Source organism: Oryza sativa, chromosome 5, assembly GCF_034140825.1.
Source record: "Oryza sativa Japonica Group chromosome 5, ASM3414082v1".
In the NCBI taxonomy this organism is placed as follows: Eukaryota; Viridiplantae; Streptophyta; class Magnoliopsida; order Poales; family Poaceae; genus Oryza; species Oryza sativa.
Genome location: NC_089039.1, coordinates 18,543,586 through 18,612,581, shown reverse-complemented (window position 1 = coordinate 18,612,581; position 68,996 = coordinate 18,543,586). Strand labels below are relative to the sequence as shown.

At 42.7% G+C, this 68,996-nt stretch overlaps 9 protein-coding genes and 1 non-coding gene across 13 annotated transcripts in view; 4 read left to right on the top strand and 6 right to left on the bottom strand.

Annotated features, from left to right (window-relative positions):
• The window catches only part of LOC4338648 (AP-3 complex subunit mu), a 4,253-nt gene extending 1,521 nt beyond the window's left edge, over positions 1–2,732 (top strand). For all 3 annotated transcript variants that reach the window (XM_015782127.3, XM_015782128.3, XM_015782126.2), the window contains 4 exons: positions 604–851; positions 1,223–1,432; positions 1,539–1,746; positions 1,981–2,732. In XM_015782127.3, the coding sequence (XP_015637613.1) occupies positions 604–851; positions 1,223–1,432; positions 1,539–1,746; positions 1,981–2,226 (912 nt within the window). In that variant the 3' untranslated portion in view covers positions 2,227–2,732. The remainder of the gene's footprint in view (positions 1–603; positions 852–1,222; positions 1,433–1,538; positions 1,747–1,980) is intronic.
• Positions 2,733–5,365: 2,633 nt separating this feature from the next.
• Positions 5,366–8,099, top strand: LOC4338647 (mitochondrial fission 1 protein A). The gene is made up of 5 exons (XM_015785118.3): positions 5,366–5,601; positions 6,172–6,301; positions 6,388–6,509; positions 7,611–7,674; positions 7,847–8,099. Exons 1-5 carry the CDS (start codon positions 5,509–5,511, stop codon positions 7,930–7,932), a joined length of 495 nt encoding a protein of 164 aa, XP_015640604.1. The 5' UTR covers positions 5,366–5,508; the 3' UTR covers positions 7,933–8,099.
• LOC4338646 (annexin D3) lies at positions 8,067–10,513 on the bottom strand. Its single transcript, XM_015785117.2, has 4 exons — positions 10,151–10,513; positions 9,666–9,811; positions 9,019–9,564; positions 8,067–8,532 (listed from the first exon to the last, which is right to left on the bottom strand). Exons 1-4 carry the CDS (start codon positions 10,371–10,373, stop codon positions 8,329–8,331), a joined length of 1,119 nt encoding a protein of 372 aa, XP_015640603.1. The 5' UTR covers positions 10,374–10,513; the 3' UTR covers positions 8,067–8,328.
• Positions 10,514–12,650: 2,137 nt separating this feature from the next.
• TRNAR-CCU (transfer RNA arginine (anticodon CCU)) lies at positions 12,651–12,721 on the bottom strand. Its single transcript has one exon. It is a non-coding gene; the product is annotated as a tRNA-Arg (tRNA).
• Positions 12,722–14,889: 2,168 nt separating this feature from the next.
• Positions 14,890–16,851, top strand: LOC4338644 (annexin D4). Its single transcript, XM_015782141.3, has 5 exons — positions 14,890–15,317; positions 15,442–15,629; positions 15,734–15,952; positions 16,051–16,281; positions 16,350–16,851. Exons 1-5 carry the CDS (start codon positions 15,278–15,280, stop codon positions 16,629–16,631), a joined length of 960 nt encoding a protein of 319 aa, XP_015637627.1. The 5' UTR covers positions 14,890–15,277; the 3' UTR covers positions 16,632–16,851.
• A 3,658-nt stretch (positions 16,852–20,509) lies between these two features.
• On the bottom strand, positions 20,510–24,070 carry LOC9272160 (cytochrome P450 CYP94D108). The gene is made up of 2 exons (XM_015782035.3): positions 22,236–24,070; positions 20,510–21,845 (listed from the first exon to the last, which is right to left on the bottom strand). The coding sequence occupies exon 1, from the start codon at positions 23,819–23,821 to the stop codon at positions 22,241–22,243; it is 1,581 nt and encodes a 526-aa protein (XP_015637521.1). The 5' UTR covers positions 23,822–24,070; the 3' UTR covers positions 20,510–21,845; positions 22,236–22,240.
• Positions 24,071–31,518: 7,448 nt separating this feature from the next.
• LOC4338641 (cation/H(+) antiporter 20) lies at positions 31,519–35,979 on the top strand. The gene is made up of 3 exons (XM_015783541.3): positions 31,519–31,879; positions 34,380–35,399; positions 35,496–35,979. Exons 1-3 carry the CDS (start codon positions 31,700–31,702, stop codon positions 35,655–35,657), a joined length of 1,362 nt encoding a protein of 453 aa, XP_015639027.1. The 5' UTR covers positions 31,519–31,699; the 3' UTR covers positions 35,658–35,979.
• A 4,550-nt stretch (positions 35,980–40,529) lies between these two features.
• LOC4338640 (probable ADP-ribosylation factor GTPase-activating protein AGD11) lies at positions 40,530–44,367 on the bottom strand. Of its 2 annotated transcripts, none has more exons than XM_015783399.3 (9): positions 43,865–44,367; positions 43,690–43,745; positions 43,042–43,141; positions 42,857–42,932; positions 42,389–42,552; positions 42,062–42,248; positions 41,847–41,969; positions 41,665–41,760; positions 40,530–41,099 (listed from the first exon to the last, which is right to left on the bottom strand). In XM_015783399.3, the coding sequence occupies exons 1-9, from the start codon at positions 43,963–43,965 to the stop codon at positions 40,815–40,817; spliced, it is 1,188 nt and encodes a 395-aa protein (XP_015638885.1). In that variant the 5' UTR covers positions 43,966–44,367; the 3' UTR covers positions 40,530–40,814. The 2 variants fall into 2 exon arrangements, with proteins under 2 accessions (XP_015638885.1, XP_066166819.1); XM_066310722.1 differs by having other exon boundaries at positions 40,530–41,073; positions 43,865–44,361.
• A 2,092-nt stretch (positions 44,368–46,459) lies between these two features.
• LOC4338639 (uncharacterized) lies at positions 46,460–47,793 on the bottom strand. The gene has a single exon (XM_015783635.3). It carries the CDS (start codon positions 47,239–47,241, stop codon positions 46,711–46,713), a length of 531 nt encoding a protein of 176 aa, XP_015639121.1. The 5' UTR covers positions 47,242–47,793; the 3' UTR covers positions 46,460–46,710.
• An 11,363-nt stretch (positions 47,794–59,156) lies between these two features.
• On the bottom strand, positions 59,157–63,217 carry LOC4338638 (calmodulin binding protein PICBP). Its single transcript, XM_015784320.3, has 2 exons — positions 59,754–63,217; positions 59,157–59,665 (listed from the first exon to the last, which is right to left on the bottom strand). Exon 1 carries the CDS (start codon positions 63,002–63,004, stop codon positions 59,765–59,767), a length of 3,240 nt encoding a protein of 1,079 aa, XP_015639806.1. The 5' UTR covers positions 63,005–63,217; the 3' UTR covers positions 59,157–59,665; positions 59,754–59,764.
• Positions 63,218–68,996: the final 5,779 nt, after the last annotated feature.

The window sequence follows — 68,996 nt, the reverse complement described above, 5'->3', positions numbered from 1 at the left end:
TGCCACTTTACTTTATTGCTGGAAGATTTCTTGTCAAACTATGTCAGACAGGTTTTAAATCTCTCTATATACAGATTTTGGACACAGTTGTGTACCATGGTACAAGTTCAAAACTAGGATATCATTCTTAGTCTCAGTTTGTGGTGTTTGTGCTGCGCTGTGTTTTTTTTATGTTGCTATGTAAATAAAAAAGTATAATTGTTATAGTAAATTTACATATCAAATTAAGGTTAGACAAAATATATTATTCAGCTACTATGCCATCCCACTTGTTCCATAACAATGATATTATTGTTTGCAACACAGATAAAAAGAAATACTTGCTCTGTATTACAACTTATCTAATTGATACTTCAACTGCCAGTGCGACGAACTTTACAAGTACTTATCTATACTTGTTAGCAATAATTTCTACTGTAATGTACGTGGATTGATCAAGACACTTTGTTGTTTTCATTCTATTGATATGTGAAACATCGATCTAGACTGCATGCTGCAGTCTAAATATCAGCATATTTAGTTGCTTGTGAAGACCATGATAGGCAAATTTTATAATATTCATGTTTGTGTATTCTCTAAAATATAATACTTGTATGAGTGCAGATTTTAGATGAGATGATGGACAACGGTTTTCCACTCACTACTGAGCCAAACATCTTGAAAGAGATGATTGCCCCACCAAATATTGTCAGCAAAATGTTGAATGTTGTGACTGGTAAGAGTTCTAATCTTGGTAACAAACTTCCAGATGCAGCTGCTTCTTTTGTACCATGGAGAACAACTGTTGTCAAGGATGCAAGTAATGAAGTCTATGTTAACATAGTTGAAGAACTAGATGCATGTGTAAACAGGTACTTTCACCTTGGCCTTTTCGATATTCCAAATATATTTCACTAAATCTGTAAATTTGAGTTTTAGACCCTAGATTCATGCCTGAACAGTTTTTTCATCTATTAATATCTGCAGGAAGCTATTACTGAAATCTATATAGCATATTCAAACTTTTCACTACTGTGATCTAGTTCATGCCCATTAATTGTCATAGCAGTAAGGATCCCAACGAAACCATGTCTGTGAATAAACACAATGTAGCTCGTTTCTGGAGAGATCCAACCATCTGTCATGTGCGCACATGACACCATCTGATCTTGTTACCTTAGGACATGCACCATAGTGAAAGAATGTTTTTGATGTCTGACATCCCAGTAAATTTTATTTACAGAGAAGGAGCTCTAGTGAAATGTGAAGCATATGGTAAAATTCAAGTAAATTCTAGCCTTCCAGGTGTACCAGAACTGACCTTGTCATTCTCTAATCCTACAATTATCAACGATGTGAGGTTTCACCCTTGTGTCCGATTCAGACCTTGGGAGTCCAATCAGATCCTTTCGTTTGTTCCCCCTGACGGGCAGTTCGAGCTCATGAGTTACAGGTGCATAAATATTTGCTCTCTTATTTTTCCTTCTGTTTCTCTCTCTGTTGGCTATGTTTGGCTTGTCTGTTTTATTTTTACTCATTATTTAATCATGAATGACCAGAGTTAAGAAATTGAAGACCACACCAATTTATGTGAAACCTCAGTTAACATCAGATTCGGGGAATTGCCGTGTCAATGTGATGGTGGGGATTAAAAATGATCCTGGGAAAACTATTGATTCTATAACAGTGCAGTTTCGATTGCCCCCACTTATTGCTTCTGCTGATTTGACTGCAAACTATGGCACAGTTGATATTCTTGCTGACCAGGTCAATACCTTCTTTCCCCATCAGTACTGTAACTTTGATTCATGCCTCCTATTCTATCAGTAGTCATGCATGTAGCTAGGATCTGCGTTCTCAGTAAACGCAAGATTGGGGCTTGAATGCTTTTTCTTTTTTGGCAAATGTCAGTTATTTATACTATACTTTGTATCACCACACATAGGTTTTTTATGCTCTACATATATTGCTTGCATAATACATGTTTCTTTCTTTATGCAGACCTGCTTTTGGACAATAGGGCAGATTCCAAAAGACAAAGCCCCGTCTCTCTCTGGGAATTTACGCCTTGAAGAAGGGCTTACTCATTTGCATACATTCCCAACGTTTGAGGTGAAATTCAAGATTATGGGGGTTGCACTATCTGGGCTTCAAATTGATAAGCTGGAAGTCAAAAACACTCCCAATGCTCCTTACAAAGGTTTTCGAGCCCAGACTCAAGCCGGAAGGTATGAGGTCAGATCTTAAGTTTCTGTGTAATTCACAGCTGTTGTCTGCACGTCGAAACCAACATGATACCATAACCCCGGGGGGTGGGCTGGCAAGGCATCACGATCAGTCAGTTCGTCCATGGGCAGTCTGCTCCCTAGATCAATCTTTCTTCTCCTCGTCGGCAAAGCCACAGAATCTTCGCTGTGTTTATGAAGGCGAAGATTTCTTCGTATAGATGTTCAGTGCCTGAGATCAAGATTTTGAGTTCTGCCATATCCCTTCTGTTCACCATCCATTTCACTGAGTAAATCTGTTAATGTTGAGTATTTCCTTTGAACTACACATTGAAAAGCGGTGGGTGTTTTTGAAGTGAATAGGTTTTGAACCCCCAACTCCTCAACAACCAGGGCTATTATTTCCATGGGCGTCATAGCTGTTGTGTTTGCATTTGTAATTTGTAAACAGCTGTACAAAAATTAGCAGGTGCCTGTAACTCTTATTTAAAGGAAAAATACTACAACTAGTTTAGATGTGATCTGCAAGCGAAATTGTCTGTGCAAAGGGTGCTCCAACTTACAGTCATATGCATAGTCAATCACCTTGACTTAGTATCAGTTCTACTGGAGCATTCTCGAAAGAAAGAACAAGTACTGAACGCGTGGAAACTTCTTTAATAACCCTAAAACTTCTCAGGTGAGTGGTTTCAGAAAATCCAAATGGTGATGATGGTAAATCACACGAGAGATTCAGGTATCAGTCGTACCGTATGGCCTACAACATATCAGCCCTTGCTAAAATTTAAAACTTAATTTTAGAGTTGACTTGCTTCATTTTTATCAATAGTTTTTGTCGCTAAGAACATGTATAAGAGTTTTATCTATAAATTATTTTTTTCGCTAATAAGCTATGCAACATGTAATCAACTTTCGCCAATCGATAGTGTTGCATGTCTTAACTAGAGATACTCCTATCTATACTCTCACTGTTCCACACTACAAGAGGTTCAATAGCAAGTTATAAACCAGCTATAATCACATATCGAGAAGAAAAGAGAAGAGAGAAGAAAGTGGACTATAGATTTGTAGCCGACTGCAACACGGATTCCAAGACATTATGTGTGCATAAGAGGTGGGACCAAGGTATTAATGGTGTAGTATATTTTTATAGTTAACTATTGTATGAATAGGCTATTAGATTAGCTATAGATGATTTGGAGCCAACAGTTGGCTATACTATTAAACTTGCTCTAAGTTTTGGCCTATCTAGATTCACTAACATCCATATAAATTTAGATTCATATATAAAGAAAATACATTAATTCATACACGAATGTATTCAAAACCTAAAACGTCTCTATTCAAAACACAAAATGTCCGCAATTTGAAACAGAAGGAGTAACAAATACTACCACTCTGTTTTCTACCTAATTATACATCATAACACTTATTAGTGATATAACATAATTTATGATAAAACTTATATATACGTGTATTCTCAACAACTTCGGGCCCATTTGAATTGTAGGATTGGAAGAACAGAGGAATATAAAAAACACATGATTTTTACAGGAATACAAGTTTAAAATAGAGGAATGCAAAACATAGAAAAAGCATAAGAATTGCCGTTTGATTGGACCGCAGGAAAAATATAGGAATCGAATAGGAGAGATAGAATCAGAGGAAATTTTCCAAGATGTTGAAGCTCTTGCTAAGTTTTCTTCAAAATCTACCTTCAATGAGGGCTCATTCAGTTTAGAGGAATTTCATAGGATTATTGTAGGAATTAAAACCTTAGGATTTTTTTTCCTATATGCATCATTCGTTTCATAGGAATGGACTACCAAATTCCTAAGGATTGTGCTCTTGCAAGTTTATTCCATAGGATTCTTAGCATGAAGTGAGACATCTTCGAAAAATCCCTAAGAAATGAAGTGCATGTGACATCCCAATCTTTTTAGGGCTTATTCGTCCTTTGGAATGGGTACTATACTGTCATTCGTTTCAAAGGAATGCACCAAATGAAAAATTCCTATCCCTCTACTTTTTTAAGGGAAAACAAAGGAAAAAAAACAATCCACTCCAACCCAATGTTTTCAATCCTTTGGATTGTTTGCTACACAACCATAGGAAAATTTCCTATGTTTTTCAATCCTTAGGTTTGCACATGCATTACTATACTATTCCTACGTTTTGAAAATCCTACAAACCGAATCAGCCCTACTTTTTTATTCTTTTAATTTGGAAATCTAATGAACCGAATAAGCCCTAAGTTATTCTATAGGAATTTCATAGGATTTAGAAAACTACAATCATTTGAATCATATGGCCGCGTACGAAAAATTAAAATTCTTGAGAGGATTTGAATCCTATAAAATTCCTACATAAATCTTAAAAGCTAATGCTAAAAAGTAAAGTACACTTATTTTCCTAAGAAAAATTAAAATCAACTTAGACCATGTTTGTTTCAACTTAAGATTACTGTGCCAGGCTACTATAAGTTATATTATAATAAACTGATATAAAATAAGCTGATAGTTCTTTGTTACTCTGAATTATTAGTTGTTTGTTACTAAATGTTAGCCACCCAATAATATTCGGAGTTGCTAGAAATATGGCGCCATATGTTACAGTCGATTTTTTTTCAGCCACTTACACAGTAGTTACACCTCATTTACACACACTTACATATGTAATTGGTATGTAATTTTCGAATTTACATATGTAATTTTAGTACTTACATATGTAATTTTGAGACTTACATTGTAAATACACTAAAATTACATATGTAATTTAAGGACTTACAATGTAAATACATGCCGACTATTTTTTGATGAAAAATATGGCGCTATAAATATAGCTACACCCATAATATTTAAAAAACACCTTTATAGTGGTAATGGATTACCAGATTATAGTAATATAGCTTATAGATTGTAATAATCCATCATAATAAACTATCTATTTGTTTCAACTTAGTTCTAATAATTCAGATTATAATATGACTATGTTGAATTAAACAGTGGCTTAAACGCGGGACCCACGTGCGACGGCGAGAAGTCAGAACTCAGAAGTCGCCGGAAGTTCTCCTCCCCTTCTTTCTTAGCGCCGAAGAAGAAGAAGCAGCAGCAGCGAATCGAACAAACAATACAAAACCCACGCGACGCGACTCAAGACTTGCACCCAAATCCATTCCCACCCACCGGATTCGCATCCGCCGCTGCTGGCCCCGTCGCCTCGCCCTCCGCCACCGCCGCCGTGCTTGCTCTCCTCTCCCTCCTCCTCCAGATCGGCCCGATCCCCTGCCCACCCCCCCTCCCCGATGGAGGCCAAGATCGGGAAGCTCGTCGAGTCGGTGGGGAGCTTCTTCTCCGGCGGCGACACCATCCCCTGGTGCACCCGCGACATCATCGCCGTGAGAATCCATTCTCTCCGCTCCTATTCGAATCCCCTGCTGTGGGGAGCTTTTTTCTAGTACTCTAATTTCTAATTTAATTTATTCAATGGGGGGAGGTTTTAGTTCTAGCGGGAGATCCCGCGCGGTGCTTGAGGATTAGCAACTCCGAGGATTGGAGGGTTGTACTGGGGAGCGAATGGTCGAGTGTGGAGTGGTTTTCATGCTTAGTTTAGGCGGCATGGCAGCCTGCCCCCATTTACAGTGGCTTGTTTGTTCCATCATGGTGGTGCTGCCGTCGGCTGCCCGTGATTAGCTCGCGTGATTGTTTGTTGCAACGCGGATGAGTCAAGGCGGCTTCTCTTTATTGAGCTGTGTGATTTTGATTCCTTTTTAGCGGTTCACAATCTGAAGAGTAACACTGGAACTATCTCTGATTCAATCATCACTGCAACTATTGGCTAAGAAAATGCACATATCAGTCTCACTTTACAAAAAAATCATTACCCTGTTTGTTACTAGATACATTCCAAATAATGTTTAGGCTTACACGTTCGCGCTCAGAGTTTCTATGGTTGTATGCTTTATTAGGGCTGTGAAAGGGAGGTAGCTGAGGCTGCAAATGAAGAGCAGAAGAGTGATAGCATTATGAGGCTGTCTTGGGCCCTCGTGCATTCCAAGAACCAGGAGGATGTAAATCGTGGAATAGGCATGCTTGAAGGTCTCATATCTTGTTTTGTTTTCGATAATCTAAACATAATTTTTGCAGCCTAATCTGTTTTGATCAATTTCGTTTTGTTTTCACAGCATCATTAGGTCAATCCAACAGCCCACTGCAGACTAGGGAGAAGCTATATCTGCTGGCGGTTGGACACTACAGAAATGGTGACTACCCAAGAAGTCGGCAGCTTGTGGACCGTTGTTTGGAGGTATGTGTGCAAATTTTTAGCTTGTAGATTCATTGGTATAATTCATATTCCTTAATGTTGTTGTTTTTTTCCTGGAAGCAACTTTCATGTCATTTAGTTTTTGTGCTATCAAAACAGGATAGAGTGTTGCATTGAATTATTCGGTCTTAGGTGACTGCAAAACAAACTTTGAAATTGTTTGTGCAAGTCTGTTCGATTGCTAGCGTAATAGTGCTGTTTTTGTGCCATATGATGCAATGGAAGTCAGGTTGACTTTAAGCTTGTCATCCTTTTTCACTGAATTTTCACAGCCAAAGTTGACACATGTTGGCTACACTATGTATGGTTTCTGGTTTTTCCAATTGAGTAGGCATCGGAAATTATCTTCGTTGATCTGGATTGTTATTTAAAATATTTGCCTCACCAGACTAGTCGACACAAAGTTTTAATGCTGTTATGCAAATCAATAAGCTCTCCGATATGATGTGTTAATTTCACCCTTTTACTTGTAACCCAATTCCAGCTAAGCAAGGTTAATGAGTTTAAGCTCATTGCTTTTCAGCTCATGCTTGGTGGGGATGCCTTAGCTGCTAATGCATCGAGCCCCTTTCAGAATTTACTATTCTTTGCATCTTTTGAGAGATTTAGGGGCATTGGCTGAAACTGAAATTATAAAATTGCTTGTCTCCAATATGCTATTGCTCATCTTTATCATAATTGCAACTTCATAACTCCGCTGAAGATGTTTTTCGGGATTTTGGTTTTCTTGCTGTGCTGTGCTTTGCTATATGTTGACAGATCGTGGTGATTTGCTCAGCATTGTTTTCTTGAGTTTGCTTGGTTTGATGATTATGTAGTCATGGGAATGTTTACTTGGTCTTCCTAGTGCTTGTATTGTTTTCTTGCCTGACCTATGTTCACAATGCAAATGGGATTGAAAGTTTTAATCTTAGTAGGCAAGAACATTTTCATGTGAGCATCCTTGTAAAACCATTGTGCTTGTTCTGTATACCAACTGAAACGTGAGTTTTATATGTAACTTGCTTTCCTTGTGCTTCAACATGTTTTGGTTTGTGGCTTGGTATCTCCTGAATTAATCTATATAACTTACTTTCCTTGCAGATTCAACCTGATTGGAGGCAGGCTTTGTCTCTCAGGAAGGCTATAGAAGATAAAATTGCCAAAGGTGAGACATTGAGAAATTTGTTCCAGTTATATCCTATATTATTGGTTTTGTATTGAGCTACGTGATGGATTGTCTCACAAATCGAACATTTATTTATTTTTCCTCATTTTCACTGGGACAACAACTTATTTTATGATAATTCTGTCTAAACATCTGCATGCGTTATCTGCAGATGGTCTGATCGGAATAGGCATCGCCACAACTGCTGTTGGACTTCTGGTTGGTGGGATTGCAGCTATTGCTGCAAGGAAGAAGTGAGATGATATCTGCTTGCTGATGTAGTAACCAAGTAGATGTTTGGCTTGTTTGTTCTTTTTTCAATTCGTGGTATTCCAGTCGAGAATCGCCACAGTAATGTGCATAAAACAAATTGATGACCATGGTACTCCGGATGCAACATGTACCTTTCCTTTTCTTTGGTTTTATTGTCACTAGTTTCAAGCACCTCTGGCTTGATTCTGATCAAACATCGATAGTATCGTCTGAAAACAAGTGTTGGATACACCACGGTGCGATAAAACATGCTCCATTATTAATCCACCCAACGAAAACAACATCGATCCTACTCGCATTTTACTAATAACTGCAACATCACACGGTGTATTTTGTTCAAATCAAATGAGCAAGCAATAAAATGTCCAAGCTGCTACATGGCTACTTCTCAGGGCCGACGAGGGTGAGAAGCGTGTTCATGTAGTACCCCGACGTGTCGCCGCGGACGTCGGCGGTGACCGTGGTGTTGTACCTGACCTTGTACTCCTCCTTCACCTTCTCCATGTCCACCTCCGCCCGCGACACGATCCCTCTCGTCAGCATCTCCTCGTCGGTGCCAAGCCCTAGAATCGATGTCCGGATCACCTGAAGAAGAAGACGAGAAAAAAAAAATATTGAGTGAAACTTTACTCCAATGTTCGCCTAAAGAAGACGCGAAAAGACAATTGAGTCAAAGGGTGTTTTTAGTTTACGCTAAAATTAGAAGTTTGATTGAAATTGTAACGATGTGACAGAAAAGTTGAAAATTTGTGTGTGTAGAAAAGTTTTGATGTGACGGAAAAGTTGAAAGTTTGAAGAAAAAGTTTGGAACTAAACTCGGCTAAACTTTGCTCCAATATGTTCTGTAGTATTAAGGCGCGTTTTGAATTACGGGACATTTAACAATTTGTCACTTTTAAAATATGATTAATATTTATCACTTATAGTCTGTTCTCATGATATGTGAATTCAGTGATAAATTATTAAACGTTCAGTGCCAATTGGAAAAACGGATTTGCTAGAAAGTATTTTTTAAGATGGTTATGAAGAAGCAAGTTTTTAAGTTATCGAGGACGTTCGATTTTAATTTACCTCAGCGAAATGCTTCTCCGGCGAGGTGAGGCACCAGAGCGCGGCCTTGAGCACCGCCGCGAGCTGGTCGCCGCGGCGGCCGTCGAGGACCTCGTCGATGCCCTTGCCGTGCTCCTGCCTGTACCGCTCCAGCGTCACCGCGAGCTGCGCCTTGCTCCTCGTGCCGACGATGCGGACGACGTCGTCGCCGTGCAGCGCCTGCCCCCTGCCCACCACCGCGTCGTGCAGCTCCGCCGCCTCGGCGATCGCCAGCTCGCCGTCGACGCCACCGCCGCCGTACCGGTAGGAGCTCACGAGGCGCACCAGGAACCGCCTGAGCGGGTCCCCGAACAGCGAGCACGACGCCACGTCCTCCTCCAGCGACGAGGCGTAGGCGGCGCGGTAGGCCTTCCTGACGGCGACGAGGTGGTCCGGCGACGACGCGCAGGCGACCTCGACGAGCACCCAGATGTGGCGGAGCTCGCCCTTCTTCTTCTTCTTCAGGGCCTCGTTGGCCAGCTTGGCGTCCCGCGCCGCCGGGTCCATCGTCCACAGCATCAACGCGCTCTGCACGGCAAGAGAGAGAGAGAGGGAGATCAATCAAGAACTCGAGTCCATCAATGGCGCCGCCGCCCGCCGGCGAGGTCGCCAGGGTGAGGGCTAATTACACGGAAGTCGCCGGAGAGCTCGGAGTGGAGCCTGTCGAGGAGGGTCTCGTCGTAGAGGCCCTCGTAGGCGACGGCGATCTCCGCCCGCTGCGCCGCCGTCCGGTGGCCGAGGATCTCGATCAGCGCATTCTCGTCCGTTCCCCATCCTTTGATTCAGTTCAACCAAAAAAAAGAAAAGAAAATTCAAATATTTGATTTCGAAATCATCAGTTGTTTCAGTCTTTCAGAGCTATGTAGAACATGTTTAGCTAATCCATGACCAACTTGAACAAACAAAATTTCTCGTCTCTTCCACATGAACTGGAGTAGTAGCAACTAATTACTCGCAAACACTTCAGATGAAAACAATAACAATGACATGAAAAGCAACAGGGTTTGGCAAAGAACAGTGTTCAGAATTCAGTGCTCTTTAAGTTTACATTGTGAAACAAATTCAAATCCTAAATGTTCATGATGTACAAAGAGATTGAAGAGTCCATTTGTACCTTGCACTGCCTTTCTTATGCTCTCTGCATCCTCTGTAGGGGAAGGAGCTGGGTTTGGGACAGAGATGGAAGCCATGGGAGCAACAGCTGCTGCTGCTGCTGCTTCTCCTCCACCTGCAGAAGCAGCTGAGGAGGAGAGAGAATGGGGGGAGAAATGGAGGAAGAGGAGATTGAGTGGAGGTATGTTATGGATGCAGTCCAGGCAGCAGCACCAGCAACACATGGCACACACACGCCTCCTACGCAGCAGAGTTGAAAAAAACTTGAATGCTAGTAGTATAGCTTTAATCTGCACATCCAATGCTCTGGGCTCTACCCTATTTTTTCCATTTGTATTTCATGGTATTTTTCCATGATGTTTTTTTTCCTTACTCATTTTTATGATCTTGGTGAAGTGTTTGATTGTGTATGTAAGTGATAGTGATTGATTGAATACCGTTTGCAATCATGGACAGCTCAGACAAGCTGGGACATTTTTTTGTTTTTGTGTAATGGTTGCCCGGTTGGTTCCTTGGTCAGTTTGGTTTTATTGTCATGTCTCTTCTAAAAATGCAAATAATTATTGTGTTAAGTGCTTCCTAAACATATCTTTGAAGGCTTTTGTTCCTAAACTGTAATATATAACTCGGCTCGACGCCCGGTCGCTCCGCCTCAGGGGTGACGCGGGCGGCGAAACCCCATCGTCACCCCCTCCCTCTCCCTCCTCTCCCCCACCTCGCCACCGCCTGAGCAGCCGCCGGCAAAGCCGGGCGGCTGCAAAGACGGCGGCGGCGGGTCTCTCCCTTTCCCCTCACTCCTGGTCAAGCGGTTGGGGCGCCGATGAGACCGGAGCACGAGAGGCGCAGCTTGGCGAGGACGGCCAGATCCGGAGCCGTCGAGTTCGGATCCGGCCCTCCCTTGGCTAGATCTGGGCTGGACGCGCAGGTCGGCGGCGGAGGCGGCGGCCGCGGCGCGAGGGCCGCGCGGAGGAGGCGGCAGCGGCTCACGGACATGCATCAACTGCTGCTTCTCTGGCCTATGTGCACGGGGAAGCAGTTGGCGGCGGCGACGTCTCTTCTTCCCGGGCGGCTTAAAAAACCCACCTCGTGGAGCTCCTCCCCTCCTATGGCTAGATCCTGTCCTGGCCGTGGGGAGCTTCGGGAGAGGGGACGTGGCGGTTTGTGCAGAGGACGACGGTGCCATGGCGATGTGCGGGAGCAGGCCGTGAGCCTACCTGAGCCGTGGGGTGGTGAACTGGGCTAACTGGTGGCTGATGAGATGATGTGGTGGTTCAGCAACGGTTGTTGTGTGGGTAGGTGGCGCTGGACGAAATCGTTGGCGAAAGCCTTGCTTAGCCTTTGGCTGGCACGACGACGGTGGCGCCTTTGGCGTCATTCCCTTCTTGGAGGCGTCGTTATAGCGTTTTCTCCACCGCTACCAGTCTCCAGGTAAAAACTGTGATCCGGTTTCCGGACGGGCGATGGCGGCGTTTCACGTTGTATCCTCCTTGGGGGCATCATCTTGGAGAACCTTACCCATGCACCATTTGCCGCTGCTGGACTCCTGTGTCAGCTCGATGCGCTAGATGCCTAGGTGCTTGGCGAGGCCTTCTCCTTCTTGGTTCCTTTCTTGTATTGGTAGCATCCAGCTTCTTCGTTTGTCTCTGTCGGGTGGAGTCGGAGCTGCTACGTCGTTGGGGTGCGACGAAGCTTGGCAACGATAACATTTGCAGTTTCTCTCTAGGGATGTGGGTGTTGCTAGTACAGGCTTTGGCGCTTCAGGGGCTTGGCTGATGTCCAAAGTATGAGCTTGGTGTTGCTTTGCTCGGTTTGGCGATGCCTACAATGATGCCATGATTGCCATGGAGTCGGAGCTACTGGGTCGCTGGGCGGCTAGCTCGGCAACGATGACACGTGCCTTGTGATGTCAACGCTGTGTGCCGCCTCTTCAGCATCTCGACATCGATGTTCATCGTTGGATTCCGCCATCATTTCGTTGATAGTTTGGCTAGAGTGATGTGGAGCTCCGTGTGCTGTGTGGTTGTACTGGCCACGGTGGAAAGGCTTGGCGAGTCTCTACTCGCCGAGAGGTTGTTTTTTCTTTTTCTGTAGCCCATCTGAGTTTTTACTCCTATTTAATGAAATATAATTGGCAGTTCTCCTGCCGGTTTAGTTTTAAAAAACTACTAGTAAGTAGTAACCAATATGCATTTGTTACCTTTTTATATATTCACGTGGTTTACTTAATTAGGAGGAGGATTCATCATCAACTTGTTCATATCATCTGCATACATTGTAGACCAACCACTTAGTTGCAAAATATGAAAAAGAAATAATTATCTATAACTGACACATTGTAGTCGAATCACATAGTTGCATAACTTCATAGAAAAAAATATATATGGCTAACCACTTAGTTGCAATATATAATTTTTATATCATCCGCGACACGTTGTAAACCAACCATTTTAGTTGCAAAACTTTGTTGAAAAAAATATGAAAAAGAAATAATTTGAAAACAACGCGCCAGGTAGGGGTCGAACCTACGACCTTGCTTAGGAAACAGACGCTCTATCCACTGAGCTACAGGCGCTGTCATTGGATTGATTTATATTTTCTTTATTAAACTCTTACATGTACAAGTGAATTGATTTGTTTGCTCATATTATGGACATAGCTAACTGAAATTGTTATTTAGTGATCACAAGGGACCAAAACATGTATTATTTCTAATTTTTTGAAATATATTATTATCCATAATTCAATGCTTTTCAAATATGATTCAATGCTTAGCTCTTAAGGTTATCTTTTGCATATCGATTATACTATCCAAAAGTAGAGGGGGGCAGTACTCAGGAAACTTACGTTGTATCCACAACATATAAGAATTTGCACATGTTAAGCCCATCATACAAAAGAAGAAGCATTATGGTCTCTAAGATTAAAATTCAAAGGGCCTGACTCGTTTAAAACCACGTTTCTGTATTTCTCTCTTTTTTTTTAGCTTTCCATGCATGTGAAACGCACAGAGCTGATTTTATCATTTTTTCTTACCTTTTAAAATTCCTTCCAATTGGAACTGAAACATTGTGAAATATTTATTTTATTAAAAGAATGTCTTTTCTCCCATTACTTTCATACAACTGTGCAAAAATAAAGTGTGAAAGGTACAGTTGGCAATGTTGGAGCTGATAGTAGACTTCATGCTCAGGAAACTAAAAAAACAAGTCTCCTTGCGGATCACGCTGATCTGATTAAAGGTTTTATACTGAATCGAATATAATTTGGTTGCCAACGCATAACAAAACATTTAAGAAAAGATGAACGGCCAAATACTGCAGTTCATATGTGAAACTCATGGGATTTCTATGTGGCAGATGCCCTTTTTTTCTGGTGCAAACATGCCAAGTTGCCAAATGCCAACAACTCGATCAGATTTCAACTGCAATATTAAAGGTGATCCGCTTGTGCAGTTCTCAGTAATCAGCTTGTCTTTTTCCTACCATGTGCCAATTTTTCATCCTTCCCTGCATGATTGCAGAGGGTGACCCAACATCAAAGGACAATTAATTAGCTTGGTCCACATTTTTGAAGGTGACAATTGCCCCAGTAGGTTTCAAATGATAGGATATTTATATCCCTGGCACATCATGATTTTCATGTTTCAAAATTGCCAGCATGTTCTTATCCATTTCTTGCCAGAACATTGTGGTAAATCTAGGAACCTTCTTGTTTCACATGTTTCTTAAAGACGATGGTGATATGGCCACTTATGCGTTCTGTCTTAGAGAATACAGATTTTTGTCAAGTATATATACGTTCCAGTGAGCATGTTACTCATGCCAAGACACCATTGCTTAACTAAAACTGATCATCTCTGAAAGTTCCAAAATATTATGTTAAAAGAAAATTATGTCAAAAAGTCCCAAAATACCCGTTGGATTCTTTTTTCTTCTGTGCCTCTCCCCAATTGACAATGGCAATATATTGGACCCAATTATGAAACTACTATTTATTTTATACCAACAAGCCAAATACATCAAGCTACAATGTATTGATGTAGTGGATGTCTGGTAGCTGGTTATTGACCTTACAATAAACACTTCAAGTAGAAGTTGCGCTTCCTGCTGTCAGCTTATTTTTCAGAAAACAGTCCCTCTGTCATCGTAGCAATTGCAAGACATTGACAAACTTAAATTGAGCAAAGACTATCGAAAAACAATCGAATGGGACATAAACCAACCATGATTTGATCAAAGGTATGGGCAATTCTGATGCCGTTGATAAGGATGACAGCGTGTCTTGTGGATCTTGCTACTAATTAGCAATTAGTACACAGAAGCTGAATGATTTCCATTATAAAAAAATAGTTAGTACTCACATTGCTGCAAATGTTAGATAATTCAATTTCGGTATAACACTTCATTGCATGCTGCCCTACAGTTATTCAATTGCATTATATTTTCCCTTGAATAAGAATTGCAGTGCTGAGAGTAGGTTTACTATGATTTTGCCTGACAGATAACAAAATTCAAGAAAGAACAGCAAACATTTTACTATCTCTGATTGAATCATGTCCATCACAACTACCTTACAGTCCAGACCTGAAAATGCAGGTGTATATGCAACAAGTTTTCTCATCTTCTCTCTAGGAATTCAGCATGATGGGACTGCATCCAGGTAAGGAGGCCATCAGACCTGCCCCTATTCAAATTATTGCAGACATAATCTTAATTCTCAGATTACCCCGTGTTCCACGACTCCAATTCACCAATCAACCAATCACTTCAATTGAACACACCCCACCCCAACCCCCGGGGCTAACTCAGCATCATGTGCTGGCAACTCGTTTATTTTCTTTTATCCTCCTTTCCATTTCAACAGGGAACTAAATTAGATTGATCCATACGTACATGTCTGCACATGTGTAGACTACTGATGAACATTTCCTGGTTATTGAAATACCACCATTGCCCATAATTGGCTTCCCAGACACAAACTTCTTTGGTATAAAGATCGATCATCCACAGGAAGGAGAGAGCAAGCTTACAGCTCACAGCAATCAGCTAAGCCAGTAGCCAATCCTCACTCACTACTCATCTTCTCTTCCCATCTTTGTTGCTTGCATTCAGAGATCATCCAATCGGCCATGGCTGATGAAATCCAGCATCTGACCAGGGCCTTCTCAGGTTAGTAAACTTACAACCATTCAATTCTTGGACACATTCGTGTGTGCATTTATGCTGCTGTTTCATATTGTTTTGTCTTGCAAATGCTTATGGATTTTGTGGATCGATCGATTGATCAATGAAGGGCTCGGTGGCCTCGGCGTGGACGAGCCGGCGATGGTGTCGGCGCTGGCCAAGTGGCGCAGGCAGCCGGAGAAGCTGTCCGGGTTCAGGAAGAGCTTCAATGGCTTCTTCAAGGATCATGGCGGCGTCATCGAGAAGTGCGAGGAGGAGTACATGCTCCACCTCGCCGCCGAGTTCTCGCGGTTCAAGGCAAGCGATTTAGCTCTTCTCTTTGAATCTTGAATTCTTGACGAAGCTTGTCAATGGAGATGGAGCTGATTGGGTTATTGTGGTTGTGTTTGTTCACTGTTCAGAACCTGATGGTGATGTGGGCGATGCACCCGTGGGAGCGCGACGCGCGGCTGGCGCACCACGTGCTCCACCAGGCGCACCCGGCGGCCATCGTCGTGGAGATCGCTTGCACCCGGACGGCGGAGGAGCTCCTCGGCGCTCGCAAGGCGTACCAGGCGCTGTTCCACCACTCCCTCGAGGAGGACGTCGCCTACCGCGCCAGGGACAAGCCCTACTGCGGCGTAAGCAATTCAACAAACACCTTGAGTGCACGTCGTCGTCGTCGCGTCGACCTCTCCCGTTGATCTTTCTCTGTGTCCCGTGTCGCGCGTGGATGCAGCTGCTGGTCGGGCTGGTGAGCGCGTACCGGTACGAGGGCCCGAGGGTGAGCGAGGAGACGGCGCGCGCGGAGGCGAAGGCGCTCGTCGCCGCGGTGAAGAGCGCCGGCCACGCGGCGGCGAAGCTGGTGGAGAACGACGACGTCGTCAGGATCCTCACCACCCGGAGCAAGCCGCACCTCGTCGAGACCTTCAAGCACTACAAGGAAATCCATGGCCGCCACATCGAAGAGGTAACCAATCAATCAAACCACGACGAACTAATCGATCGATCTATCGATCTTATTGGATTTTTTGTTAGGATCTTGGGCACGAGGAGACACTGAGGGAGGCGGCGCTGTGCCTGGCGACGCCGGCGAGGTACTTCAGCGAGGTGGTGGCGGCGGCGGTGAGCGACGGCGCCGACCACCACGCGAAGGAGGCGCTGACGCGGGTGGCGGTGACGCGGGCGGACGTGGACATGGACGCCATCCGCGCGGCCTACCACGAGCAGTTCGGCGGGAGGCTGGAGGACGCCGTCGCCGGGAAGGCGCACGGCTACTACAGAGACGCGCTCCTCTCGCTCGTCGCCGGCGGCAAGTGACCCGGCCGATCAGCCATTGCTCCTCCGATCTGTCGCCTCGCCTTGTCAGTGCGTCGCCATCGTGTACGTTGTTGCTGCTGCTGTTGTTGTTGTTGTGTTTTTGTTGCATGCGTGGATCGAGACTTGTAAACTTAGCATTTCGCAGCAGAGCTGTTGGTATGGAATAAGGTCGATTTAATTTTTCTTGAAAAAAAAAAGAGGATCGATTTCATTTGGGACACTTTGATTTCATCATCTGGGATTTGGCTGGGGAGAAAACGATACGGAAATTTTCGAGATTTCCGAGCGCCGTTTTCAGTTTCCACCAACCGTTTCAGTCGTATCGGTAACCGACGATGGTGGAAATGGAAACGGTAATGTCTTTCGGAAATGGTAGCAGAAATAGGATGGATGTTTTTCCAACCGTTTTGTCAGTAACCGTATTTGTATGATAATTTCCATTAAAATTCTAAAAAAATTCCGAAAGTTCCTAGCGGCTCAGCCTACCCAACCCACCAGAAGCTCATGAATAAAGGAAGCCTGGTAGGCTTTTAGCCCATAAAAAAAAGAAGTGATTAGAGAAAATATTGTTAACCCTATGACGTGACAAGTGAATTTTGCTAAACTTTGGTCTCCTCAACTTATCAATGTTAAATTATTGTTGAACTTTGTTTATATTATATGTCAAACTTATTATTATATAATGGTATTATGTGGAGTGTGATGATGCAAGAATAAACTTAAAAGTCATCTTTGTGCATAGTTAAATGTGTGCTATGCCACACTCCGCTAATTCCGACATGAATTTTTGACTTCCAACCAATATCGATATATTCCGTTCCGATGATCCCGTTTCTAATATACCGATATTGTTATCGTTTTCGGTTTTATCGTTCCGATTTCGTTTTCAAGAAAAAAAATATAAAAATGGAAATGGTACAAGGTTTTTTCGACCGTTTCGTCCTTAGATTTGGCGATCTAAATGGTGTGGCTACCGAATTTGATTTTGGAGATGGTGATCTATTGATCGGTACATGGTGTCATGGTCCTTGACCACGCTGTTGCTCTGATAGGTGGATTGCAACATATGGGACCAAACCATACAGACACGCACCACTACACACGAATCTGGATCAGGTGTAGTCACTTTTGTCACTGCAATTTAGGCAGCACCGGTTCTCATTCACAGATACAGATGGAACGGTCCAGACTAGTGAGTCGCACTGTTCATTATACGGTAGCAAAAGCACTTTAGAGTAGAGTACTGTTTATACGGCTATTGTTTATACGGTTATTGTAGTGTTGCGAAATGGACGAATCAAATTGCATGTAATTCTTAAGTTTTAGTAACAGCTATAACGACACCTGATCTAAATCCAACACACACACCATGACCACGTGATCATGATGATCCGACCCAGCACGGCCACGCGTTGGGGCACACTGGACGGGACCGTACTGCGGTTGCCTTCAACGCTCGCTGTCTCCCGCGCGTTAGGCTGGAGGGGAAGGCGGGTGGCCGAACGGCTGGGCCGCTTAGAGGCCTTGTACTTCCCTCGAGTGGGCCGTAACCCGTAAGCTAACTCCAAATCGGGCCGAAGTGCAGCACTGCCCGCTGGTGAGTTGATTGGCAGTTTAGCGCACAAAATAATTACACATCAATATATTATCAATATATTAGAAGGGAGAGTTTAATTACATATTGCAACTAACGAGGCGGGGGGGGGGAGGGGGGGGGGGCTAATGCACGACTAGTCGCGCGGCCCCTCAGACGCCCGACCGCCGACTAGTACTACAGTTCTAGTCTACTAGTATTACTACACTACTACTATTAATATTACTACTACTGCTATACTACTACTAGTATTACTACTATAAATATATATATTTTTATATGTATATTTTTTTGATGTATAAAAAAATACACACATACAAACTTTGTATACGATGTGTACAAACTTTGTATATACGACGTGTATAAACTTTATATATGATGTATACAAACTTTATATACAACGTGTACAAACTTTGTATACGTACATATTAAAAAATCAAAAAACCAAAAAAAAACATCACATATATTCGTATACAAGTATACCAACTTTATGTACGACGTATATAAAGTTTGCATACTCGTATACAAAGTTTGTATACACGTATACAAATTTTGTATACGTATATGTATATGCTAAAAAACCAAAAAGAAAAAAACCGGAAAGGAAAAAACCGAATGGAAAACCACAAAAATAAAGGCCCCACCCCTACGCATGCGCTCACCGCGCGACCCCCTCCGCCGGGAGGAGGGGGGAGGGGGTGGGGGTGGCGCGGCATCGCGTTTTAGTAATATGAAAAATACCTACAAATCTCTATCACTTTTAGATGACTCAAATTGCATTGAGATTCACGCATCAGAGGAAACCTTATCTTCTCCCTCTCCCGTGACTCCAAGATGTATAAACTAGATCGAACAACTCACCACTGCAACATTCCATATCCCCACACCGTCACCTCCTATCCTTGCTTGCTAAAACCCCTCTATCCTCTCGCCACTCCTCACTCTCACATCCTCACCAGCACCACCGCTGCCCCTGGTCTCACTTTTCTCTCACTAGCACCAGAAAGCCTCCGCCATGTCTATTTCCCCCTTTTCATGTGGTTCACATCGCTGAGACAACTAGGGATGTAAGTGGATCGATCCGCAAACCTACTTATAGGCCAAATAAGTGGGTTCGCAAATCGACCCACTTGCATCCCTCTGACACCCCTATCGCCCCTGTTCTCTCTGCCAATCCTGCCCATCACCCTCTTCTAGTTGTTCTCTATTGTACTCTATGGTTTTCTATATCAGTCTTATATAAATTAGGGTGTGTTTAGTTCATTGGGTGTAAAGTTTTTGAAGTATGCGGACGCACATTTGATGTATTAAACGTAGACTAACAACAAAACAAATTACAGATTGCGCATGTAAACTACGAGACGAATTGAATAAGCCTAACTAATCTGTCATTAGCAAATGTTTACTGTAGCATCACATTGTCAAATCATGGCGTAATTAGGCTCAAAAGATTCATATCGCAATTTACATGCAAACTGTGCAATTGGTTTTATTTTCCACATTTAATGCCCCATGCATGTGTGTCCAAACATTTAATGTGGCATTTTTGGCCAAAAATTTTTCGGATCTAAACAAGGCCTTAGATTAGAGCTATTACCTTACGATGGACCTGAACCAGTATTATCCTTGTCTCCTTGTTTGCTTGATGTTGAATCGTGTTGATCCCCGTACAAACGTACCACAATACCCTTATCATTCGGTTTACGGATATCCCCAGTCGATATATCTTACACTTCCCTCCTTTTCTCCTCTCTTCTTGTCTCTCCTAGTCTCCCACTGGCTCGTGACTTAGATTTGAAGAGATCCGTCACTTGAAATCTACCCCGGTATTTTTCTTTTATTTTTTATATTACTAGAAAAATACCCGTACGTTGCAACAGGTAAACTATAATTATACAAAAATATAAAAATATTGGCTGATTAGGGTTTATTTTTTATGATATGAGCCCTTTAAGAAAATATATTCCTAAAGAAACAAAGTTCTAGAAAAAAGAAAGAAAAGAAATTTCATGATTTTTTAGCAATTTTAAACAATTAAAATGGTACTAATATTATTCCTAAAAATAGAAAATACTTAAAATACAGAGAAATAAAATAATTTTTGCCTGGCCCACGAACTTGCGGCCCATGAGGTGGCCCAGCCACAGGGCGGCCTGGGAATGTCGCCGGCCCAAGTCGGGATCGATCTGAACCGTTCATTTTGATGGACGGCTCGGATCGTACCCGAAATCCCTAACCCTAGTTCCCTTCCCTCTCCCCACGGCGGCGCCACTTCCTCTCCCATGGCAGCACCACTGCCTTTTATTCTCACCGGCGACACTGTTCCCTCTCCCCTCTCCCCACCAGCATCGCAGCTCCCCATCCCTCTCCCCCTACCGGCGCTGTCCCTTCCCCACCGGTGGGCGGTGGCCCCTTTCCTCCTCGTCGGGGTGTCGCCGCTGTCCCGCTCGTCGCCATATCCGGCGGGTTGGTGGCGCAGCGGCTTGGGATCTGGCTCCTCTCTCTCCCTCTCAACATCTGCCCAGCGCAGCGATGGGTCAGCGACTTCTCGGCGCAACGACGGCGTGGCTGCGCGGCTGCGGGTTGGCGGCGCAACGTATTCCCGGCGCAGTGGCAGGTTGGTGGATCCCGGCAACGAGGCGGCGAGGAGCAGCGACGGCCTCTCGCTTGCCCTTTCCTCTCCTGTGTGATTTATTTGTGATCCGATTTGATTATCTCCTGTCCTGTGATCTATTTTGGATGATTTTGTGATGATTCCTATTTGGATTGGGATTTTGTTTTTGGGTTGGATGGTGATGGTTTGGGATTTGGAGAGGGGATGCGTGTGATGCGGCAACGGACCAAGCCGATGAATCGGACTTCTTTTTTTTCCCCTTCTTTACGTTTTTTTATAAATTGAATTTGACTTTCCTTTTTTTTGTTTTCATGTTTTTTTCGTCCTTTTTTCGTTATTACGGATGACAGAAACGTTTTCAATTTTTTAAGTAGTAGAGATGGCTATAGTATAGATATATATATGGATAAAGGTAAAGATAAAGATTTTTATCTTATTCAATTTTTTTCTGGTGTTTAGGGTACGTGCCTTAAAAATTGAAATTGTATAGGAACATAAGAATGAGGTAGGTGCTATAAAAATTAAAGTTGTGTGTGAATGGAGAAATCAGAAACAGTTTTGTTTCACGTGATCTGGGAGGGCATATGCATGCATGCGCCAGGGCTGGCGCACGGCCTGGACGCGGTGCGCGGCGTGGAAAGAGGGAATTGCAATCGGATGCGGGCAGCCAGTAAAACGTGCCACGTGACTACGGACAACAAAAAAATCGAGCGCTAGGATTGATGTGACGTATGAAATTCAAATGCAAAAACACCTTAAATTTTTATAATAAATAAAGGTAAAGATAACATCCAGTATGTTTTTTTTCTACAAATAAATAGCACGTTCAATATTGATATCTTTCTACATATCATCGTCAACCAGATCCCCAAATTCCACAGAAAATATTGACTTTTATAGCCACTCTCTTGGCGTGCTACTCCAACGGGCCTACGGCAATTGTGGTCAACACCTAGGATGGATTCTAATATCTCGGGTGAACGTCAACCCGTTTCTTGCATGCCACCTAAATAATTATGAAAAAAATTCAAAAAAATTGACAAGATAGGTTAATATGTAATATATCACTTCACAAACATGGAAGTTCAAATTCGACTTCTACAAGTTGTAACAAAAATAAGAAATTAAACTCTAATTAGTATACGTATATTCACAGTCAAAATTGTTATTTTTGTTACAATTCATAGAAGACGAATTTGAACTTGTATATTTGTGAAGTAATATATTACATATTAACCTATCATGTCAATTTTTTTAAAAATTTTCCATAATTATTTAGATGACATGTAAGAAACGGGTGAATGTCCAACGAGTGTTTAAAACGGTTTCCCGTCAACACCTGATGCAAGAGTTCACTTAGTCAAACAAGAACAACAAGTGGCATCAAATCACTCACACTGACTATTCCCGCTTCCTTAGCCGCACCCACAGCCCGCCCTTCATCTTCATCGTCGCCGTCATCTCGTACGCCGGCGGCGATTCCATGGCCGGAGCCGGCGCCGCCACCTCGACGCTGAACCTCCGCAGCACGGCTGCCGCCACCGTCTTCATCTGCACGTACGCCATCTCCTTCCCGAGGCACGCCCTCGGCCCGGCGTGGAACACCGGGTACCGCGCCGCGTCCACGGCCACGAACTCGCCGCCGTCGCGGAGCCATCGCTCCGGCGAGAACTCGAGGCAGCCCTCGCCCCACAGCCTCTCCATCCGCCCCATCGCGTACGCGGAGTAGTTGGCGAACCACCCGGCGCGCACCGCCGCGCCGCCCGGGAGCACGTCGTCGCCGACCGCCACCCTCCCGTTGAACGGCACCGGCGGGTACAGCCGCATCGCCTCCGTGATCGCAGCGTGGAGGTAGTGCGTGTGCATCCCCTTCGCGTCGCCGCCGCCGTCGCCGTCGGGCGACCGCGACACCTCGTCGCGGACGCGCCTCTCGCACCGCGGGTTCGCGGCGAGGAGCCAGAAGAGCCACGTCAGGGCGGACGACGTCGTGTCCTTGCCGGCCAGCACGAAGCTCACGACCACGTCGCGCAGGAGCCGGCGCTTCCCCTCCGGCGTGGGGAACATGGCGCCCAGCTCGCCGCCGTCCTCCTCGTCCATGGCCGCCATGAACCGCGACAGCAGGTCCGGGTCCACGTCCTCGCTATCGCGATCGCGACACGCCGCCTCCTTGGATTCGACGACGGACATGGCGTAGTCGTCGATGACACCGATGGCTTCGCGGAGCCGGCGCGAGCTGCCGACGTTGACGAGGCCCGTGAGCTTCCGCACGAGGGTGAACGGCGCCAGCGCCCTCCGGAAGGAGATCTCGACGGCGGCGTCGAACGCCGCGAAGAGGGCCTCGTGGCGGCCGGAGTCCTCCCTCGCCGTCTCGAGCAGCGTCGAGCTCTCGACGCCGAACGCGACGTGGCAGATGCTGTCGAAGGCGAACCGGCGGAGCGCGTCCTGCAGGTCGACGGCCTCCCCGGACGCCGCGGCGGCGTCCAGGAACGGGAGGAGCCCTCCGCGGAGGTGCACGGCGAGGACGTCGTCGGAGAAGCGGCGGAGCGCGCGGGAGGAGAAGGCGTAGGACGCCACTTTCCTCTGGACGCTCCAGAGGCGCCCGTCGGCGGCGAAGAGGCCGTCGCCGATGAGCTCGGACATCGCGGCGCGGAAGCTCGCCCCCCTGACATAGTTGCCGAAGTTGCCGCGCAGGAGGTGTTCGACGGCGGCCGGGCACGCCGTGGTCACCGCGTGGCCGGCGCCGAACGGGCCCCACGCCTCGATGGCGCCCGACGGCGACGCGCGCAGCAGGTCGGTGTACCAGTCGAAGAAGCGGCGCCGGTTGCGGATGAACTCGACGGTGTTGCCCAGGACGGGGTTCGGGTGCGGGCGGTGCGCCGTCGTGAGCTTCGCCGGAGCTGACCGGCCGCCTCGCCGGAGATGGAAGAGGAGGACGGCGGTGACGAGGAAGAGGAGCACGTAGGCTAGATGCGCGGTCTCCATGGTTTCTCAATTTTCCCGGAAATTCAGATTGGCGAATTCATACGGGAGGAATTAATGCTTTTTATAATTCCATCCAAATTCCGTGCAATTTGCCAACAAGAATACTCCTACTGTTTTGTTGCATTCATTTAACCGGAACCATCAATTTTCTTCGATGAAGACATCTTGTGACTATTTGAGGCTACACGTGCTCTTGTATTCAACGATGATACAAAATAAAGTATGAATTACTAGAGAAAATTTGCATAGCAATGACGACCATCAATAATTCAAGTCAAATGGAAAAGTCCCAGGGAAAAAAAAAACGATGTGGGCTACTACTTCAGATCTGTATAGGTATGATGAGTTTTTTCGACTTTCAAGCTCTAATCTGCGCTTGGGCTCTTTCATCAACCAAATTATCTCGCTCGTGCCGTATCATTTGGGGACCTATTGGAACATTAGGAGGCTCCTCTGCCACCACCCCTCCTGCTAGATAGGAGAAACAACTTTTAGTTCTTAGTTTTAACCTTTATTTTATTCGAAATCATTTTCTTAAGAGAAACAACTTTTAGTTCTTAGTTTTATCTTTTTTTTATTCGAAATCCTTTTTCTAGACAAATTTTGCTACAAGACACTGCTATTATGTGGTTTTAGTCGTGGGACACTGTCCAAACTCACTTTTAGTAGAAAACACTCTATAAACATGATAATTGTTAATAGACACCGCGCCGATTAAAATAATAATTTCCGGTTGAGGAGGAGAGAGAAATCACGTGATATGTCAAAAATGCCCTTGGGCCCACATGTCAGCTCTCCATCTCTCTTCCTCTCTTTCTTTTGTTTCTCCCTTCTTCCTCCTCTCGTCGCGGGTGAGTAACAGCGCAATGCATGGTCAGCGCGACAGCCCAAGCCAGGACGGCATGGCGCGCTGACGGGGAAGCGATGGCTCACCGCCGAGGACCCACCGCCAACGACGACGAGGCGCAGCGGCCACCCGGCGCACGACGCGACGGCAAGCGGCGGCACCGAGCACACAAGCACGGCGGCGGCGCAATGTCGATAAATTTGGGCACAACCGGCTACTTCTACACGATCTAGGTTTCATAGGGATGTCAATTTCACGATAATATAACCTATGTTGCATTGGGACTACGTTTGCCCACAGGAAGCTCATTGGTGGCATAAGGGCGACCGGGCCGGCATGGCTACGGCGGCGCCCGCCCCAAATCGAGGGGGCCGCCGGCTTCTAGGTCACTAGGTGAGGCTCGGGGCACGAGGGTTTTACCGTGGGGGTGGTGTAACGGCAAAGGGCGGCAACGCGCGACGTGGTGCGGGGCGGTGCAGAGGCGGAACGGCGTCGGCGCCCGATTCTTGGCATCTGGGATGCGACGTTGGGAGCAAGATTCCGGCGGCGGCGACTGCGAGGGCGGTGCAGCAGAGTAAGGCCGGGTCGAGCTCGAGGCTGACGAGGAAGAGGAAGAACGTCAGCGTCGTCGAGAACTCCGGCGACGGCGGTGGCAAAGTACGCCATCAGGTGTGGAGGAGGAGGTCCGGTGCCGAGTAGGCCGCGCGCGCTCTGTGCGTCGCCGCTGTCACCGAACAAGCCGCGACCAGGAGAAGAGAGAAAGAAAAGAAAGATAGGAAGAGAGATAGAGAGCTGACATGTGGGCCCAAGGGCATTTTTGACATTTCACGCGATATCTCTCCTCCTCAACCGGAAATCATTATTTTAATCGGCACGGTGTCCATTGGCAAATTACCATGTTTATGGAGTGTTTTCCCCCAAAGTGAGTTTGGGCAGTGTTCCACAACTAAACCACACAATAGCAGTGTCCTATCACTGGCAACGACCAATCTAGTCCATTGCGTTGTGTAACAAAAACTCTATTTCTTCTACTCTATCCGTCCTAAAATATATAAGAGTTTTGGTTGTATGAAACATATCATAGTATTATGTCTGTTTGTGAATCTAAACAGACAGATAGGATGTGCCACATCCAACCAAAACTCCTTATATTTTGGGACGGAGAGAGTAATATACTAATGCAATTCTTTTACGCGTTCGCGAATAAAATGAATTTGTAATGATCACAAACATGCTTCCGTCATTTTTTCTGTATCACAAATTTTACAGTGAACAACTTCAGTCGGAATTTTGTAAGTCATGCATTTCATAATAATCTTAATTGCCTACGCTTTTATACCAACTCTATTTTTGTAAGTTTTGTGCGTTCTGGTATATTTGCCGACTTTTCAAAAGTTTACATTACACCCACCCCCCCACCCCCCGCCAAAAAAAAAAATGTTCAAACTTCTTTTTTAGTCATGGTGCAAATCGATGCAATATTGCAAAAGAAAAAAAAAAACTGTTTACAGTCCTATATACAGGAAACGTCCCAAATTGAAACATAAATAAATATATCGAACTGCAAGTCTGCAACGCTCGCACTCACAATTAGCAAGGGCATGTTTGGTTGGTGATCTGGATGACTTGCCTGAGAAAAATCTATGCCTGTACTGTGGTAGAAAAGCTCGTGTTGAATCATGCCTAGCAGGCATATATGATGTTCTGTTGTTTGGTTGAAGACATGAGCCTGGCTGAATATATTGAACATAGGTTGTGTTTAGTCCTAAAAAAAAGTTGAAAGTTTGAATAAAGTTGGGAGTTTGGAAAAAAAACTAAAAATTTATATGTGTATAAAAGTTTTTTTGATGTGATATGATGTGATGGAAAGTTGGAAATAGGGGGGAAACTAAACACGGCCATAAAAAAAAACATGCTTGTTTGAGTGAGATGTTTACAAGTGTAGTAGTAGTCACATCCGTTAAGAATCAATGGGGGATGATCAGGCACACGCCCACGCCTGGATCAGGCGTTCATTTTTGGTGGCGTGACTCCGGCAACCATGCCTGAGCATGGACAACCTTCTTCAGGGAAGCAACCAAACACTGCTACTTGCTGCTCCGGATGGCTGCAGGCCAGGGAAATACTACTCACCAGGGCAGCTCTGTTTGCGAGAAGAGAAGATTGGAAGATTGAGAAGATACGTCAAATGAGGTAGGTCATTAGTGTATGATTAATTTAGTATTAACTATTGTAAATTTTAAAAATGGATTCATATGATTTTTTAAAGCAACTTTCCTATAGTTTTTTTTTTACAAAACACACACCATTTAATAGTTCGGGAAACGTACCCGCGGAATTTTTTTTTACAAAACACACACCATTTAATAGTTCGGGAAACGTACCCGCGGAAAACGAAACAAACTTACTTTCTTTCTTTCTTCCACTACCGAACGGAGCAAACTCTTTTGTTTTGTTTGATCAGTAGTTTCGGTATCGACATATCTCACACTCTGTTCAGCTTAATCAGAGCATTTCCTACTAGCTTGTACTCCATCCTTTTTTTTTAAAAAAAAAGATGACACAATTTGATTTTTGGTTATATCTTTTCTTAACTAGCAAAAATGCCTGTGCGTTGCAACGGGTGAAAAAATTCTAATGATAATAAACGTTTTTCATGAATAATCATGTCAATGACAATGTTTGTATTTTAATGAGCGGCTTGTTTTTTTTTATAAACGGTCTTTTTTTCTTGCACGATTTTCTCAAACCATTCAGAAATGGCGCATTTCTTTCTAAAAGTTTTTTTAGCATTTTTTTTGCTTTTTTATTTACAACGAAAACCATATTTTTCTCCCTTTTTTTGCTTTTCTTTTCTCGTGTGTTTTTTGCCTTCTTTTACAATTATTTTCTCGCGTGTTTTTTGCTTGTTTTTTCTTTGAATGTTCTTTTTTTTGCTTTTTTCCAATACATGACTTAGGAGAAACAGAACTTTTGTTGTTGTTGTTTTTATTTTTATGCACCTTTCGGTTTTTTCTCTCTCTTTTATTATTATTTTAACAAAAACGACCTCAAGTACCTTATTGTAAGATTATAGGGACTCAAATGTAAATATAAAAATTACAGGGACTCAAATGCAAAAGTACAAACCTAAAAATTAAAATACTATAAAAATGGAATGCTCTCGACCAGTAGGTTCCGTTTTTGTAAACAGATCTTCAATCTGGCACATTATTTTGTTTCACCAAGATGTGAGAGATATCACAGTATATATTTGAAACCGAGAGGAGTGGTGGCTATTATCTCGGAAGGAGTGGCGCCTTTTATTTTCCGGGGGAATCAGATCTATAGTCGAACTTTTTTTTTTGTTTCTAAGAGGGAATCAGACTTTTTTTTATTTTTTTCGCTATTTTTTTGTTTTGACGAAGGAAACATTAAGTAGAGATAGAGAAGTAGAGATTTTTTTTGGCCTTTTTTTTCTTTGCATGGAATCGGATTTTTTTTTCGCCCTTCTTTTTCATGGAGATTTTTTTTTGCCCTTTTTTGGCACGGAATCGGATTTTTTTTTCGTCCCTTTTTTTTATCGAACCGTTACGGTTTTTTTCTCACTCGTCTGGTTTTTTCACCGGTTTTTTATTCGCCCTTCTTTTTCAGGGAAGAATCGGATTATTTTTTTCGCCCGGTTTTTTTCTCGCTCGCCTGGTTTTTTTTTACGGACGATAGAAGCATCTCTTATTTTTAAGTAGTAGAGATAAAATTTTGTGCAAATATAGAAATATAAGTCAGGTTTAAAATATCATAAATGATAAACCAAGTCATAACCAAGCAAATGATAATTGCATTTTCTTTACTAAAATAAATGGTTAACGCGTCGTCAATTAAAAAAGAGATAAGTATAATTCTTCAAGGGAAAGAACGAAACTACTATTCTATCTCTGGCACTGCTGGCACAAATTTGCTGACCTCGACCAGTGGTTCGTTGATAAGTCGGGTTGATGTGGTGGCCGAACACGATGCAACCAGCCAATCAAGCAATGACAGGTCAGACCACCAAAGCCCTCTCACAACATCACTGTGTAACGTAACTGTGTGTAATAATTTTGATAACGGTGTGTAATTAACTGTGTAAGATCAAAATTTGATATAATTGTCTTCTTTCTTATTTGATCATCAGTAGTTTCGATTGATCGATATGTCCCGCTTTCACTCTCTGTTCAGCTTAATCACGCTTCTTAATAGCTAGTAGTTCTAGTTTAAAGAGACATGATGTTACTCCCTCCGTATTTTAATGTATGACGCCGTTGACTTTTCGACCAACGTTTGACCATTCGTTTTATTCAAAATTTTTGTGCAAATATGAAAATATTTATGTCATACTTAAAGAACATTTGATGACGAATCAAGTCATAATAAAATAAATGATAATTACATAAATTTTTTGAATAAGACGAATGGCCAAATGTTAGATAAAAAGTCAACGGCGTCATACATTAAAATATGGAGGTAGTAATTGGCATTCTGTGTCTCTGACACTTGCTTGCTGATCTCCATTGGTTCATTGACAGGTCGGACTGATGTGGCGAACTAACGCCAATCAAGCAATGACATATCAGACCACTAGAGGCCACTCCCAACATCAAACCCCAGCATCAGGAGCACAAACTTTCTTCATCTTTTCTCTGTTTATTATTACCTTGATGCATGCAGATTCTTGCGATAAATAATTTTAATCAGAGCTCCGGCCAACCACTCACTGATTAATTAAACTAAACCCTAAAACCCTAATTGTGTGATCAGGGAGAGATATAGGCTAAGCGCACTACGGTGGCTGGGCCAATCAAGAAGCTCCAACCAGTGCATCATCTTTCTCTCACAATTGCTCCTGTCGACGGCACGATAAATTCAGTGCTCTGCTGCCATGCCTTTTTTCGGCATAGTGATTAACCGACGGCCGAAAAGGGGATTTGATTGATGCATGCACGCACACATACAATTTGAGAGGGGGTTATTAATAATTACTCCCTCTATTTCAGGTTACAAGATATTTTGACTTTGGTCAAAGTCAAACTGCTTTAAGCTTTAAGTTTAACTAAGTTTATAGATAAATATAGGAATATTTACATTAATATTAGTTTTATTAAATTAATAATTAAATATATTTTTTGAATAAATTTATTTTCGATCAAAAATATTACTATTTTTTTATAAACATGGTCAAACTTAAATTAGTTTAACTTTGACAAAAATCAAAACATCTTGTAATTTAAAACGGAGGGAGTAACGTCTTGTGATTGACTTGTGTATCAGCCATGGACTCGAGATCGTATCAGGATTAGGGTTCTGGAAAGTTTGAGGCCCGGAGTACATACATATACGCTTCTGAGATAGTTGCATGCGTGATGCAATGCTTTGGTGATCTTGCTAGCTAGCTTTTGATAGATACATTACTAAGGTGGCCACTGGACACTCACTAACCCTGCCTGGGTTAGTGGGGGTGCAGGGATTCTGCGGCATTCTAATTTCTGACTTTGTTCATATGTTGAAAACTGCATGAACAACAGCATATATAATAGCTGAAGTTATCCTGATTTTCTGCACAATATATATAATCAGTTTTGTGCACACAATTTCTTGAAAAATACTATCATAATATTGTAAATTTATTGGATCACTAATTTATTCTAATACAGAATTAATGCCCAGAATTTTAAAGATTTATTCAAATCGTATGCAGACATTAATCATTTAAAATAGTATAGATTTGTCTATCCGTAACGACTCAAGATTGCCATCTGCATGTAAGCTTGGTCAGTCGTTACAAAGAATTAGTCACAGATGTGACCAATCATCTGTAACGGTTGGAGGCCCTGTTATAGACGAGTTTCATCTGTAACGGCTGCTTGTCTTGAGCCGTTACAGATGTCGATGCATTTTTCTGAAAAAAAAGAAAGAAATTCAGATCCAATTAACCGAGGCAATGCAAGCATCAATAAAATGATCTACACTCAACTTTGCTTGAAGAGTCGAAGTCTCTAACACAAGATAACCTCATCACATATAAGAACTAGAAACTCATCACAAAACATCAATACAACATGAACAAGACGAACACAAACAGCGATGAACACGGACTTACCTGCCAAATCAAAAATTAAAAAACAACACAAACATTCAGCAGCTAGCAAGCCTCCATATATGCTTGAGCTCCGAATCAGCCGGGCCACCAGCTCCTCGCCGCCACGACACCATGAGCCGCTATACACCCCCACCATCGTTTGAGACACCATGCCCGAGTCGCCATAGTTTGGTCAGGCAGCTAAGGAAGGTGCCACGATCTCAAGGAAGGAGAGGCTAACTGGAGTCTGATCTCCGTGCAGGCGATCGTCGTCCATCGATCGATACATTTTGAGGAACACATAAAAATGCTTGTATTTTAGAACAAATTAAGGAAGCAACATTGATTTACTATTTCTTAACAAATCCCGGCCCATTTCTCTTATACAGTTATGACCACGATCGATCGTAATGATATTTACTAGGGGCTGTGGTGAGATCGAAGCCACATGCATGCATGCAGGGCTACTTGTTATTCCTTTCCAATATATTCACACATGTGTCCGATCACTCGATCATTCGTTGACTTTAACCGTGCTGTGCATCCCATTAATTGGATTAATCTCTAGCCACACGTAGTACAGGGGCGGTAGGCAGCGCAATACTATACGAGAGTTCGATCGATCGATCCCAACAACACCCACATGTCCGTCCAAATCTAGCAAAGCCCCCTCCCACAATGATGGAGAAACGCACCGATCGATCGATCGAGCTACTAGTAGCAACCACTAACGTTATACTCATCGATGGCTCATCCGGTGCACGAGCTATAGCTAGCCGGCCAGGTCGCATCATATCATATCACCGCATCCATTTCTCCTCGCCTATAAATTCGCAGTACAGCAGCGTTACGTTTGTATCAAACCACAGCGTACGCCCTCAACCTCAAGCCAGCACGCACGCCCTCATCAAGTGTACGAGCTATAGGTAGAGCTAGCATGGCGGCGGCGGCGGTCACCGTGAAGATGGCGTCGGACGGGATGTGGCAGGGGGAGAACCCGCTGGACTTCGCGCTGCCGCTGCTGGCGCTGCAGGTGGCCGTCATCCTGGTGATCACGCAGGGCCTCGCGCTCGCGCTTAAGCCCCTGCGCCAGCCTAGGGTGGTCGCCGAGATCCTGGTACGTACTGAAATATATATACTCCTGGATGGAGTATTCCCGATTTTGTTTTAGTCGCAACGCATCCAACCCTTTGATTACGTATATGAGCACATCATATTCGTAATTCCATTCCTAAACATGTACGTGTACTGGACCACGTCAATCCCTCGATATATCTAATACCTAACAAAATAAATAGATCATTTAAACCCGGTGATGTAAACTCACTTAATTGTAAACTAGTAGCAATTGTTTAGGTATATTAGCATCATGCTATATTCAAATTATACTTAATAAATATGTCAAACATTATTACAAAACTAAATTCAACGGCCTATTATTTTGTTGGATATTATATTCGATGGAACAACGCCTACCTTGAGCATCTTGCCTACAGATTGAAATATGGGTTTGGTGTGCTTATATTTGGAATTAAACTGATGCATGTGCTTACCTATAAAAATATGAGGAGTATTCTACTCCTCATATTTCTGGGAAAAATATTTTTTTTCCATTGAGACATGTCCATTCGTCTCTTATATGTCATCCAAATAAATATAACTTTTTTTCTAAAAAAAATGATATGATAGATTAATATATATCATTCTTCACATTTCTATGACAATTTGCTAACCGCTACGTTCACATTTCTATGACAATATGTATCTCTTAAAAAATAATTAGGAGATCATAAGGAGACCGGATTAAGAAATGCATATATGTTAGCGAAAGGACGAAAACTTTTGCTACATATATAATGAGGTCATTTTCTCTACCAACATGAGCGATATCGATATGAAGGCCATGTTTAGATGGGAGGGACTAATTTTGATTTCTCTTACAAAAATTTTAATCCCTCAAAAAAAATTTTAGTCCCTCCACCGGGAACTTACATTCCATCCAAACAGCCCCAAGTAGTAGTGACTAATTAAGTCAGTGCATACATGCTTAGCTAGATTTGTCTCGCATAAATAAAAAAAACAAAAGTGGCCCTATAATTCTTTAATAATGCGCGTCACATGTTTGGCATTATTTCTCTTGAACGTGTTCTCTATATATCTCCCGAGAATCTAGGATTCTCCTAATGTACACACAACACAAGGGACTACCAAACTAGAGTATATAGCTAGGCAGCCGCATTTTCTAGAAGAGGCACAACATTGTTGAGATCATGAAAGTACTCCCAATTGTCATTGAATATAATTGACTATATATTCAGCCAGATGTTGACGTGTTGGATGGTGTACTTGTACACAGCAAAAAAAGTTAAGTCCACTTTTTGATTGGGGTTATGCATAAGCCACGAGGACAAAACTTCAACAGTTCAGTTATTCCCACCAGAATTTGAGTTTTAGATTTACCACAGATTCAAATCATGTAGTTGGCATAACTGATCGACAATTCATATTTTCTAATGATCAAGCCCTAGAATTGACATGAATATTCACAAACTAAGTCCCGCATAGCTGTATTTAGTACGAGTACTTATTTTACCTAGAAAATTTTAGGAGGTACTCCATCTGTCCAAAAAAAAACCAGCATAAGTGAAAATGTGACATCACCTAAAACAATAAATCTGAACATGAGGTTATCCGGATTCGTTGTCTTAGGTGATGTCGCATCCTTCCCGTTAAATTTTTTGGGGACGGAGAGAGTAGTATATATCGCATGTGTATCTGTTCAGTGGTCAAAACACTTAACTCTCCTACATGGAAAGGGAGATGACCGATGTAGCTATATTTATGACATCATATTTTTTTATTAGAAACAGTCACATTTGTTACACGATAAATTACATATATTTGCACTTCAATTATCATGCAAATGTTGATAGCTATATTATAAATTTTAATACTTACTGTATAATTTTTCCTACCATATATCAGAAAATTATAATAAAAAATTTAATTATCTATATGAAAAGGGAGATGGGAGAGGTAAAAACATACTTAAATATTAAAAAAGAGGTAGCAATCACATTTTTTTAAAAATAACCTAAACTAAGAAAAACTGTGGCTACATATTTTTAAGCAAAACCGGAGGGAAATATGCCTGTTTAGCTATCTAGAACACATTAATTTCCAGAAAACTAATGACATACTGTAACAATGAACATTCATTCGTACGGCATGTCCAAGATAAATAGATAATCCATGCTTTATGCATTTGCTCTTGTTTTCCTGAATCATGCATGCCTCATAACAAATAACCTATATATAAAGTGTTCTAGTATACTTATGATCAGTACTCTCTCCACTCCATTTTAAACACAGGGCATGAGTTTCCATGACCAAATTTAATCGTTCATCTTATTTAATTTTTTAAAAAATAATTAAAAATATAAGTCACGCATAAAGTATTTTTCATGTTTTATCATCTAATAACAACAAAAATAATAACCATAGTTTTTTTTAAATAAGATATTTTTAAAAGACCGACGATCAAAGTTGGACACAGAATGGTATGAAGGGAGTACATGATCTGATTGTTTACTTATACATATATGCATGCTCGCCAGGGTGGCATCTTGCTGGGGCCGTCGGCTCTCGGCCGGTGGGGCCCCTTCCGCCGCACCCTCTTCCCGGCGTGGAGCGCCGCCGCGCTGGACACCGTCTCCGGCCTCGGCCTGCTGCTCTTCCTCTTCCTGGTCGGCCTCGAGCTCGACTTCCGCTCCGTGCGCCGCGTCGGGCCGCGCAGCGTGGCCATCGCCGCGGCGGGCATCGCGCCCCCGTTCCTCGCCGCCGCGGGCCTCGTGCCGCTCCTCGACGTCGCCGTCCCGGCGCCGCGCCGCGCGTCCTTCCTCCCGCTCTGCGTGTTCGTCGGCGCCGCGCTCTCGGTGACCGCGCTCCCCGTGCTCGCCTGCATCCTCAAGGAGCTCAGCCTCCTCGGCGTGCCCTTCGGCGACACCGCCATGGCGGCCGCCGCCGTAAACGACGTCTTCGCTTGGGTCCTCCTCGCCCTCGCGCTCGCCGTCTCCGGCGGCGGAGGCGGCGAGCCGAAGGGGCCCCCTCTCGCGCCGGTGTACATCCTCGCGTCGGGTGCCGCCTTCGTGGCGTTCATGCTCGGCGCGCTCCGCCCGCTCATGGCGCGCCTGGCGCGCCGCCTTGGCCCCGACCGCGCGGGCGACCTGGCGTGCACCGGCGCCGTGGCGTGCGTGCTCCTCGCCGGCGCCGCCACCGACGCCATCGGCGTGCACCCGGTGTTCGGCGCGTTCGTGTTCGGGCTGGCCATGCCGCGGGAGGGCGGCCTCGCGGAGCGCGCGGGCGAGAAGGTGGCACCGCTGGTGTCCGGGCTGATGCTGCCGCTCTACTTCGCCACGAGCGGCCTGCACACGGACATCGACAACGTCCGTGGCGCGGCCGCGTGGGGCATGGTCGCGCTCGTCGTGGCCGTGGCCATCGGCGGGAAGTTCGCCGGGACGTTCGCGGTGGCCGCCGGCACCGGCATGCCCAGGCGCGAGGCCGCCGCCCTCGGCGTGGCCATGAGCGCCAAGGGGCTCGTCGAGCTCATCGTGCTCAACATCGGCAAGGAGAGGAAGGTATGTCTTCTTTATACACGTATACGTCTCACATGTGTCCATGTACTTCGATACGTACAAATATACGTATGTACGCGTGTATATATGTGTGTGCAGGTGCTGGACGACACGACGTTTGCCATCTTCGTGATCATGGCGCTAACGACGACGGTGCTCGCGACGCCGTTCATGACGGCGCTCTACCGGCGCACGCCGACGGCGACCACGCCGGAGAGCGATGACGTGGAGCTCAATGGTGGCGACGCTTGTCCGGCTTAGCTAGCTAAGGTGAATTTGCTTGTGTGCGCATTACACTATTGTGTGTTCCGGCTGGCAATCCCTGCTGATTAATAGTACCCCACTGTTCATGTACTCATGTATCAATCCTTGTGATAAATGTTGTTTGTACAACTGTATTGTGTTGTTCATGTAAATTAATCTGCCCAATCTACCGTAGAATTACGACTCTCAGACTACTCTATTAACATGTTGTATTTAGAGTCGTCTCTCCAATTTTTTTAATAAAAAATTGTAAGCTTATAGTAGGGATTGAGCACATGATCTTAGAATTGAAACTACACACCCCGTTACCACTGCACTATCCCTTCATCTACTTTTGATAGTTATATTTTTAAATCTGAAAAATTTATTCTTGATAGGCATATTCCAATCCAATAACCTATCATCTTAATGACTTTCTCGAATTTAATGCGTGACTCTCCATTCTTCCACGCAAGATTGGTTGCATAGGCATCAAGAAATGTAAATATTAATGGATCGCTTGTTTATGAGCGATGACTAATAGCATGTTTAAATAGATGATAAGTAGAATTACTTATCCTTGATCTGTGTGTCAAGATGAAATATGACTATCAAAAGTAGATGAAGGGTAACATCTAAAAATGGATGTTTAAGATTTGTTCAAGTCACTTTAAGTTAAAATTTTACTTTTGGATTTAATTGTAGGTTTACAAAACCACATGGTTATCGCGGTTATCATGTGCGATAACCTTCTCAAATTTTAAATCAACAGTATACCTCACGATAACGGCCAAACCGTGGGGTTGTGGTAACCGGAGAACTAGGGGACAATTGATATTTGGAATTAATGAAAGATAAATAATAGTAGTTTAGAATGTGGGAATGTGCTGTAAAATCACGCAAACAAAAGCCCATGCCACGAAGGGTTTCCCAAATCGCCGGAACCAGGGTTACCGCGCCTAGGCGGTAAGCACGGTTGCTGCGGTAACCGTGGCAAACCGTACGAAACCATGTAAAATTTATCAAAATTTTAAATTATTTTTTAAATTTATTTAAATTTATCAAAAATTTTCCTTTAACCATATTCCTCGGTAAGCGGTTACCGGCGGTTTTGCAAACCAGCCCGCTACGCATGGAGAATTTATTTTATTTATACATTTTTTTATTAAAATATTTACAAAAATAATTTTTTGTTTTGAAAATTTACAAATCTAATCACCTGCCGCTCTTTGGGAGGACGATTTTTTAAAAATCGCCCTTCCAGAGGGCGGCAAGGGACCTAAATGCAAATTTTCCAGCACAACTTGTTAGCTCTATGCTTTTATAATTTAAAATTATATTATATAAAGTTAGATGAAATAAAACTTTATATCAAAATTGTAGAGCTCAAGGAGATCTACAACTTTGTAGTTAACAACTTTTTCATTTAAGATGTTTTAGATATCCAAATATTCGTTACAAAATATAAAACACATTTTAAAAAATCTCAGATCTACATTTCAAACGACATTGGATAGAGATAAACTTTATATAAAAATTATAGATCTTGATGAGATCTATAACTTTGTAGTTTATTACTTTTCCATTTAAAATTATTTGAAGTATCGAATAAGCATTATTAGTTTTTAAGCAATTAAAACCGGTGGAAAGGGTTTGAACACAAATAAAAATTTTACATTTAGGTCCCTTGCCGTCCTTTGGGAGGGCCGCAGGAGATTAGATTTGTAAATTTTCAAAACAAAAAATTATTTTTGTAAATATTTTAATAAAAAATGTATAAATAAAAAAAATTCCACGGACCGCACGTCCCCTGCATGCTGCCCTTCGTGGCCGTAATTGGGTCATGACGGTTATGTTTAGGCCGGAAACAGGATCGTGCGGCCCATAGTAGTTGGGCTGAAACAGGTCAGTAATACCTTGTTATCGGATCGGTTCAAAAAGAAGCCAGCAAAATGATTTGGCCCAAGAATGTACGCTCCGCAATTGAATAAGTTCACTTTAGATCCCTTATGTGTCGCCGAGTCCGAAATTTGTCCCCCAACTTACAAAACCGTGCAAACGAGGTCCCTCGGCAGTATTATGCCTGGTTTTAGCTGACGTGGCGCCTACGTGGCTCCTTTGACTAGGTCTACGTCCCACATGGCATTGACGTGGCAATGCGATCCCCAAAAATTAAAAAAAAAACAATGGGACACACATATCAGTTGCACGTACGAAATAAAAACTTTGATCCCCTCTCTCTCCTCTCTTTCTTCTTCCTCATCCTCACTCAGCAACACGCTGAACCGTCTCCGCCGCCTTGGCCTCAAGTGCATCCCTGGTATGGACGAAGAGGTGTGCGGCATGGTCCTCTTTGAGCTTTGCGAGGTGTGTGGCCGACGTTGGTGGAGCAGGGGGGCTGCAGCGAGAAGAGGGACGGCAGCAGAGAGGGCGCCAGCCTGGATTTGCACGGACTGGAAGGGCGGGCGATGGAGGGCGGCTAGGCGTCGAGGAGAACGGCAGAGAAGGCGAGCGAGGTCGGCGGTAGGTAGCAACCTCAGCGAGACGGGGAGACCGTGGCCGTCATGACGATGGCGCTGCAGTGGTCGGCCACCTCGGCGTCGCCGACAGAGTTGGGGTTTGCCGAGGAAGGCAACGGAAGCCCGCCGCTGCTCCGCTCTTCTTCTTGCAGTGTAGGGGGAGAGAGAAGGATAGACAGAAGAGGGAGGAGTAGGAGGTGGAGAGAGCGAGGAGCTCGCCCGCCGCCGCCCCTCTGCTTCGCCCACCGCCGCTCCTTTTCGCTCCATCCATTTCCCCTTCGCGCCGCTCGCTCGATCTTCGGTCAACGCGTCGGAGGCTACCGCCACTGCCACCACCACCAACCACCACCAGGAGATGCCCTCCTCGGAGCTTCGGCACGATAAGGGGGACATCGCCAAAGCCCCCCGAGCCCTTGTCACGGGAGCAGTTGTTGGCGTTGGTCCGCACGGCTGCGGAGACGACCCCCACGACGATGGATGGTTGTGTAGTGCATGGCGGAGGCCAACCGCGCGAGTAGGTGAAGGACCTCGTTTGTAATGGTTTTATAAGTTGGGGGATGCGTTGTAACAGGTTTGCGCTCCAGGGACGAATTTCGGACTCGATGACAAATTGAGAGACCTAAAGTGAACTTATACCCCCCCCTCCCGCATGCGTGCAATTGCTTCCTCCTTGAAATGAAGCCTAAACGTGTGATGGCCCGAGGATGCGTTTGCTTGGGCCGCATCGATTCTCGATGGATGGCACTTTGCTTGCGAGTGATAGTTAATCGGAATAACTTCACTTTAACTCACTTTTTCACTAGTGGCCAAATCTAATTCGTATCCTTGAACCGCAGTACCGGTTATCTTGACCCCTAACTATTAAAACCACTACAATTTGACTCACTCGGTGGTTTTGGAGGACGATTTCGTTAACGTGGTGTCTACGTGGCAGTGTTGACCTGGTCCTCATCCCACATGGCGTTGACATGGCGCTTATGTAGGATTAGAATTAAAAACATATATATGGGACCCTAACATAGAGCCCACATGTCATCCTCTCTCTCCCTCCTCCCTCTCTCTGCCCCACGCCAGTGCACCCACAAGCTAGGCGGTGTCGCCTCTCCCCTCTCCCTTCTCCTCCCCCAGTGACGGCCTCAGACGGCGAGGTGGGTGGCAAGAAGCTAGCTTGCGGCGGATGGAGCTTGGTGGTGGTACCGGATTAGGGGTGGTGCTGGCACGATGCAGGCAAAGGAGGAGGCGGCGGTGCTTCGGCAATCCTAGCCGTCCGCCCGCCCGCCGCTGTTGCTCCAGCTCCCGTCCTTCCGACTGTCGCTGCTGCTCCGGCCCTCAAGGGCCCACTACCGCTTTGGCCCTCGAGCGCCCGCCGCCACCCAGGACCTCGCCTGCCCATTGTTGCTGTCGCTCCAGCTCTCGCCCCCTACAGACGACCGAAGGGGAAGTGGAAGGGGGGAGAAAGAGAAAGAGAGAGAAGGGAGAGAAAGGGAGGATGAAGAAGGAAAGGAGAGAGAAGATTACATGTGGGCCCCACAATATTTTTTTGTGTGGATGTCAAATGGGTTCCATATATATTTTTTAGTTCTAATACCACGTAAACACCACGTGAGACATAGACTAAGTCAACACCGTCACGGATGCACCACGTCAGTGAAACCACCCTCCAAAACTGCTGAGGGAGTTAATTTGGACTAGTTTTAATAGTTGAGGGTCAAGATATCTGGTATTGCTGTTCAAGAATAGGAATCAGATTCGGTCACTAGTTAAGAGAGTCAAAGTAGACTTATTCCTAGTTAATTTGGTCATTCTGATGCTTTGCTTCTTGGCTTACTTAATTACCTTTTTGATTTGGGGAGTAGATGTCTGTTCCATTTGATTTTCATCTGTTTACAAATTTGATTATTCCTTCAATTTCTTTTTCTCAATTGAATGCCAGTTTTTATCCTTTTGATTTTTTTTATTACAAGCAAGAAACACACAACACTCACATCACACACCCCCAAGTCCTCCCTTTTCACATGCTTAAAGAGGCATAGGCTAGGAGTAATTCTCTAGCCTCACTAAATTTCTATTGAACTTTTTTCTTGCGTGGTAGTCTTATAAGGTACTTCCTCCGTTTCACAATGTAAGTCATTCTAGCATTACCCATATTCATATGGATGTTAATGAATCTAGTTGGATATATATGTCTAGATTCATTAACATTAATATGAATGTGAGAAATGCTAGAATGACTTACATTGTGAAACGGAGGGAGTAATAGTTTGTGAACACTGTATGTCTGGCAGTTTACCCCTTAACACCCTGGAAATGCTTGAGAACTACCAAAATTAGCTACACACACTAGCAGTAATAGTATAAGGATAACAAAGAATCAGCCAAAACCAACATTGAAGCCTAAAATTAGAGTTGTTTTAGACGATCCATTTCCCCCTTAATTTCCTACCTATACAAACCATATCTAATTAATACACGATGACATGAACATTAAGCCCTCAACATGACACAACTTGACAAAGTATACAGGCATGGAGTAAAACACAGAAGCAAATTAAGCTCCATGCATATGATCACACAACCCACAGCGAATGCAGATCGAGCATTTTTCATCCCGGCCAGCTATAGTAGCAATAAAATGTGTACAGCAGCTATAGCTATACTACTGGCTGAGCGGCACGCACTCGAGCTCGATCTCCAGCTCCCCGTGCTCCACGTTCTGGAGCCTCAGCGCGATGTCCTGCTTCACCTTGCCGTCGACGACGGAGATGACGCTGTCCCTGGCCAGCGTGCCGTCGTCGCTCGCCAGCAGCTTCGTGACCTCCACCGAGCCGGCGATGGCGGCCGAGCTCTCGTGTTCTCGCGCCGCGGCGATCAGCGGCTGGATGTCCACCTCCACATCGCCCATCCGGTCGTCGGAGCTGAACGTGTCCTTGTCGAACACTTGCTGTTAAATTAGGAGGTAGAAGAGCAGATAGAGATGCAATGTGTGAGTTTGTAGAACATTTCTTTTTTGTACATAAATTTGAATATCAGTGGGTAATCCATGTTTCCATCCTATCTGTAACAAATGTGTTTGGATCTGATCGAAGAATTCTCACTTCAGAACCAACCAAACAAAAATGCGGTTTGTCATAGGCTATATATATGTAAGCACAAGCTTGAATTTGGCTTTTGCTACTCTCTCTTTGCTGTTCTTAAGGGGAAATAAGGCACTCTGCTCTCGTAAGTTCAGATCATTTTTTTTTGACGCAAAATGAGTTCAGATCATTATATCCATAAGTAGGTAACTCAATAAATCAGATTGAATTTAGCCAGCAAATTTCTATACTTCAAAAGCAACCTAGAGTCTTGAACTCTTGAATACTAAAGATCAAGAATTTGCTTGCCACACAAAGTTGCACAACATAGCTATTCTACAACACTGGATAGAGATACTGATCAATACTCTCCATTGATGGGCAAGGCAAAAATTAAAATTAGATGATTTGTTATGACTAAAGAGCATGTACCAATTTAAGAGGCGGCACCGGGTGAGGGATCGATAGCATTAGTCTTTCATTCCATACAGGATTCAGGGTGTTCTTTATCACCTTCGTTTTCATGGTCTGAAAAATGTTATTTGGCAGTAAGAAAAATATATATTGCATATTTTTTCAGAGATAACTGGCATCTGTTAACAAGATGAGCTTACTTGGTGTCCTAGGTTAAGCATAACATATGGATCACTTGACATCACATCACGAACAGCAAGATTTGTGCCCCGTCTAATATCAACCTTAATTAATCCAACAAATTCCACCATACCCACATCCGTCTGAAAAAAAAAATTAGACCATGTTGCAGTAAAAACAGTTCATAGAGTGCAATACCCGCTTAAAATACGTAGAATATGTAAGTTTTCCCCACCATTTTCTTTAGTCCTTTGTTATCTGTGTCCTTTCTCTTCCAGCTATTCCTAAAAGCATGGCCAAAACCATGTCGCGCACTGCAGTTTTGCTGCTGCTGATTCTTGTCTGGTGCGTGTTTGGTATTCAATCGTAAAGGGCATGAAAACTGTGGATCAGTCACAAACTGTTGAAACTCGTACTTTTTCCTGCATATACGTAGATGGAGAGAAAGCATAGTTTTGTCAAACAGAATTTACAGAAGGAGTAACGATCAGAATCCTACTTTCCGTAGCAGAATCTACAGAAGTAGTAACGACAAAAATACTAGCTTACTCGTAATTTATACCTAATGAAATTGCAACGCTCCTCTGTTGTGCAATCATGTCTGGGCTTTTTAAAGTTCTCTGGCAAAAAGGCCTCATATCTTGTGTTCACCGTAGCATTTCCACCTGAACCAGCTAAACAATTGACCTCTTCATCTGTCCATTCGTCTAGATTCACGGAAATTACCTGTGCTCAATTGAACAGTGAATTGTTGAATAATTATTACTTCAGTATGAGGTCTATTAGTTTGCAGTTACCATATGCTTATGCCTTACAAACTAGATCATATATGTCCATGCTTTTGAGTAACGAAATGTTTGCCTGCAGTGTAAATTTATTGGTACTGTAGAGACAAATAGATTCATATCGTGACAACCTTTGGTCTCTTAGAACATCTCAACCATTGAATCAGAATAAGTCGAGTTGAAACCAAATTTGAGATGAGCAGATGGGAGAACAAAGTGAACTACAAAGAGTCAATCGTGTGCACCTTTGATATGTGTACTCCAAGACTTCTATGAGTTCCAGAGCACTTTATGCAAATCAACGCACCAAAAGGCAAGGCCCTGCAAGAACCACATCAGCTATTAGGATAACAAAAGGAGCATTAATTTTATAAAAAAAAACAAAAATATAGGGATAATGTTGTATGTCTGGGAAACGGCTGATACTTACGCCCATTTTGGATCAGGGGTACCACAGTCTGCACAGAACTTGTTGGCAGGTTGTTTCAACAGATGCTCCAATCTTTCCCTTGCATTGGCCAGATCTACATCTGTTAAGAGTTGCATGTTATTGTATGCAGGTTGCAGCTATTGTCGGAAACACGCGAATCATTAAAGACAAACAAACACAGAAGATTATGCTCATATATAGATCCGCCTAATTTTCAACGATGATCGACATTGAACACCATTAGACAAATTTCTTGGAGAAACGATGGTCATGAACACAAATAAAGAATAAGATGGCATGGGGAATTGAATTTGCAGATCACAATTTGGGCTCTGCAAGCCCCATTTTTCGGTGGATTGGCACTTGGCATTTGGTAACCATGCAAATGTGAGCCATTGCAGCTCCAAGGAAGAACCATCCATGCAATGCCAATTTGAGAGCCATTTAACCCGTTTGAGCTAGTTTCGCACAATGTTAATAACAAGAGTTAAAAATCATGGAAATCTCCTCCAACAAAATTCGACATTGTGCGATATTCAGTATACATGTGAAGCTTTTCGTAGATCTATAATCTATTCGTTTCAAAGATCCCCAATGAGTTTAACCACGATGAACGTGAAGAGGAAAGGAAGGAGCAAGGGGAAAAACCTGATGCATCGCAATGGGCTTCATCATCATGCGCGGATACGTATTCTTCACATTTCCTTTATAAAAAAAAAAAGAGGAAGAGAGAAAAAAAAAGTTCTTACTGAATCTTGCATGAACAAAAAACGGAGAGAAATTCGCAAGGAAACCCGACAGATATACTGATAAAATGCGGCACCTTCTGTAATGCGCGTTTGGGCTATCTAGAAAATGCAGGAGATTGTTCTCCTCCATCCTCTCCTCCTCGGCCTCCTTCGTCCTCACGTCCTGGCGATGCATCGGGAGACGACGACGATGCGGCGGCGGCGGCTCATCACCACGCCGGATGGTTAATCATGGAGATCGATCGGAGCCCGTTTGGAAATTAATCCTCATCAAATTGGCTGGAGAAACAGGTTCGGGCATAAAATGGCGATGGGGGAGTTGAGCACCAGACCACCCAGAAAGATTTGTTGCCGATCGATTGAAGCAGCAGAAGGGTTGGTTGGTTGGTTGGTTGAATTCGTTGCTATTGCTTCCCTGTGCGTGCCTTCTTCCCTTTTTTTCCTTTTTCTTTTTCCCTCTTCTTTCTCCCTTTTTTTTTCTTTGTTTCGGTTGAGGGCGAAGCAACTGGCCAAGAATAGGCTGTGAAGCTTTTGGGAGGATGATGTGATTCACATCGTCTGCCTTGCTGGGCCATGGCGTGTGCGGAGGCACCTGTGAATTTTTCAGCCATGCATTGGATCAAGTGACAAATTTGGGGCAACCAATTTGATGACATGGGTGTTCAGACCGTAGAAAAATCCAACAGATTTGCTATGAGTAATTTATGACTTGTAAAGTCTCCCTACACTTTGCCCGATTTCATTTTTCACCCTACATTATAATATCAGTGCCTTTTGTTTTGCACCCTCAACTTTTAAAACTGGATAAATAATTCCCTAAACCAAATTTCATGATGGTTTTGATTATATTAGTTTTATGGTTGTGGACCCAATAAATAACAAACTATGCATAATAAAAATCTAAATTAAACCTTTATTACAATAGGGTGTTATTTATTCGGTTTAAAGGTTTTTGTCTCTTTTTTTGGGTGGGTGGGTGTTTTTTTTTTTGCGCACGCGGGGGGTGGGGGGTGGTGGGTGCGCTGTGTTGTCTAAAAAACTACTAATTTTTGTAGGTTAGGGTGGAAAATGTATTAAAAATAACATATAAGGGCTAAAAAATAGAGTTTACCATTAAAAAAGGCATATTTTCTTTACATTCAAACCGTAAAAAAATTTCATCTAAATCGTGAAATCCAACACAAAATTTGTAAACATATTGTAGAATACAGTCGTTGTGACAAGGTCAAGGCCTCAAGGGAACTCTTACATGGCGTCAGCGGGATGAAGCACTACTGATCAAGACAAAGTTGATGTGAAATTCGATTTGGATAGATACATGATGGGTACATATAGACCAAAGGAGAAGGTAAAATGTGAGACATGCTTTAGGAAGAAAATCAAGGTTTCAGAATTATTTTTTTTCTCTTTTGTCCAGGATTTAGTTCGTGGAATTAGAGAAGAGTGACATGGTTGTACTCTGCAAATACTTTGATGCAGCTAAGGAAAATGTTCTAATTAATCTCCGTATCTTGTCATATATATTGTTATTCGTTTCTCTCAGTTTTGGCTCCATCTATGATTTTTGTGTCCCAATGCGAAGCTTTGTATATCCAACAACTTTACTAGGACATTAGAATAAGAGTTTCAAAGTTTATACGTATGTATATAAACAAACATACATATATATATATATAATTTTTTTATATGTATACAGTTATAATGTATAAAAAAATATATACACATGTACAAAGTTTGTATATATACGTATTAAAAAAACTAAAAAAAAAAACAAGAAATAAATTATGAAAAGAAACAGAAAAGAAAAAAAAAGGAAAAGGCGCGCCGTCCGCTCTACGCACGCCACGTGTCCTAGTCATGGTGGGGGTGGGGGAAGGGTCATGTATATATGTATATATGTTATGTTGCTTGCAGCTGAAATCGGTGATGAGGCTAATAAACCGGACGGATTTCGGGCTTTCGGCCACTTCGTTCTGGCCTTCTGGGCTTCGACTGCGATCATATCTGACTCGCCCATGGCAAAGGCAAACAACTCGCTGGAGGCTAATTAATTAGTGAAACTAAGGTGATTAATTGCTCCTCTTGATGCATGGTTGCCAGCCGGGAGGAACGTATTTCCAGAGCAAGAAAGGGAGGCAGGTGACGCGATTAAGAGACGGTACTCTTGTCGAGAGATTAGCTAGTGCGGTGAGAGAAAATAGATAGATATTTCCTCCATCCCATATTAGTTGTCGTTCTAGATAATTTAGCATAGGTTAAGATTTGAGAAAAAAACTATTGTACCCTCTATTAAATATTATATGGTTGGATATAAGAGGGTGGTTAGGGGCAGAGAAAAGAGAAATTTGAATTAGAAGTGATTGATGGACCGGGACAAGTAGTAGTTTATTGTGACAACTATTTTAGGACAAAATTTGAATTTTAAAGATAAAAATAATTTGGGACAGAGCGGAGTATGGACTAACTCCTTCCTAAGATAAAATTACCCCTTTGAAATAGTAATACGCCGTTGAGTATATTGGGCCACCCCAATATACGCCGTGGATCATGTCTAGTACATCCGTGCATTTATTTTTTCGAGGAGTATAGAAGCAAATCTTACAAATGTATATATAGCTTACAAAAATATGTGCATGGATTAATTATACATACATATATAGTCCGTTACATGCATATTGAATAATTAAAAACAATATATTTAATTACAGCAAAATTAACCAGCAACTAATACAAATGACATTATTAGATAATAGCAGATAGCACACAACCAAAAAGAAAAGAAAGAAAAAAAATAACCGAGGGTGATCGATTATATTATGATCCACATGAAGGAAACGATCGAGATGGTGCGGGCATACATGCCCTTGATGGCTTAAGATAATCAGAGTCCAAAGAGACCATCGATCACCGGCCACCAGTACTATTTGATCATGTCGATCGGATGACCTAAACGGAAAAGAGTATATATGTCGGTGGTTATTGTTGAATTAGGACCAGTACGGACTGACCCGTCTTTCTCTTTTTCCACAAGCTGGAACTGGATATTATAGATGTCTCCAAGCTCCCGATGCGCCATGAGGAGCCAAACGAAGGTGAGCAGCTCCCCTCCCATGCTCAGCCGCCGTGCGTGCTGGGACTTGCCCGCCGCGTAGATCAGCAGCCGCACCCAGATCTGCAACATTACTTGCAGCGCTGCATGCAAACCCTTCCAACCCTGCTGCAACATGTCATCAGGAGGTGCTGCCCTGAAGTCCATGAATGGTTGGTCCCACGAGTACTCACCGCTAGCCACTGTCTCAAGAAACTGCTCCTTGCTGGAGGTACGTGCATAGCCGGCATCGTTCAAAACCAATGCTAACAAATCATACACATTGCGTTGAACAGGCAGCATGGCAGGCTGCGTGACCAGCAGGAAGAACATGTAGTCAGATATCACCTCGCATGTATGCATCAGGGAATGTACCTCTTTCTCTTGAATATCATCATCCCTCCCGCTGCTCCTAATTGTATCTAATTATATGCTTACCTTGTACAAGTACATGTCAGTGTAGAGGTGCATCATGAACAAGGTTTCCTCAAAGGAGGAAGCAGCTTGCGCAAAAAACAATTGAGGAGACAAGTTTAGAGGTTTCTTCTACTTGTTATTATCAATTTCTTGGTGGATAAGCTCCTTCATTTCATCGGTGACTGGACCATGCCTAGTGTGCCGAAAGTTACTCCACACCTCCTTAGCTCCAACAATGGCCATCATCTCCTCGGTTATCCTCGACTTGCCATCAGCCAGGCGGGAGCTCATAAAGTTATACTGCCCTAATGAGTTTGACCACCATAGCCTTTTCTCTGGATGGATACTCGGCAACATAGATGAACATGATGACCTACAGGTTGCTCGGGTGAGCAAACTGCTGTTGCATCCTCCACCTCGAGCTTCCATGGATGCCCACGCTCTCGGTGAAACCATGGCAATGATGATGGCGCAAGCCTCCAAGCAAAAAGCTCCTACAAATAACATATAGGTTATTGCAACATCAACTCCAATTGAGTTGTAATACCTTTGCTTGCTGCCACTCATCAGGATGAAGAGAACAAAAGCCACCACTGTGGAGGTGAGGGAGACACAACGAAGGATGGTGCCCTTCCCTGTTTGAATCACTTTGGCTTTCGTGTAGAGCTCATCATACATCATGCTAAGCTCCATTTCTGCCGTCTTGAAAGTTAATTGTGCATCGAGAGACTTTTTGAAAGAAAAGTTTCCAGATGGTTACCTTCTAGAAAATACCTCCCGAAGACCTGGCATGCACTTAAGAGCACGCTGCACAGTCGATGCCGGTTTGGTTACCTGAATTCCGTCTTCTTCGTCATGTGCTAATTTCTTCAAAGCTGCGACATAAGAGCTACTAATAGAACTCTTGAGACTTTCCTGGCTACCACACTTGAGCGCCCATATCCTCTCCCCATACTTGATGACCCCAGCGACAGATAAAAATGCAGCCGGGACAACAGGTAGGTTATGTGCCATGGAATACCACATCACATACACAACTAAGCATACCTGAACTATCATATTTAGCAAGTGCCTTGACCACAACTCATTATCCTCAATGGCAAATGCAGTCACAGTGTCTTGCCCACCTAGGTGTACGAGAAAGAATGGTGCCCACAAGAGTGTGAAATCATGATGGCTTTGGCTTGGCAACAAGGTTTTTCCAAGGCATGTTTGGTAGCATATATGGTCATTTGTAGTGGTGGGTAGATGCCGTGAGAGGTAGCCTAGTGCATATACAGCTATGAAATCCGCTGACAGGTAAGTCAACCATAGGAAAACTCTAAGCCACACTCGGCTGGTACGGCGGCGAAGGCCACCAAAAAAGAAGAGGAGCAATTGCAAGGCAAAAGCTCAGGAGCACCAATATCTGGATTTCCCAATCTTTGAACTGTTGCACAATGGTCTTAGTATCAACTTGTTCCATGCCTCCAAAACACTCTGTATACTTGAATCTGTAAATTAACCAGGTTTAATTTCAATTAGTGCACCATATATGAATGTGTTTGAGCTAGCTAAACATGTTACCTAGCTAAGCGTGTAAATATGATGGTATATACACCTATAAATCACGCATGTCAATTAAATCTTAATTCATGTCTATGTACTTTGTTCAAATTAAAAACCTCTCCTAGCAATGATTCAGATTAGGAAAAAAATCCACTTCACTCCCTTAGACCTGTACATGACCCCATAATGTACGTATATTTCCGGATCAGTTTACTCTCCAGAATTAATAAAACTAGCTCGTTTCCAGCATACATGCATAGATTTAGGTAATAGTTTTCAAGCTAGGGTTGTAGCTGTTCAACAACTTTTATGTCTTTCTTATACACTTCTGCACAGTTGTATCTCTTATGCTGTTGTTGCAACGCTACAATATGTACTAATATGAATTACTGTAATATGGACCCAAATGATCAACATGGCATCCATGTATTTTACTCTCTTTTTTTCCCGATTAATTAATGTAGTAATTTCACCCTCAAAGTGAAAATTGTGTGCCATATTTTAGCCCTCTCTCAATAATACAATAATAAATTGCTCACTTTATTCCCTAAAAAAATATCTTTTTTCTTTCTCTCTATACAAGTTATATTCTAAGATCAACATTACAAGTAGCATAAATTGCAATATTATAGTATCATATCTTAAATCTCAACTTATTTTTGGAGTTTTTAATCACTATTTGCATAGGTTCTAGTTTAAAAATCAAGATTTAAAAATGTGTGCAAACTGCAATCTTTTTTAAAAAACCATTTTGTACACAGGATGTTAATTGTCACTATAGTTGTACACAAATTCAACTTAAAATATGCTTCTATAAGTTGGCCTTTTCAGTAATTTGGGGATAACATGAGCCCATTAATAGTTAAATGGTTTAAGTGCTCAAGCTAAATAGTTTGAGAAAATGGGACAATTCCTCTAGCATGGCGTATCAAACTTTTCTATCGTATGCACATTAAAGTATACGTTCATGACATATTACTATTTTATTAATAGGACCATCTTTTGATTCTATAGAGTGTATTTTGATTTCAAAGGTCTTCAGAATTAAAACTTAATTTGACATTGATTTCTATAAAATATACTCCCTCCGTCCCTAAATATTTGACGCCATTGACTTTTTTTAAATATGTTTGATCGTTAAAAACTTTTGTGAAATATGTAACACTATATAGTATATATAAAAATATATTTAACAATGAATCAAAGGATAGGAAATGAATTAATAATTACTTAAATTTTTTTTAATAAGACGAACGGTCAAACATATTTAAAAAAGTCAACGGCATCAAATATTTAGGGACGGAGGGAGTATAATATTAGTTGTTCTAGTATCGCACAATAAATATATACGATGAATCCCTTGGTATAATGTGGATACGATAATTTTTTTGGGATTTGACTAACTTTTGATTAAAATATGTTACAAAGTTTGACTTTTAAAATTAAAATATGTAAAATCGCTGAAGGGGTTACAACACATTCATCAAACCGTCTAGCTGCAGTTTGTGTCTCGACTTTCCGTTCGACTAGATGATGATGAGACGCAGTCAATGACGACGCGCGCCCTGACCCCGACCGCCCAACCGGCCGGCGAGCAGCGACCGCCAAGCTAGGTCGAGCGCCTGCCTCCTCGACGGCTCGACTCGTTTGACTGTAAGTTGAGAGCTGAGACTGTGAGTAGATCGTAAATTCATAATTTGAATCAAATTACGATTGCCATAACTTGAATGGTCGATTGAATCAAAAGTAATGTGAATGTTTGATTCAAATTAAATTATTTTTCTTTTATTTATAAAACAGGAAGATGCTTATTTCCTCAATTCTTATTATATATATCATGCCTGCTAGAAATAAGAAGTATGATCCTATTGCTGAAAAGCGTTAGAAGAGATAGACTAGAAGCAGCAACCAATATCAAACCAGATGCTAGTGTTGATGATGGTCATGGTGATGATGCGGTAGATATTGAGGCTAATGCTGGAGAAGATTAATTATGAAAATATAGTAGAAGATTTCATTCCAAGAAATACTTGAAAAATGATGCTTTTTTAGAAATTACTATATATTGGAACTAGCAATATATAGGGTCAGATTAAGTTCGGGTGGAGTGAGAGCATACCCAATCTGAGACTCAAAACACCTATAGCACATCCATGCCTAAAATTTTAACCATGCATGCCTACACTCGTTGAATACCGGTTATCCATTGGGTACAGGTGGGTTTTCTTTTTACGCATTTACTGATACCTATGGGTTTTTCAACAACATCATGTAATACATCTATTCATAGGTATAGAACATCACAATTACTAGCTAGTGTAAAACCACAAACAATCAATAACATAAGTTACTGTAATTCGTAACTATTAAGTATATACCAAAATCCATAATTCTACACCTATAAGTTAGTTCAACATCAAATAATTATTAGCCTATTACTTTGCTGCACTTATTGAATGTTTTATTTAGTGTTGACACGCAATCTTCCAAAAATCACCAATGAACATGTATGTTGGTTATTCATGGGTTACACAGTGATATAGAATAAAACCCACGACACGTCCGAAATATCTCTATGTGAAACAAGTAGAACTTTTTTTTAAGGAGCCATCATCATGTACTTCTGTATTGAAAATCTTTTTTAAAGATTTGAAATACAAATTACTCCCTCTATTTCAAAATATAACTTCTAACATTCAAAATTTGCTCCAAATTATAACAACTTCTCTATCTACATTATATTCTCAACCAATCGCAAACTCCTGACATTTAATTCCATATACTTTCTTAATACCCACGTTTAAGCTTAAAACTTCCTATATTTTAGGACAGAGGTAGTATTCTAAAATATTATTATGTAAAATATCAATAAAATATTCTGGTCGCTGCTACAATATGCTCCCCATCAACAAGTATAGGCATTCCTACTAGAATTTGTCCACGCTACTCCAAAATGAATTTTTTTTTACATCTTGCTTTTTTTTACAAACAGACTAAAAGACGATCCGCGTGTAAAAAGGTTTGAGAGGTATCTAGTAAAGACAAGTATGTGAAATTCATGGCATAAATATAAAACTTCATGGCACATTTTTACTGTTCATACTTTGCATCGACCCCTTCCTTATATTATTCTTCTTACTAGGACCGCATTTAATGATCGACATTGTTGCAAAATAAAACCTAAATTGTTTGGCTTTCCTTCCACTTTAATCTTTGCTAAAAGGCGATAAGGGTGCTTATATTTATGAGTGGAGGGAGTAGAAATCTAGTGAAGTTTAGTATTCATCACTAATTACGTCACTTTGAGCGTGGGTTAAGGTAGAGGGGATGGCAGGGTGCACACATGTGCAAGATGTACACACAAGTGTGTGTTAAATAATACTACTATATATATATATATATATATATATATATATATATATGAAATTAAAATTGGGAGAGCTCGTGGAAGTGGAAGTATCCATGGAACTCGATGGAGGCATACCTGCGTAATTCACCTTGAAGTGTCAGCTCTCTTCAAGTGATCCGCATACTTTGGAATTAATTGATACGTGGATCTGCGCCTATGTATTACTCCTTGGAGTAGTAGTTATTATATAGGCAGATTATGATGTCCTCTCTGAGAATATATGTGGCAGCTGACAGCAAGCATTGGCAAGTTAACCTTTATTCCTTTCTTGTCAACGCTTGTCAATGCTTTAATGATCATGGATCATCATGGGTGCATGAGGAGTAGTAGCAGTAGCATTGCTCCGTGCACATATTTACGGATGCGCTTACTCTTACTCCCTCCATCCTATCTAATAAATTCAAGTTTTAAAATATTTGACCAACAATTGATATAATATGAATTTTATTTGATGAAAATAATATCATTGGATTGATATTTGAATTTAATTTCATATATATAATTTTATTGCTATAAACCTTATAGTGTATGAGAAACTATAAGCTAAAGAATAGTTTTGATCTGTATCGAGTTTGATCGTGTCTTTTATATTATGTTTTATATTATGAGACAGAGGGAGTACGACATTAGTATACATTGTTGGATTAATTGATCTTGTAATTGGCAATGTTCGAGCTGCAGACAAAAGATGCTAGGTGCTTCTTGAACATCACTGCTCGTCGTAGCACATATGCCTTACCTAATGTCAAAGTTATACTGGCACTGCGCCTCTTTTATCTACTCACGGGAAAGAAAAGGGCCAGATGTGCCCATGACTACTATCCCTGTTCTAAAATATAAATAATTTCTAGGTTGGTATGGGTATTAATAAAAGTAAATAAAACTTATTAGAAAATAATTGTGATTGGTTGAAAAGGAAAAGTATGTGAAAAAAATAAATGGAGAATGGTTGTGATTGGTTGTAAGGAATGATATGTGAAGAAATAGAACTTCATTTGATAAAAATAGCTGCATTTTAAAATAGATGTAGTGGCTTCTCTATGCAGTGTGGTTAAGACTAATCCGTGTCTAGAGGATTGGTTACTTAAAAAAGAAAGTGAAATATGGTGGGACATGATATATGGGGCCCTAAAGCGTGAAGTGTCGCAAACATCTACTTAACCCACTCTCCATCACCATATATATGCATTCGTCCTAAAATATAAGAAAATTTGATTGGATGAGACACATCGATCCTACTATAATAAATCTGGATTATGAGTTATTTTACCAGCCTACATATCTTACCTAGGGAAAAGTGAATCCTGAAATGCAATTAGAATGAGCCATGTATTTTGAGGGTGTTTGGATCTTTTAATCCCTAGACTAAAATTAGTCCTAGAACTAAAAACTTTAGTCTATATCTGTTTGGATGTAAGGACTAAAAGTGACTAAAGGTCATTAAATACACTATACAAAGACTATGTTACCTCTAAAACTATGCCACCGCAAGACCATCTCCTGCCCATGGCTGCCGCCTTCTTCTTTACAAAGCATCATTCTATCAGGTTGCAAAACAAGTTGCAGAACATCACTGCTGTCCTCATCGCAAAACAGGTTTGGATCATCACTCTACCAGGTCAGTCACGCATGAACAGGTGGAGAAAACAGAAATACAAATCACAAGTTCCCGAAATATGAACATAAGTACTTCTATCGCGTCTCACCCCCGGGCAAGGAGAGCGCGACGGGGCGACGGTGGATCTGCTGCCAGGTGAATCGGAGGTAACCCATGGCCAGCCGATTGAAAGATCTGCTAGTAGGAGGCGAACTCGGGGAAGGCGTCGGTCTGAGAGTACAGATCCAGGCCCCCAGATCCCCTCCCCCAAAAATGGAAACCGGCGCCAGATCCAGCTTGGCCTGACGACCCCTGCGAGAAGCCATACTTGAAGGCGTCGATGGCGGCCGCCAGGTGATGTGTGTACGACTGGGAGAAGAAATCCACTGTGTCTTCCTCATTGCCTGCCATGGCTGCCGCACGACTCGCGGTGGCTTACACGAGCAGCGGCGGCTTCCACGACACCGGCAGGGCTTGCGTGGGGCAGAGGCTGGGCTTGCGCGAAGCAGCGGCGGGAGCTTGCGCAGGGAGGCGGCGGCGGCGGCGGCGGCGTGGGGTCGAGTGGAGCAAAGACAGAGACGAGGAATGGGAGGATAGGGTTGTGCGCGGGAGCAGTGGGGGAAAGAAACGATTTTAATTCCTATAAGCTCCTCCCACAGGGACTAAGGTGGTGTTTGGATCCAGGGACTAAATTTTAGTTCCTGTCATATCGGATGTTTGGACACTAATTAGAAGTATTAAACGTAGACTAATAATAAAACTAATTGCATAAATGAGAGCTAATTCCCAACACAAATTTTTTAAGCCTAATTAATCCATAATTCGCACATGTTTACTGTAGCATCACATAGGCTAATCATGGATTAATTAGACTAATTAGATTCGTCTCGCGAATTAGTCTAAGGTTATGGAATAGGTTTTATCATTAGTCTACATTTAATACTTCTAATTAATATCCAAACATCCGACGTGACAGGGCTAAAATTTAGTCCATAGATCCAAACAAGCCCTAATGGACTAATGTACTTTTAGTCCATTTTAGTCACCTGTTTGGGATTTTAGGGACTAATGGATTAGTCCCTTCAACTAAACAGGCCCTTAGTTGAACCGTAGCTGTTGGATTAAGAAAGCTGGTTGTTCGATTAGGGGTGTGTTTCGTTCCCAAAAAATTTTGGCCAAAAATATCACATCAAATGTTTGGACATATGTATAGAGCATTAAATGTGGAAAAAAAACCAATTGCACAGTTTGCATGTAAATTGCGAGACGAATCTTTTGAGCCTATTTGCGCCATGATTTGACAATGTGGTGCTATAATAAACATTTGCTAATTATAAATTAATTAGGCTTAATAAATTCGTCTCGCGGTTTACAGGCGGAATCTGTAATTTATTTTGTTATTAGTCTACATTTAATACTTCAAATATGTGTACGTATACTTACAAAAATTTTGGCTAAAGAACTAAACACGGCTAAGATAGGGAGAAAAAAGTCAACGACATGGGCCCCAAAAAAGTCAACAACCCAAACTCAACTATATACATGCCTTAATTTAGCCTGTGGACTTAACTAAATACGTCCTCCGTCCTAAAATAAGTGCAGCCATAGTTTTTCGCGCCCAACTTCGACCGTTCGTCTTATTTAAAAATTTTTGAAAAAAATTAAAAACATAAGTCACGAGTAAAGTACTATTCATGTTTTATCATCTTATCAGAACAAAAATGCTAATTATAAAAAAATTTCAAATAAAACGGACGATCAAAGTTGGGTGCATAAACTCATGGCTGCACTTATTTTAAGACAGAGGTAGTACGAATTACCATTGTTTCTTTACCTGCATGCTAACGGACCCAAGATACAAGCCAATACGAACGATGGTTTTCACTGGGGGAAAATCCAAATAAGCCCTTACAAGTCAATGGTCTTTCAATCTCCCCCTACAACTTAATTTGGTGCGAAACACTCCCCATAAGTCTATTTTCCCTTCAAACTTCCCACCTGTATCTAGTTTTTTTGGGTGATTTTTCTCATCACGCTAAGGCTGTGTTCGCATGCACCTTTTCCCATCCCCTCTCCTTCGTTTTCCGCGCGCACGCTTTTCAAACTACTAAACGGTATGTTTTTTGCAAAAAGTTTCTATATGAAAGTTGCTTAAAAAAATCAAATTAATCCATTTTTAAAAAAAAAAATAGCTAATACTTAATTAATCACGTGTTAATGGACCGCTCCATTTTCCGTGCACAGGAGAGTTAGGTTCCCCATCTCCCCCATCCGAACTCAGCCTAAGTGATTTTTGGATCTCTAGTGTGGTGACCAAAGATGTCCCATGTGCCTTCTCTTGTTAGGAATAGGATTTAATACACCAGTAGTATGTACGTGTTTGTCGTCGTGGTTTTACCGTCATACCACTGGTGGAATAAAAGCATGCAAAGAGCAAAAGGTGAAAGGAGGTCAAAGTACACCCATTTGGTGTCAAGGAACAACTTCGTTCATCACAACAGAGACCTATGGGGCCTGAGATGGGAAGTTGGAAGTGAAAAAAAAAACTTGTAGGGAGTGTTTTGTACCAAATTAAGTTGTAGGGGGGAGATCGAAAAGACCAGTGATTCATAAAGGGGTATTTGTATTTTTCCCCTTTCCAAAGCGTCGCTCCATATTTTGACGGGAAATTTAACTATTTTCCACTTTTAGTTTGGCGATTATCCAAATACTCTTTTTAGGTTTGCAATTTTTTTTGCCCTTCTTAAAAAGTGGTCTCTTTAACTATTTGCCACTTTTACCCACGTGGCATACCAACATGGCAACCTAGAGTAAAAAATGGTGTGGGACCCACTTGTCAGTCTCTCCCTCCCCTTTCATCCCTACCCCCCGCGTCCACCACCCCCATCGACGCCGGCACCGCCTCGCCGCTGACTACCGATGGCGCCGCCTCATCCACCCACCCCGAGCTACAGAGGCGCAGGCCTCCACTCCCTGTTGCGCTGCCTTCGACGCCAACACCGATCCGCTGCTCTACACGCCAGTGTCGCCCCGCTGCCGACCACCGATGGCGTCACCTCGTAGCCGACGCTGTGAGGCCTCTCGTCACCTCCCACCATTGGAACCCCTCGGCAACTCTTGTGTGAGAGGTCGTCACCGGCCGCTGCTTGGGCCTACGGCGATGGGGATGACGAGAAGGAGGAGGAGGGGGAAGACCGCATAAGCAGCCTCCCCGTCAAGGACGGCGCCCGCACCGCCGTGTTGTCCCCATGCTGGCGACCTCCACGCCGCTCATCCTCAACGGCGCTGACCTCCTCCCCGACGACGGCGGCGGCCGCCCCAAATTCTCTGGTGCGACGTCGCAAACGCCGTATCTCGCGTCCTCGCCACGTACCCTGACCCGTTCCAGTGCGTCCGCCCATGGTGACGGTGCTCCTCCTTCTCATCTCCCTCGTCGTCCTCCACTCCCACCTCTACTCGACCGCGAGGTGGGGCCATCGGTGGTCAGCGGCGGGGCAGTGCTGGCGTCGATGGGGGCCGTGGACGAGTAGGGGAGAGATGAAGGGGGAGGGAGAAACTGACGAGTGGGTCTGTGAGTCTCACACCATTTTTCACTCTAGGTTACCATGTTGGTATGTCACGTGGGTAAAAGTGACAAATAGTTAAGAAATCATCTCTTAAGAAGAGAAAAAAAATAACTGCAAAGTGGCAAATAGTTAAATTCCCCTTTTTTGACCGACCATGGATCACGAACCGTCGGCTTGTATCTTTGTAAAGGAAAACTGAAATTTGCACAGCCCTGTGCAAGAAAATTCCGCGGATGGTGCATTTTAGATGTTTGAGGATAAGCACTGTGTATCATCCAGGAGGCAGGAGAGGAAAGACAGTCGACATGTAAAGCTGTAGATGACTGGATTATGGTCGGCTATATAAAGCTTTCTTGAAAGATATGTACTCCCTCCGTCCCATAATATATTAATATAAGGGATTTTGGAGGGATGTGACACTTCCTAGCTAGTATTACAAATCTGAACATATTTTTTCTCTAGATTCGTAGTACTTAAAAAAATGTCACATCCCTTCAAAATTTCTTATATTATAGGTCGGAGGGAGTAGTAACTAAGATCGTTGTTGCGTGAATGCCAAGTATATTCAGGTTTAGCAAGTACTCCTATTGATGCTGAATTCATGAGATGATTGGCTTGAAAGACACAAACGACAGTAAATCAGAAGGAATTTTGTTCCTGCATAGCATCAATTTTAGGCCGGTGCACATTTGAGATGGCCTGAAAAATATATAGCAGAAGTCCATGTATGATGCCAAGATCTGATGAGCTTTCTTCATGGTACTGAGAAAGCAAATCTACCTGAGACAGTTGGAGATTTTTTTTTTCTGTTGCCTGTGACTATTACAAGCATACTCTTTTTTTTTCGATTGAAAGGTGAATCTTCTTTCTTTCTTTGGCCATAACAATGCTAATAGTCTGCTGTAATACGCCAACGAAAATTCAGCATCACGAGGCTGTAATAGTCTGCTGCTCAGTTCTCACTACGGATTTGAGGTGTAGGTCAAATATCTTCAATTCGATAGATACCAAGATGTGAAATAACACAATACAAAAGTAGTATTTGCCTTTTCTTTAGGGGAACAATGCATCCGAAATGCATGAAAAATGCTCAAGTCGGGTCATAACTCAAACTAGATTGTAGTATGATGATGTTGCTACCTACAAGTTTTTTTTTTTTACTGAAGATGTAAGTAAACTATCTGACAGCAAAATAGATGCAAATTGAAACTAAAACAAATTGTGCAGAGTATAACACGCCCTTGGTGACCTTGGATAAGCAGCGTACAGTAGAGAGTAATGCCGATATTTGGTTTCGTGTCACGTCAGGAAAATCCATGGTCGGCTGCCGTTTGCGCCTCTCCTTGTACGATTTAGGCCCATCTGTTGTTGTCGTGTCAACGCAGATTGAGACTGCTTGAAATGGATTTATCTCATTCAGATTCCGATGACTTGGTCTGGATTTTTTTTTTCTGTACAGTTAGACTGCAATTGTTAGATTGGTTGAAGCATCCTTTCAAGAGCACAAAAGAACAACAGTATGGCCTTCAGGGAGAAACATTTACATTTACAGTCGCAAGATCCTTTAGAACACCGGAATTTTACAGGAGTTCTGTGTCCTTTGAAACACAGAATTTTTACAAGATTTTCATTGGAATTAGTTTTTTTTTCAGAAATTTGGTTAATGAAGTAGACTGACGATGGTAACCAAATTTCAGAAATTTGGTTCATAAGCACATACGAGTAGGGAGTAGGGACATAATGGATGAATGTGCACTCATGGCAATCCCAGGATTATCAGGAGCTGCTTATGTTACAAATGCACATTAGTAGTACTAGCATACATGTATGATCATACTCCAGAACCAATCTGCACTCCAGAAGAATTCTATTCATCTCTGTCTAAGGCATCAACCACCCTAAACATTTTGCTAGTCTCAGTCATCACTCATCAGTAAATATCAGACACTAGCACAAGAGACATTTATACACACGTTACAGTACTTAGCTGGTGAGCTGTTACCTTGCAGCTCAGTAACTAGATAAGAATCTGTTTGATTCAGTGAGTGGTTATCTTTCCCTGTGGAGCAGTTTTGAGCTCCTAAGAAACTCAACTAGAGATCCTCAGTAAAAACAACCCAAACTAGAGATTTCCAGTAAACTAGTAAGTAGTTCTCTCATTCAACTTCAAGCAGGTCTCCGGCGATAATACTGCAGCGACCACTGAGTTAGTAGCTCGCGAGTCAAGATCTTGATTAGTTCGACCACTAACTGCAATAGACAAACAAAAAAGGGCATGTAAGAAGCCAATGTATTTAGGAATTTGTTACAACTATTAGAGCTCGTCAAAAATTCTTACCTCTACAATTATCAATTGCAAGCTTGGACAGGCCTTGTTGGTGTGATGCCTTTCTTCTCTTCCTCGTCGTGCGGTAGGACGGTCTCAAAAGCCTGGACAAGAAGCTCCACCTTCTTCTTTCGAGCAGGGCCTAAATTATTCACAGCTCGCCGAAGTGCATAGTCAATCATCCATTCTTCAGCATTCTTGCGCTCATCCATCATCTGATGCTTGAGGTCCACCTTTTCTGATTCTGGGTCCAGTTCAAGAGGAAGAAAATTTGGAGCCCTTGGGTTAAAACCTCTCAAATATTCCTCCTCTTCCGGTGTTCTCCTCCTCCTAGCAATGATCAATCTATTCCCCGGACAAGTCATGGACTCAGTAGGATCAAGATATGCATCTCCTTTGAGGTGCATCCCGCTGAATGCGTTGCATATGTCATCAAGGGACGATTCTTTTGCAACAGAATCTTGGTTCTGGGGCTCTTCAGCACTGAAGTTATCGCTGAACTCTGGTATTAGCATATTGGATGATTGATTATTTTCCTCACTACTGCAAAGTTCTTCAGAGTCATCTAATATAGAGACAGTAATCTCTTTTTGAGCACTGCCATTCAGATCTGTGGTGTTAACGTGTCCATCATCCTCTTGATGCACAGTAGTTCCTTCAGAAGCACCTCCAGATTCACTTGTGTCAAGCTCTCCTTCCTTCTGAGCACCAGAATTGATACCTACAGAATAGTCTTCTTCATGACCATCTTGAGTAGGATCTGATTCTTCATGAGCATCTTCTGATGCACTTGCGATAACCACGGATTCCTCTAGAGCACCATGATTTTGAATAGTTTTTTGGGTAAAATGACATTCTTCAGATGTTGCCAATTCACATGTTTGCTCAGGTTCATTTTGAGCATCATCTCTGACACCTGTAGAGTTATCATCAGCTTCTTGAGCAATAACATTTTCTTCATAATCAACTTGCAATTGGCATGTGGTTATCACGGTTGCCTTTTGAGAATCATCATCACTGAAATATCCAGCATTATCATCTTGACAGGTTTCTTCAGCAATACCAGACTGTTCAGTGACATCAGAAGAGCCTTCAATCAACTCACTTGTGCCAATCCCCAATTCCATTTGGGCACCAGCAGCGAGTGGTGTAGAGTTATCATCAAGAGTGGTTTCTTGAGCGGTATCAGATTCTTCAGAAGCATCTTCTGTTGTTTGTGTGGTAATATCTGGTACCATTTGAGCTCCATCATTAAAGCATGCCGAGTTACCTTCTTGGCTGCTTTCTTGAGCGATACCAGAACCTTCAGAAGCATCTTGCAAGTCGCACAAGAATACACCCAGTTCCATGTTAGCATCTTCTGTGCAGTCCACAGGATCATCACTATTAGCTTCTTGAATACCAACTTCTTCGGAGGCAACTCTGAATTCTCTCATTCCAATATCCAATTCCTTCTGAGAGTCATCATAGCCATCTGCACGGATGTCATCTTGATCAAATGCTCTGTCTGCTGTGCTGTCATCTTGATGAAATGCATTGTCTGCAGTGCTGCTGTCATCTTGCTCAAAGGCATGGTTCTCCACTGGTTGTTTTTGCATTTCAACATGTAGGGAAACAATCGCACCGGAGTCAGAAATTTCACCTTCGGAGACATATTTTGAAGTGACTTCCTCGGAGAAATCCTCTTCGCACCCAAAACCAGAGATGATCTCCTCAGATATCTCCATTTCAGATCCACCATCATCCTGCGTGTTCTCTTCATCTTCCACATTCGGATGCTCGGCAACCTCTGAAATGCTTTCAGACTCCATGTTGGTCCCATCGCCGCCTTCGTCCTGCTCCATTGAAGTCTCCTCTTTGCAGCACTCATCAGGGATATTATCCGCCGTCTCTGCTAGTTCCTGCTCAGGAATCCCCAATTTGCAGACAGCAGCAAAGTTTTTCTCTTCTTGCATCTCTTGTTCTCTACAAACCTCGGTTTGATGTGCCGCATCCAGGATGTTGTCTTCACTGACTCTCTCCTGCTCCTCACAAGCCTCAACTCTGAAATCAACACCTTCATGCTCCGACGCGATCTCCGATTCACAGGCAAAATCTGAGATGTTTTGCTCATCATTTTCTTCCTGTTGTTGAGCAGCCTCATCTTCGCACCCATCTCCCAATCTACCTGATGTGCCCTCTTCTTCTTGATCTTCTTGAAATTCAGAAACAACTGCTCTAGTGATCTCCTCGTCTCTGATCCCGTGTTCGTCTGAAAATTCACCATCCAAGCTATCATCCTCATACCCCTGGTACCTGATCCACGGCAACTCCTCGACGAATTCGCCGGAGGTCGACGCGTCGCTGCACTCCGACGTGCTGTCTCTGAAGGCACCAAACCTCTCCTCCGGCCTCGCCTCGCCGTCATCGTCGCCGCCGTCGCCGCAGACATCGAGGTCGTTCTTCCCCTTCTCGTCGGACTCGTCGGCGCCGCACCGGTCGAAGACGACGAACTCCATCTTCCTCACCGTGGCGTCCATCTCGTCCAGGGACATGTCGCTGCAGCTCATGTCCGTGCTCACACGCGGGCCGGCGTACACCTCCACGAAGAAGTCGCCGAGCGCCTCCTCGTCGATGAGCGGCGGCGGCGGCGCCACCCTCGCGCCGCCGCCAGCGCCGTTGGTGTCCTCCGGCCTCTGGTGGGCGGCGCCCTTGCGGAAGGCGGAGACGCCCCTGAGCTTCATGCTCTGCTGCGTCTTGATGAGCCGGCGGCGCGACGCGAGGAAGCTCCGGAGCGGCACCGCCGGCGAGTGGGCGTGGCCGTTGAGGGAGCAGTAGGTGTAGGGGCAGACCCGCGTCGCGGCGGGGCCCTCGGCGTCGGTGGCGCCGGGGGCGAGGTCGAGCGCGTCGGGGAACTTGGCCTCCTTCATCGTCGACGAGCACGTCGCCCTGCCCAGCCCGGCGCTGGCGGCGGCGGCGGCGGCGGCCGACACCTTCGGGAACAGCACCTTCCCCCTCGCCACCACCCGCACCGGCCTCCGCCGCGGCGACGCCGACGACGCCGCCCCGCGCCCGACCTTGGCGTCGGAGCTGCTCGTCCCCCTCATGTAGTTAGGCACGGACGCCGGCGTCAGCGACGTCGCCGCGCCCTCGCGGTTCCTCGGCCTGCTCCCCCCACCGCCGCCGCCGCCGTCGTCCCGGAAACCCCTCTTCTTGGCCGACGACGGCGGCGGCGTCATCAGCGGGTCCTTGGGCTTCTTGTGCACCTCCTTGCTCCGCACCATGGCTCACCGCCCTCCTCCTTGGATCGATTTCTCTCGGATTTCTTGGCTTGTTAGACTTGCAGGTTTGCTTGTCGCTCTTGGCTTCTCTCTTGGGTTGGACGGCGGCGGCGAGAAAAGCAAAGCAAAAGAAGAAGAAGAAGAGAGGTTTGGATGGAGATGGAGTAAGAAGAAAGAAGAAGAAGGTGTTGATGGATTAGTGGAGGGGATAATAACAAAGAGAGATGGGAGTACAAAATTGACAAGGAAAGCAAGGGGAGGGAGGGAGGGAGAGTGGGTGGGCGGCTCAAAGGTGGCATCTTTGAGGGGAAGGCTTGGACACTGACAAAACACAAAAGTTTGTTTTGAATCTGTGGATCTTCAGTGGATTCAAACTCTGTGTGCAACTTTGTGCGTGTGGATGAACCTTGGAGGGTATCCTTTTGTGAGCTGGTAATTGAATGGATTTTAAGAGGGCAATTGGTTGGTTAGTTGGTCATAAACTCATTCCTAAAGTTTGTTGTAATTTAACAGCTTGGGAATATATATGATAAGTACTATCGAGCACAGTTAAGACGTTAAGACTTTTGGGTATGGTGATGTTGGCTAAAAAGAATACGCAGGGATGAAGGTTTTGTTCCTGTACGAACGGTAGTGCTGTGTCGTATTCATCTACTTCGTACGTTCGGTGTCGTGGTGGTTTGACAAAAGTCTAGAAGCAAATTTATTTGAAGCTACAATTTAATGAACAGTATTATTAGATAAAAAGTAACATCTTAACTATTGATAATAACTACTGATACTGAAGTTTTACTGGTATTGTTCTTTTAACTATATCTATGTTTACAAATCGAGTATAATGGTAGTAATCGTAAAATTAAGACAACCTACAAAGAGTAAACAATTTTACTTAATTAAAGAGAATTCGAACTTCACCTGTTCTACACATAAATCTTACTGCTAATGGCACATGGTTTAGCCGTTGGTACCGTGGTACGGAGTGGCTGATACTGATACAAAGTTAACAAAAAGATAAGCAGGTCTAAATGCCCTCTCTCGAACGTTCGTCTCAGGGGATCCCCAGAGCTTTATTGGGGCGTCAATGCAAGATGCTGACGCGTAAATCCACTTTACCGATGGAGATTTGGGGTACTATTTAGTAGTAGCTTTCTCGGGGATTATTATTGGTCTTTCATTATGTAGCACATAGGGGCCCAATGCAACCTCTAATTTTATTTTCTTTTCCTTTTTCCATTTGATGGCTTGATGATGCTGTAGCGTCACAGCTCACAAATTTGCTTCACGTTAATTTATTGCAGCCGTGCCGCAGCGAAATTCCGTGTGCAATCAACATGAATTTATTTTTGAAAATATTCTTTAAGAAATTAATGTCATGTATCTCTTTATCTTTTGGCGAATGGTTTGCTTTTGCTTTTGATATCAAACGTGTCGTTAACTTGTTCGGAACTTTCAACTTTTGTCATCGATCTTTCACTAAACAGAAAGGGTATGGTTATTGTCGGCTGTGCGGCAATTAATCTGTTGTGTATCGTGGAAATGTCGTAATGCAATGATTTTCAGATATCATATACTCATATATCTGATCTAGTTACACTAATCTTCCACAAGTCTATTGTTAGCTATTCTGAAAACAAAAAGGTTGTTGCTGATTCCTTAACCAAGCACAAGCTAATAAGCTATATCTTTTGTTGATGTCCTGAAGTTATCTTAGTATTATGTGTTTGTTCTAGGTGCGTTCGTTTCTGGGGGATTGGGTGAAAAAGGGACATCGTTTTCCGCGCGCATGATTTCCAAATTACGAAACGGTGTGTTTTTTATAAAAATTTTCTATAGGAAAGTTACTTTAAAAAATCATATTAATCCATTTTTAAAGTTTAAAATAGTTAATACTCAATTAATTATGTGCTAATGGCTCACCTCGTTTTGCGTATCTTTCCAATCTTTTCTATCTCCTTCTCCTCAAACAGAGCCTTAACATCATTGATGTTTGCAAGTCGTCATCTAGATGTGTTGCCCGGGCCATTGTTACTGATATTACAAATTAATATTGAAAATTCTAATAACATGTTAAAAGTATATATTTTTTTGTGATGGTTTAAATTAAAAGGAAGATTCTATGTCAATAACAACTTGTTAATTATTAATTTGGAGTTTTAGAATTAAATTGAGTGTCCAAGATGTGTACAACTCCATTTATTTATTAATTCTAAAATTTATAATTATTACATTTTAGAAATGCTAAAAAATGAATTCATTGTATTCCCAATATATAACATGTTTGATTTAACACTGATTATTCTAAATACAATATATGGTCATGATAGTATAACATGTCTAATTCACTAAGAATACCATTTTGACAGATACATCATCCTTACTTTAACAAACATACTAAAATAATGTATCCTTGTGAGAATGCATAGGACTCCTCCAGTCAAGGCACGCTTGTAAAAATTAATTTACTGGTTGTCTTAGGATACCTGCATGTGAAAATAACACTAACTTTGCCGGCGGTGTTTTTATGGACCCATGAACACCGACACACTCATGCACCGACGTTAAAAACATTTTCATAGGCTAAAATTTTTTTACTCCCTCCATAGCTCCTGTCCTTTTTATTTGACACCAAATACTATTCATATATAAACTTGGATATCTCATCTTTCTTTCAAAAGGTTTATAAATGCTTAAGAAGATATCATATTATTGTTCAAGTACTTTGCATGACAAATATAACTACACTATTTGCTTTCATCAAAACATCGTAATTTCAAAAGTTTTTATCAGTAAACAAGTCAAACTAGTCAACCGTATCAATTTAAAAGGAACTTAGGGAGTATTAATTTTAGAAGGAAGAAGGACATTTATCCATTACACGTACGTATACATATAGCCCATAAAGAACTGGAAATCTAATCCAAAAGACCATAGTACTGCATTCTCTGGTCTGTTTTCTCCATGATTGAATCTGCTTGTTTGATGACATAGGCTGTGTTTAGATTAGAGGTGAAAAGTTTTTGCGTGACATCAGATATACGGACACACATTTGAAGTATTAAATATAGACTAATAACAAAACAAATTGCAGATTCCGCCTATAAACTGCGAGACGAATTTATTAAGTATAATTAATCCGTCCTTAGCAAATGTTTACTGTAGTACCATATTGTTAGATCATGGAGCAATTAGGTTTAAAAGATTCGTCTCGTAAATTAGTCGTAATATATGTAACTAGTTATTTTTTAGCCTATATTTAATGCTTTATATAGGTGTTCAAATATTTGATGTGATAGGGTGAAAAATTTTAATGTGGAATCTAAACAGGGGTGATAAAACAAATCATTAGAACCGGACAAGCAGAACACTAACAAATCCCATCGCCATCCTCATCTCTGCAACTGCAGGCCGGGCGTGTAGAATGATTGATCAATCGTTCGTTGCATCTCATACGGAGTACGTGTGAGATGCACACACGTGCAGCTAACTTATCCCAAGCCAAAACCGCAACTGCCAATATTTTATCGCTTCAGCAATCTTCTTATATATATCAAGCCTGGCATTAAGATGATTTAGAGAATATTAGGAGGTACTCATCACAAGCTTTTGATTAATCAGCTGTTGCTTGGTATATGGCGTGACGTCGTTTTCACGAGCCGTAACGATCGAGCAGCTTGTGTGATGTGAGTAGTCTAGTATTTGTTCCCAAGTTGCGTGCGACCACTGATCACTAAATCATCAGTGGTCAGTGTGTGATCAGTTGCTTGGGGAACCAATGCATATATACCTCCTGCGCAAGTACAAACACTACCCGCATATTCAAGCAGTGGTACCTAATGAAACCAGCTAATTAAAAAACATGGTTTAATTAGGTATAACATTGACAGATATGCTCGAGGTGGTCGATCGATTGTTAGGTCTCTTGAGGGGAAACGATCATCAATGTTAAAGAAAAAATGCTAGTTGGCAAAATGATCCTTAAGATCGATTGAAACATATTTGTGACAATAACCAACTTTATTTACTTTACTAGATCTTGAATTTTTGCCTTCTGGATCAATCTGGTTGTCAATTGCTATTGGCAATAATTTGTTCTGTCTTTAATTATACTATTTCACCTATTCATTTTTCATACATGCCAGATAATTTAGCAAAGGTCTGGGATCATATTAAAACAGATTAGTGAACGGATTGTTCTTACAGATTATCCACTTGTATAAACCAAGTATTTTAATAAATAAACTTAATAAATAATTTAAAATAAGTGGTCTACAATACGGTAGAGGAAACTTTTTTGATAAAATGTATATTTGAAACGTGGAGCAACTAATTTGAAAAAGCTAAGACCCTATTTAGATGGGACTGAAACTTTTAAGTCTCTATCACATCGGATGTTTGGACACTAATTATAAATATTAAACGTAGACTATTAATAAAACCCATCCATAATCTTGGACTAATTTGCGAGACGAATCTATTGAGCCTAATTAATCCATGATTAGCCTATGTGATGCTACAATAAACATTCTCTAATTATAGATTAATTAGGCTTAAAAAATTATCTCGCAAATTAGCTTTCATTTATGTAATTAATTTTGTAAGCAGTTTATATTTAATACTCTAAATTAGTGTCTAAATACAGAGGCTAAAGTTAAGTACCTGATCCAAACACCACCTAAGCCTGGGCTCTTGATGTCTAGCTATGATGAAAAAATTATTTTACACATATACATCTTCCATTGCAGCAGCAACAACAACAATAATAAAATTTTACTCGTAGTCGGCCCTGCACCCTATTCATAGCTAGCTGATTTTGAGTCTCAAATGGAGACACGATGAGAAAACAGTCTTTTCATCATTGAGATTATCAGATTATTAGCAAGGCTTTTTTTTCCCTGAGTCGTCTTACACTGTTACTAACGTAACTTAACGTAAAGGTGCGTCCTAGAACCATTTTAACCCCAAAAGCTATCTTAAAAGGACTGATTTAGACAAAAAAAAAATGCTGTAGTAAAATTCAAGGACCAAAGTAACACCCAGGACTAGGGATGGAAATAGGGCGCGACGGGCACGGGTAGTGTCTACCCATACCCATGCCCATGAGATTATTTGTGCCCGTGGGTATACTCATTACTACATGACGGGTAAGGATGGTTGCTCATGCCCATTGCCCGCGGGCGCCTTGTGCCCGCGGGCGTGCCTGTTTACCCGCCACAACAAAAGCAGTGGAACAAAAAGTCTACAAGCTTCTAAGTTTGAATTGAACTTAAAACATCAAATATTCTCCGCCTCGGTGTGGTGTCTCTCCTCTGACGGCGATAGAGTAAGGGGAAGAGAAATAATAAGGGAAATAAAAGGGAAACCGTAGAAGAACGTGGCTTATGTATTCTAGTGGATTTTGTTCCTAGCCTACATGTAAGTTAGACTTCGCGGGTAAACGGTCAAAGCGGGCATGGGTAGTGATTACCCATACCCATACCCATCTACCCATCGGGCATAACTTTTGATCCAATAAGATACCCGTAGGTATAAAATAGAGAACAAACCTAACTCTAATAGAGTTTTTACCCACGGGTAAATGGGCAAACGGGTACAATTGCCATCCCTACCCAGGACAAGGAGAGGGTCCAGTGCCCTGCCTTCCCAACTGCTGATATACGAGCGAAAATGATGGCTCTGTACAGTTAATCTGTACTCCTGAAAATAACAAGTGATGGTGGACCGTTAGTGCATACACCCTCCGTCCCATAAAAAATCAAGTTCTAAGAATGAATGTGGACAAATGCTTGTCCAGGTTCATTTCCAGAAATTATCTTTTTTTTTGGACGGAGAGAGTACATCATTTATATACTCCATCCGTTCTATAATATAAGAGATTTTGGGTGGATGTGACAAATGCTAGTATAATGATGAATCTTGATAGACTAATATAATGATGAATCTGGATAGGCGTAGTAGGATGTGTCATATCCACCCGAAATCTCTTATATTATGGAAT

What these genes read in the sequence shown, in the direction of transcription:
- LOC4338639 (XM_015783635.3), bottom strand. Translation starts at nt 47,241, where the DNA reads ATGCATACATGCGAGGTGATATCTGACTACATGTTCTTCCTGCTGGTC.
- LOC4338638 (XM_015784320.3), bottom strand. Translation starts at nt 63,004, where the DNA reads ATGGTGCGGAGCAAGGAGGTGCACAAGAAGCCCAAGGACCCGCTGATG.
- LOC4338640 (XM_015783399.3), bottom strand. Translation starts at nt 43,965, where the DNA reads ATGCATCGCCAGGACGTGAGGACGAAGGAGGCCGAGGAGGAGAGGATG. An exon ending in TTGGAGTACACATATCAAAG is followed by an intron (nt 42,553 to 42,856) that starts GTGCACACGATT and finishes AATTGAGCACAG; the next exon opens with GTAATTTCCGTGAATCTAGA. An exon ending in CGGTGCCGCCTCTTAAATTG is followed by an intron (nt 41,100 to 41,664) that starts GTACATGCTCTT and finishes CTAATTTAACAG; the next exon opens with CAAGTGTTCGACAAGGACAC.
- LOC4338644 (XM_015782141.3), top strand. Translation starts at nt 15,278, where the DNA reads ATGGCTGATGAAATCCAGCATCTGACCAGGGCCTTCTCAG. An exon ending in CCGAGTTCTCGCGGTTCAAG is followed by an intron (nt 15,630 to 15,733) that starts GCAAGCGATTTA and finishes TTCACTGTTCAG; the next exon opens with AACCTGATGGTGATGTGGGC. An exon ending in GGGACAAGCCCTACTGCGGC is followed by an intron (nt 15,953 to 16,050) that starts GTAAGCAATTCA and finishes GCGTGGATGCAG; the next exon opens with CTGCTGGTCGGGCTGGTGAG.
- LOC9272160 (XM_015782035.3), bottom strand. Translation starts at nt 23,821, where the DNA reads ATGGAGACCGCGCATCTAGCCTACGTGCTCCTCTTCCTCGTCACCGCC.
- LOC4338646 (XM_015785117.2), bottom strand. Translation starts at nt 10,373, where the DNA reads ATGTGTTGCTGGTGCTGCTGCCTGGACTGCATCCATAACATACCTCCA. An exon ending in AGCTCTCCGGCGACTTCCGT is followed by an intron (nt 9,565 to 9,665) that starts GTAATTAGCCCT and finishes CTTGCCGTGCAG; the next exon opens with AGCGCGTTGATGCTGTGGAC. An exon ending in CGGAGAAGCATTTCGCTGAG is followed by an intron (nt 8,533 to 9,018) that starts GTAAATTAAAAT and finishes CTTCTTCTTCAG; the next exon opens with GTGATCCGGACATCGATTCT.
- LOC4338647 (XM_015785118.3), top strand. Translation starts at nt 5,509, where the DNA reads ATGGAGGCCAAGATCGGGAAGCTCGTCGAGTCGGTGGGGAGCTTCTTC. An exon ending in GCACCCGCGACATCATCGCC is followed by an intron (nt 5,602 to 6,171) that starts GTGAGAATCCAT and finishes ATGCTTTATTAG; the next exon opens with GGCTGTGAAAGGGAGGTAGC. An exon ending in TGGAATAGGCATGCTTGAAG is followed by an intron (nt 6,302 to 6,387) that starts GTCTCATATCTT and finishes TTGTTTTCACAG; the next exon opens with CATCATTAGGTCAATCCAAC.
- LOC4338641 (XM_015783541.3), top strand. Translation starts at nt 31,700, where the DNA reads ATGGCGGCGGCGGCGGTCACCGTGAAGATGGCGTCGGACGGGATGTGG. An exon ending in GGGTGGTCGCCGAGATCCTG is followed by an intron (nt 31,880 to 34,379) that starts GTACGTACTGAA and finishes CATGCTCGCCAG; the next exon opens with GGTGGCATCTTGCTGGGGCC. An exon ending in ACATCGGCAAGGAGAGGAAG is followed by an intron (nt 35,400 to 35,495) that starts GTATGTCTTCTT and finishes ATGTGTGTGCAG; the next exon opens with GTGCTGGACGACACGACGTT.